Here is a 72,089-nt window from a genome sequence, read left to right as displayed (position 1 = left end):
CATTGTCTGGCTGCCCTGGGTCTCCATTTTGTCTGATATCTGCCAGTCTCTATTTCCAGCTGGTCACCCTGCAGCCTGACACAGCTTCCCAAAGCTCCTCTCCCCCTGCAGCCTGACACAGCTTCCCAAAGCTCCTCTCCCCCTGCAGCCTGACACAGCTTCTGTGACAGACCCCTCTGTCCTGGAGCTATGTGGCTCTCCTGGTTAATTCATGTGGATTCGTATGATTTCCTGTCCATACTTCCCCGTTTATTTATTCTTTTTTTAATCTCCCGAACACCGGTAAAATTGCCAACCTCCCTACGGATTATGGATTCTGGCATTATGTTTAAGTTACCCTGTGCCCATTATAGGTACAGGGTGTGAATCCAACAGTACTAAAGGGGTTAACTCTCTCCTTGTTCAGTTTTTGAGAGAACTGTATTTCCTGATACAGGTTTCCTGGCATTAGCTATTGTTTACTGTAATTAGGTTTAGTTGATACGCTTTCACCTTGTTTAATCACCTCCAGAGCCCAGACTGCTAGGTGCCAAGAAGGAATTCATTGTTTTCTTGCGTTTGATTGTTTATTTGCTTATGTAATGTATTTTAATTGTATCCTGTAAAAAGGGCGTTTTTCCTCTATCCATGGAGATAATTGGATTTCTTCCCAATTATCTCCAGGATAGAGAGGAGGGGTTTACTGGTACCAGGTGGGAGACCTGCTTAAATACTGGGCATGTAGCCCTCAATAAATGAGATTCCTGTTTTACCCTCAAGACGGAGCTTGGTCTCGTGTTTGGGGGGAATTGCTACTTGGGATTATTCTTTTGCCTGTTCCAGGAGAGAAGGATTTCGCGTATTTTCCCCGTTCGGTGAATTAACTGGGTTTGTGTGTTGCTATTCCCGTATTAAGGGCATTTTTCATCGGGTATTAACCCTCGATATCCGGGTTATACCATAACAACTGGTGGCAAGCGACGGGATGGTCCTCATCGACCAGAAGAGCAACTACACATCCGGACCTAATGGGAGTACCGTATGAAAGGCTAAAAAGAGCTACCCTTAAAGACCTGCTAGAAGAACGGGCCGACAAGCCAGTAACCTCAGGAAGAGGGAGATTATTACAATACTGCCCGAGATGGACGGAGTACCAGGGACCGAAGGAACCAATGGACCCAGCATATCAGACAGAACCCCCGAAGAAGCAAGCTTTGACCGGGAGGTTAAAATAAGACTGGCACATTATGGCCCCAACCAGACTACAGAAATTATCGACCGGGTCATAGCCACTGTGGAGGCTAACTTACTTCGCCAAAGCGGCGCTGCAGCAGCCCAAGTCACAGCAACCCCAGTGGAAAAGAGAAAAGTACATTTTGCAGCTTTTAAAAACTTTATTGAAACAGAAGGAGAGATTGATGGGTACCTTGCAGATTTTGAGAGGCAATGTGCACTACACAAGGTACCTGCAGAGGACTGGGTCACGATATTATCCGGAAAATTATCCGGCCGGGCCAGCAAGGCTTTTCGGGCCATTAAGGATGAGGAAGTCGGGGATTATAATGCTGTAAAAGAGGCTCTGCTCTCCAGGTATGCGGTTACACCGGAGGCATACAGGAGGCGGTTCAGAGACACTGTTAAACTAGCTGGAGATTCCTACGTTGAGTGGGCATGTAGGGTGCACCGCACAGCAGCTCACTGAATGGCGGGGTGCCAAGCCGTATCCGGGGAAGAGGTGCTGCAGCTATTCCTGTTGGAACATTGCTTCGACAAATTATCCGCAGGAGTTAGAGAGTGGGTTCGGGACCGTAAACCCTCCACACTGCATGAAGCTGCTCGTCTGGCAGATGAGTATACGGATGCCCGCAAACTGGACACTGCTACAACTAATACCCCTATCAGAGTGGAGTACCGACCCACAGTCACCCCAGCAGCTACCGGTTACCAACCCCCGGCGCACCGCTCTACAGCACCATCTCCAGCCACAAACTATCCTCAGACAGCCCGGTTCAACTCACGGGACTACTCGCAGCCCATTCGGTGCTTCGGATGTAAGCAACTAGGGCACAAAAGACCAGAGTGTCAACTAAACACAGCAAACCAAGCACAGTCCAGGAGGAGACCCGCCGGCAGAAACCCACGTAACCCTCAGCCTGCTGCCCACTGCGTAGAGGAGGAAGAATGCCGGGGCATCCTACATGAAGCAGACCCCGTGCAAGCTGCCCACCGGGATAACCAACAACAGCACTGGCAACTGGTTAAAGTGAATGGGAAGGAGGTCAGTGGTCTACGTGATACTGGTGCTACCATGACCTTGCTCCAAAAGAACTTGGTGTCCGAGAACCAGCACACCGGAGACACTGTGGCTGTGAGGGTAGCAGGGGGCGCTGTGTTCCGACCTACCTGTTGCCCGGGTACATTTGGATTGGGGAATGGGCGCTAGACATGTGAATGTGGGGGTCATGAAGGATTTACCAGCTGATGTTCTCCTTGGAAATTACTTGGCCCCCCTTGTTTCTGCCTACGCTCCGATGGGTCCCGCTGATGTTAACCCTGTGACTACCCGTGCCCAGACCCGTGCCACCGAGACTGACCCACCTGCTGCTGAGACCCAGGTAAGACTCTCTCCCCTGACTTGTACCCTAGATCAGGCCCCCTTAGGCTGGGATACCCCAGAGACGTACGGGAGGGAAACCCGGGAGGATCCGACCCTTCAGAAGTATAGGGCTAGGGCAGATGCTGGAGAAGAGGGGGTAGATGGGTAACGTTATGAGTGGGTGGGGGATAGGCTATATAGAATCCCTAAACCTTCCCAGAAAAGTACTGCCCCTCCGCAGAATCGGCAGCTGGTGGTGCTTGCGAAATACCGGCAAGAGATTCTGTGGATTGGGCATGATGTACCATTAGCTGGATATCTAGGGTCCCGCCGCACAGCTCATAGGATCACACAAAATTTCTTCTGGCACAATTTTAACCGAGATGTGCGGGTATATTGTAGTACTTGTGACACCTGTCAACGGGTGGGTAAGCGGGGGGGGATCACCCAAAAGCTAGGCTTATGTCTATGCCTATCATTGGGGAACCCTTTTCCCGCATAGCCGTTGACATTGTGGGTCCACTGGCCAGAGCTAGTCCATCAGGTAAGAAGTATATTCTCACCATGGTGGACTATGCCACTCGTTACGCAGAGGCAGTAGCACTGTCTAATATAGAGGCAGAGACAGTAGTTGATGCCCTGGTTAAGGTTTTTACTAGGGTCGGTTCCCTAAGGAGATTCTCTCCGATCAGGGGACCCAGTTTACCGCTGTGGTCACCCAGCAGCTGTGGAAGGTGTGCGGCATTAAACTGCTGCTCAGTTCGCCTTATCACCCACAGACTCTACGACCGCTTTAATGGCAACCTCAAGCAGATGCTGAGGACCTTTACTGACACTTGCAGAGACTGGGAGCAATTCCTGCCTCATCTGTTATTTGCGTACAGAGAGGTGCCCCAGGAATCTACTGGTTTCTCTCCCTTTGAGTTACTCTATGGGAGAAGGGTCCGCGGACCCCTGGATCTCGTTAGAGGACACTGGGAGGGAGAGACAGAGCAGGAGGGGACCCCCATAGTACCATATGTCCTGGAACTCCGGGACCGCATGGAGAAACTGTCCCTGATGGTAAGGGAGAATCTCCAGGTGGCCCAGGGTAGACAGAAGAGGTGGTACGATCGGGGTGCCCGGCAGCGGGTCTTCCAGGTTGGACAGAAAGTTTTGGTGCTCAAGTCTGTGAGGACAAACAAGATACAAGCATCTTGGCAGGGCCTGACACAGTTTCCTCATCTCCTCTACCCCTGCAGCCTGACACAGCTTCCCTTAGCTCCTCTCCCCCTGCAGCCTGACACAGCTTCCCTCATCTCCTCTTCCACTGCAGCCAGACACAGATTCCTTTAGCTCCTCTCCCCCTGCAGCTTGAAACAGCTTCCCTCAGCTCCTCTCCCCCTGCAGTCTGACACAGCTTCCCTCAGGTCCTCTGCCCCTGCAGCCTGACACAACTCCCCTTCGCTCCTCTCCCCCTGCAGCCTGACACAGCTTTCCTCATCTCCTCTCCCCCTGCAGCCTGACACCGCTTCCTTTAGCTCCACTCCCCCTGCAGCCTGACACAGCTCCCCTTAGCTCCTCTCCCCCTGCAGCCTGACACAGCTTCCCTTAGCTCCTCTCCCCCTGCAGCCTGACACAGCTTCCCTCAGCTCCTCTGCCCCTGCAGCCTGGCACAATTCCCTTTAGCTCCTCTCCCCCTGCAGCTTAACACAGCTTCCCTCAACTCCTCTCCCCCTGCAGCCTGACACCGCTTAATTTAGCTCCTCTCCCCCTGCAGCCTGGCACAGCTTCCCTTAGCTCCTCTTCCCCTGCAGCCTGACACAGCTTTCCTCAGCTCCTCTCCCCCTGCAGCCTGACACAGCTTCCCTTAGCTCCTCTCCCCCTGCAGCCTGACACAGCGTTCCTCAGCTCCTCTCCCCCTGCAGCGTAACACAGCTTCCCTCAGTTCCTCTCCCACTGCAGCCTGACACAGTTTCCCTCATCTCCTCTCTCCCTGCAGCCTGACAAAGCTTCCCTTAGCTCCACTCCCCCTGCAGCCTGACACAGGTTCCCTTAGCTCCTCTCCCCCTGCAGCCTGACACAGCTCCCCTTAGCTCCTCTCCCCCTGCAGCCTGACACAGCGTCCCTCAGCTCCTCTCCCCCTGCAGCCTGACACAGCTTCCCTCAGTTCCTCTCCCCCTGCAGCCTGACACAGCTTCCTTTAGCTCCTCTCCCCCTGCAGCCTGACACAGCTTCCCTTAGCTCCTCTCCTCCTGCAGCCTGACACAGCTTCCCTTAGCTCCTCTCCCCCTGCTGCCTGACACAGCTTCCCTTAGCTCCTCTCCCCCTGCAGCCTGACACAGCTTCCTTTAGCTCCTCTCCCCCTGCAGCCTGACACGGTTCACCTCAGCTCCTCTCCCCATGCAGCCTGACACAGCTTGCCTTAGCTCCTCTCCCCCTGCAGCCTGACACAGCTTCCTTTAGCTCCTCTCCCCCTGCAGCCTGACATGGTTTCCCTCAGCTCCTCTCCCCCTGCAGCCTGACACAGCTTCCCTTAGCTCCTCACCCCTTGCAGCCTGACACAGCGTCCCTCAGCTCCTCTCCCCCTGCAGCCTGACACAGCTTCCCTCAGCTCCTCACCCCCTGCAGCCTGACACAGCTTCCCTCAGCTCCTCACCCCCTGCAGCCTGACACAGCTTCCCTCAGCTCCTCTCCCCCTGCAGCCTGACACAGCTTCCCTCAGCTCCTCTCCCCCTGCAGCCCAACACAGCTTCCTTTAGCTCCTCTCCCCCTGCAGCCTGACACAGCTTCCCTCAGCTCCTCTCCCCCTGCAGCCTGACACAGCTTCCCTCAGCTCCTCACACCCTGCAGCCTGACACAGCTTCCCTCAGCTCCTCACCCTCTGCAGCCTGACAAAGCGTCCCTCAGCTCCTCACCCCCTGCAGCCTGACACAGCTTCCCTCAGCTCCTCGCCCCCTGCAGCCTGACACAGCGTCCCTCAGCTCCTCTCCCCCTGCAGCCTGACACAGCTTCCCTCAGCTCCTCTCCGCCTGCAGCCTGACACAGCTTCCCTCAGCTCCTCTCCCCCTGCAGCCTGACACAGCTTCCCTCAGCTCCTCTCCCCCTGCAGCCTGACACAGTTTCCCTCAGCTCCTCACCCCCTGCAGCCTGACACAGCTTCCCTCAGCTCCTCTCCCCCTGCAGCCTCACACAGCGTCCCTCACCTCCTCACCCCCTGCAGCCTGACACAGCTTCCCTCAGCTCCTCACCCCTGCAGCCTGACATAGCTTCCCTCAGCTCCTCACCCCCTGCAGCCTGACACAGCTTCCCTCAGCTCCTCTCCCCCTGCAGCCCGACACAGCTTCCTTTAGCTCCTCTCCCCCTGCAGCCTGACACAGCTTCCCTCAGCTCCTCTCCCCCTGCAGCCTGACACAGCTTCCTTTAGCTCCTCTACCCCTGCAGCCTGACACAGCTTCCCCTTAGCTCCTCTCCCCCTGCAGCCTGACACAGCTTCCCTTAGCTCCTCTCCCCCTGCAGCCTGACACAGCGTCCCTCAGATCCTCTCCCCCTAAAGCCTGACACAGCGTCCCTCAGCTCCTCACCCCCTGCAGCCTGACACAGCTTCCCTCAGCTCCTCTCTCCCTGCAGCCTGACACAGCTTCCTTTAGCTCCTCTCCCCCTGCAGCCTGACACAGCTTCCTTTAGCTCCTCTCCCCCTGAAGCCTCACACAGCTTCCCTTAGCTCCTCTCCCCCTGCATCCTGACACAGCTTCCCTTAGCTCCTCTCCCCCTGCAGCCTGACACAGCTTCCTTTAGCTCCTCTCCCCCTGCAGCCTGACACAGCTTCCCTTAGCTCCTCTCCCCCTGCAGCCTGACACAGCTTCCCTCAGCTCCTCTCCCCCTGCAGCCTGACACAGCTTCCTTTAGCTCCTCTCCCCCTGCACCTGACACAGCTTCCCTCAGCTCCTCTCCCCCTGCAGCCTGACACAGCTTCCCTTAGCTCCTCTCCCCCTGCTGCCTGACACAGCTTCCTTTAGCTCCTCTCCCCCTGCAGCCTGACACAGCTTCCCTCAGCTCCTCTCCCCCTGCAGCCTGACACAGCTTCCCTCAGCTCCTCTCCCCCTGCAGCCTGACACAGCTTCCCTCAGCTCCTCTCCCCCTGCAGCCTGACACAGCTTCCCTCATCTCCTCTCCCCCTGCAGCCTGACACAGCTTCCTTTAGATCCTCTCCCCCTGCAGCCTGACACAGCTTCCCTCAGCTCCTCTCCCCCTGCAGCCTGACACAGCTTCCCTCATCTCCTCTCCCCCTGCAGCCTGACACAGCTTCCCTCAGCTCCTCTCCCCCTGCAGCCTGACACAGCTTCCCTCATCTCCAATCCCCCTGCAGCCTGACACAGCTTGCTTTAGATCCTCTCCCCCTGCAGCCTGACACAGCTTCCCTCAGCTTCTCTCCCCCTGCAGCCTGACACAGCTTCCCTTAGCTCCTCTCCCCCTGCAGCCTGACACAGCTTCCCTTAGCTCCTCTCCCCCTGCAGCCTGACACAGCTTCCCTCATCTCCTCTCCCCCTGCAGCCTGACACAGCTTCCCTCATCTCCTCTCCCCCTGCAGCCTGACACAGCTTCCTTTAGATCCTCTCCCCCTGCAGCCTGACACAGCTTCCCTCATCTCCTCTCCCCCTGCAGCCTTAAACAGCTTCCCTCAGCTCCTCTCCCCCTGCAGCCTGACACAGCTTCCCTTAGCTCCTCTCCCCCTGCAGCCTGACACAGCTTCCCTTAGCTCCTCTCCCCCTGCAGCCTGACACAGCTTCCCTCAGCTCCTCTCCCCCTGCAGCCTGACACAGCTTCCCTCATCTCCAATCCCCCTGCAGCCTGACACAGCTTGCTTTAGATCCTCTCCCCCTGCAGCCTGACACAGCTTCCCTTAGCTCCTCTCCCCCTGCAGCCTGACACAGCTTCCCTTAGCTCCTCTCCCCCTGCAGCCTGACACAGCTTCCCTCATCTCCTCTCCCCCTGCAGCCTGACACAGTTTCCTTTAGATCCTCTCCCCCTGCAGCCTGACACAGCTTCCCTCAGCTCCTCTCCCCCTGCAGCCTGACACAGCTTCCCTCATCTCCTCTCCCCCTGCAGCCTGACACAGCTTCCCTCATCTCCTCACCCCCTGCAGCCTGACACAGCTTCCCTCAGCTCCTCTCCCCCTGCAGCCTGACACAGCTTCCCTCAGCTCCTCTCCCCCTGCAGCCCAACACAGCTTCCTTTAGCTCCTCTCCCCCTGCAGCCTGACACAGCTTCCCTCAGCTCCTCTCCCCCTGCAGCCTGACACAGCTTCCCTCAGCTCCTCACACCCTGCAGCCTGACACAGCTTCCCTCAGCTCCTCAGCCTCTGCAGCCTGACAAAGCGTCCCTCAGCTCCTCACCCCCTGCAGCCTGACACAGCTTCCCTCAGCTCCTCGCCCCCTGCAGCCTGACACAGCGTCCCTCAGCTCCTCTCCCCCTGCAGCCTGACACAGCTTCCCTCAGCTCCTCTCCCCCTGCAGCCTGACACAGCTTCCCTCAGCTCCTCTCCCCCTGCAGCCTGACACAGCTTCCCTCAGCTCCTCTCCCCCTGCAGCCTGACACAGTTTCCCTCAGCTCCTCACCCCCTGCAGCCTGACACAGCTTCCCTCAGCTCCTCTCCCCCTGCAGCCTCACACAGCGTCCCTCACCTCCTCACCCCCTGCAGCCTGACACAGCTTCCCTCAGCTCCTCACCCCTGCAGCCTGACATAGCTTCCCTCAGCTCCTCAGCCCCTGCAGCCTGACACAGCTTCCCTCAGCTCCTCTCCCCCTGCAGCCCGACACAGCTTCCTTTAGCTCCTCTCCCCCTGCAGCCTGACACAGCTTCCCTCAGCTCCTCTCCCCCTGCAGCCTGACACAGCTTCCTTTAGCTCCTCTACCCCTGCAGCCTGACACAGCTTCCCCTTAGCTCCTCTCCCCCTGCAGCCTGACACAGCTTCCCTTAGCTCCTCTCCCCCTGCAGCCTGACACAGCGTCCCTCAGATCCTCTCCCCCTAAAGCCTGACACAGCGTCCCTCAGCTCCTCTCCCCCCTGCAGCCTGACACAGCTTCCCTCAGCTCCTCTCCCCCTGCAGCCTGACACAGCTTCCTTTAGCTCCTCTCCCCCTGAAGCCTCACACAGCTTCCCTTAGCTCCTCTCCCCCTGCATCCTGACACAGCTTCCCTTAGCTCCTCTCCCCCTGCAGCCTGACACAGCTTCCTTTAGCTCCTCTCCCCCTGCAGCCTGACACAGCTTCCCTTAGCTCCTCTCCCCCTGCAGCCTGACACAGCTTCCCTCAGCTCCTCTCCCCCTGCAGCCTGACACAGCTTCCTTTAGCTCCTCTCCCCCTGCAGCCTGACACAGCTTCCCTCAGCTCCTCTCCCCCTGCAGCCTGACACAGCTTCCCTTAGCTCCTCTCCCCCTGCTGCCTGACACAGCTTCCTTTAGCTCCTCTCCCCCTGCAGCCTGACACAGCTTCCCTCAGCTCCTCTCCCCCTGCAGCCTGACACAGCTTCCCTCAGCTCCTCTCCCCCTGCAGCCTGACACAGCTTCCCTCAGCTCCTCTCCCCCTGCAGCCTGACACAGCTTCCCTCATCTCCTCTACCCCTGCAGCCTGACACAGCTTCCTTTAGATCCTCTCCCCCTGCAGCCTGACACAGCTTCCCTCAGCTCCTCTCCCCCTGCAGCCTGACACAGCTTCCCTCATCTCCTCTCCCCCTGCAGCCTGACACAGCTTCCCTCAGCTCCTCTCCCCCTGCAGCCTGACACAGCTTCCCTCATCTCCAATCCCCCTGCAGCCTGACACAGCTTGCTTTAGATCCTCTCCCCCTGCAGCCTGACACAGCTTCCCTCAGCTTCTCTCCCCCTGCAGCCTGACACAGATTCCCTTAGCTCCTCTCCCCCTGCAGCCTGACACAGCTTCCCTTAGCTCCTCTCCCCCTGCAGCCTGACACAGCTTCCCTCATCTCCTCTCCCCCTGCAGCCTGACACAGCTTCCCTCATCTCCTCTCCCCCTGCAGCCTGACACAGCTTCCTTTAGATCCTCTCCCCCTGCAGCCTGACACAGCTTCCCTCATCTCCTCTCCCCCTGCAGCCTTAAACAGCTTCCCTCAGCTCCTCTCCCCCTGCAGCCTGACACAGCTTCCCTTAGCTCCTCTCCCCCTGCAGCCTGACACAGCTTCCCTTAGCTCCTCTCCCCCTGCAGCCTGACACAGCTTCCCTTAGCTCCTCTCCCCCTGCAGCCTGACACAGCTTCCCTCATCTCCTCTCCCCCTGCAGCCTGACACAGCTTCCCTCATCTCCTCTCCCCCTGCAGCCTGACACAGATTCCTTTAGCTCCTCTCCCCCTGCAGCCTGACACAGATTCCCTCATCTCCTCTCCCCCTGCAGCCTGACACAGCTTCCTTTAGATCCTCTCCCCCTGCAGCCTGACACAGCTTCCCTCAGCTCCTCTCCCCCTGCAGCCTGACACAGCTTCCCTCATCTCCTCTCCCCCTGCAGCCTGACACAGCTTCCCTCATCTCCTCACCCCCTGCAGCCTGACACAGCTTCCCTCAGCTCCTCTCCCCCTGCAGCCTGACACAGCTTCCCTCAGCTCCTCTCCCCCTGCAGCCCAACACAGCTTCCTTTAGCTCCTCTCCCCCTGCAGCCTGACACAGCTTCCCTCAGCTCCTCTCCCCCTGCAGCCTGACACAGCTTCCCTCAGCTCCTCACACCCTGCAGCCTGACACAGCTTCCCTCAGCTCCTCAGCCTCTGCAGCCTGACAAAGCGTCCCTCAGCTCCTCACCCCCTGCAGCCTGACACAGCTTCCCTCAGCTCCTCTCCCCCTGCAGCCTGACACAGCGTCCCTCAGCTCCTCTCCCCCTGCAGCCTGACACAGCTTCCCTCAGCTCCTCTCCCCCTGCAGCCTGACACAGCTTCCCTCAGCTCCTCTCCCCCTGCAGCCTGACACAGCTTCCCTCAGCTCCTCTCCCCCTGCAGCCTGACACAGCTTCCCTCAGCTCCTCACCCCCTGCAGCCTGACACAGCTTCCCTCAGCTCCTCTCCCCCTGCAGCCTCACACAGCGTCCCTCACCTCCTCACCCCCTGCAGCCTGACACAGCTTCCCTCAGCTCCTCACCCCTGCAGCCTGACATAGCTTCCCTCAGCTCCTCAGCCCCTGCAGCCTGACACAGCTTCCCTCAGCTCCTCTCCCCCTGCAGCCCGACACAGCTTCCTTTAGCTCCTCTCCCCCTGCAGCCTGACACAGCTTCCCTCAGCTCCTCTCCCCCTGCAGCCTGACACAGCTTCCTTTAGCTCCTCTACCCCTGCAGCCTGACACAGCTTCCCCTTAGCTCCTCTCCCCCTGCAGCCTGACACAGCTTCCCTTAGCTCCTCTCCCCCTGCAGCCTGACACAGCGTCCCTCAGATCCTCTCCCCCTAAAGCCTGACACAGCGTCCCTCAGCTCCTCTCCCCCCTGCAGCCTGACACAGATTCCCTCAGCTCCTCTCCCCCTGCAGCCTGACACAGCTTCCTTTAGCTCCTCTCCCCCTGAAGCCTCACACAGCTTCCCTTAGCTCCTCTCCCCCTGCAGCCTGACACAGCTTCCCTTAGCTCCTCTCCCCCTGCAGCCTGACACAGCTTCCTTTAGCTCCTCTCCCCCTGCAGCCTGACACAGCTTCCCTTAGCTCCTCTCCCCCTGCAGCCTGACACAGCTTCCCTCAGCTCCTCTCCCCCTGCAGCCTGACACAGCTTCCTTTAGCTCCTCTCCCCCTGCAGCCTGACACAGCTTCCCTCAGCTCCTCTCCCCCTGCAGCCTGACACAGCTTCCCTTAGCTCCTCTCCCCCTGCTGCCTGACACAGCTTCCTTTAGCTCCTCTCCCCCTGCAGCCTGACACAGCTTTCCTCAGCTCCTCTCCCCCTGCAGCCTGACACAGCTTCCCTCAGCTCCTCTCCCCCTGCAGCCTGACACAGCTTCCCTCAGCTCCTCTCCCCCTGCAGCCTGACACAGCTTCCCTCATCTCCTCTCCCCCTGCAGCCTGACACAGCTTCCTTTAGATCCTCTCCCCCTGCAGCCTGACACAGCTTCCCTCAGCTCCTCTCCCCCTGCAGCCTGACACAGCTTCCCTCATCTCCTCTCCCCCTGCAGCCTGACACAGCTTCCCTCAGCTCCTCTCCCCCTGCAGCCTGACACAGCTTCCCTCATCTCCAATCCCCCTGCAGCCTGACACAGCTTGCTTTAGATCCTCTCCCCCTGCAGCCTGACACAGCTTCCCTCAGCTTCTCTCCCCCTGCAGCCTGACACAGATTCCCTTAGCTCCTCTCCCCCTGCAGCCTGACACAGCTTCCCTTAGCTCCTCTCCCCCTGCAGCCTGACACAGCTTCCCTCATCATCTCCTCTCCCCCTGCAGCCTGACACAGCTTCCCTCATCTCCTCTCCCCCTGCAGCCTGACACAGCTTCCTTTAGATCCTCTCCCCCTGCAGCCTGACACAGCTTCCCTCATCTCCTCTCCCCCTGCAGCCTTAAACAGCTTCCCTCAGCTCCTCTCCCCCTGCAGCCTGACACAGCTTCCCTTAGCTCCTCTCCCCCTGCAGCCTGACACAGCTTCCCTTAGCTCCTCTCCCCCTGCAGCCTGACACAGCTTCCCTTAGCTCCTCTCCCCCTGCAGCCTGACACAGCTTCCCTCATCTCCTCTCCCCCTGCAGCCTGACACAGCTTCCCTCATCTCCTCTCCCCCTGCAGCCTGACACAGCTTCCTTTAGATCCTCTCCCCCTGCAGCCTGACACAGCTTCCCTCATCTCCTCTCCCCCTGCAGCCTTAAACAGCTTCCCTCAGCTCCTCTCCCCCTGCAGCCTGACACAGCTTCCCTTAGCTCCTCTCCCCCTGCAGCCTGACACAGCTTCCCTTAGCTCCTCTCCCCCTGCAGCCTGACACAGCTTCCCTCAGCTCCTCTCCCCCTGCAGCCTGACACAGCTTCCCTCATCTCCAATCCCCCTGCAGCCTGACACAGCTTGCTTTAGATCCTCTCCCCCTGCAGCCTGACACAGCTTCCCTCAGCTTCTCTCCCCCTGCAGCCTGACACAGCTTCCCTTAGCTCCTCTCCCCCTGCAGCCTGACACAGCTTCCCTTAGCTCCTCTCCCCCTGCAGCCTGACACAGCTTCCCTCATCTCCTCTCCCCCTGCAGCCTGACACAGCTTCCTTTAGATCCTCTCCCCCTGCAGCCTGACACAGCTTCCCTCAGCTCCTCTCCCCCTGCAGCCTGACACAGCTTCCCTCATCTCCTCTCCCCCTGCAGCCTGACACAGCTTCCCTCAGCTCCTCTCCCCCTGCAGCCTGACACAGCTTCCCTCAGCTCCTCTCCCCCTGCAGCCTGACACAGCTTCCCTCAGCTCCTCTCCCCCTGAAGCCTGACACAGCTTCCTTTAGATCCTCTCCCCCTGCAGCCTGACACAGCTTCCCTCAGCTCCTCTCCCCCTGCAGCCTGACACAGCTTCCCTTAGCTCCTCTCCCCCTGCAGCCTGACACAGCTTCCCTCATCTCCTCTCCCCCTGCAGCCTGACACAGCTTCCCTCATCTCCTCTCCCCCTGCAGCCTGACACAGCTTCCTTTAGATCCTCTCCCCCTGCAGCCTGACACAGCTTCCCTCATCTCCTCTCCCCCTGCAGCCTGACACAGCTTCCCTCAGCTCCTCTCCCCCTGCAGCCTGACACAGCTTCCCTCAGCTCCTCACCCCCTGCAGCCTGGCACAGCTTCCCTCATCTCCTCTCCCCCTGCAGCCTGACACAGCTTCCCTCAGCTCCTCTTCCCCTGCAGCCTGACACAGCTTCCCTCATCTCTTCTCCCCCTGCAGCCTGACACAGCTTCCCTCATCTCCTCTCCCCCTGCAGCCTGACACAGCTTCCCTCAGCTCCTCTCCCCCTGTAGCCTGACACAGCTTCCCTCATCTCCTCTCCCCCTGCAGCCTGACACAGCGTCCCTCAGCTCCTCTCCCCCTGCAGCCTGACACAGCTTCCTTTAGCTCCTCTTCCCCTGCAGTCTGACACAGCATCCCTCAGATCCCCTCCCCCTGCAGCCTGACACAGCGTCCCTCAGCTCCTCTCCCCTTGCAGCCTGACACAGATTCCCTCATCTCCTCTCCCCCTGCAGCCTGACACAGCTTCCCTCATCTCCTCTCCCCCTGCAGCCTGACACAGATTCCCTCATCTCCTCTCCCCCTGCAGTCTGACACAGTGTCCCTCAGCTCCTCTCCACCTGCAGCCTGACAGATTCCCTCAGCTCCTCTCCCCCTGCAGCCTGACACAGCGTCCCTCAGCTCCTCTCCCCCTGCAGCCTGACACAGATTCCCTCAGCTCCTCTCCCCCTGCAGCCTGACACAGCTTCCTTTAGATCCTCTCCCCCTGCAGCCTGACACAGCTTCCCTCATCTCCTCTCCCCCTGCAGCCTGACACAGCTTCCCTCATCTCCTCTCCCCCTGCAGCCTGACACAGATTCCCTCATCTCCTCTCCCCCTGCAGCCTGACACAGCGTCCCTCATCTCCTCTCCCCCTGCAGCCTGACACAGCTTCCCTCATCTCCTCTCCCCCTGCAGCCTGACACAGATTCCCTCATCTCCTCTCCCCCTGCAGTCTGACACAGCGTCCCTCAGCTCCTCTCCCCCTGCAGCCTGACACAGATTCCCTCAGCCCCTCTCCCCCTGCAGCCTGACACAGCGTCCCTCAGCTCCTCTCCCCTTGCAGCCTGACACAGATTCCCTCAGCTCCTCTCCCCCTGCAGCCTGTCAAGGTATTTGAAATATTATTAAATAATATATAGAAGTATATTTATCTTTATTTAATAAATCTGTGGATGTGCACATGGTCTGTAGGACAAAGGATTATTTCTAAGAGATCTCCCCCACTCCAATTGCACAGGAGACATTCTTGGCTGAAATGAGAACAAAGGATTATCTCTGGGAGATCTCACACACTCAATATGTTAAATTATGCAATTGTATAATTTAGCAAGGAACTAAAATATAACACAGTTTATTTAACCATATGTATGATTGCTTGGGAATGTGAGATACAATCTATTTACCCCTCCCAATGTACCTAGGAATCTAGCTCAGGTGACAAGTCGTGTGAGATTTTCAGCATTTGCCCTTTGGTGCAGGGGACCCCATGTAGTGAATGGGAAACAGGGAGTCTGAAGTTACTGAAAGGGCAGTTAGAACATACAGCACACAGTGAAAACAAATGGCTTACATTATGATTTCAAAACAACTGTATATATTTTAGTGGATATGAGATATATATATAGTTATATATATATAGATAGATAGATATAGATATATGAATATATATATGTATATTTTGAAAGCATTGAATATCTTAACCTCTGTGTTTTTAAATAAATATTTGTGGACCTGGAAAGAAATAATTAATGACACTTATTACTTTATTTCAGATGGAGTGCCTGCGTGAGGTGAAATAAGTCATATCATATAAATGTGAAACAAATGTTTATAAAGTTTTAAATACATCTCTTAAAATATAGTGAGATGAAGATATGGAAGCTACTTTGATGTGATATGACTATGAGATATAAATTTTCTGTTAGGCTAAATGAAATATAAATTATTTTAATATAATGTTAGATATATGTGATGTTTCATATCAAAATGATCAGAAAATTCATTAAGATATAACTTATCCAAAACAAATATTATGAATAGTTGTCGCAGTAAATTATGATAAAATTAATAACCATTTCATAGAAATACTGATTTAAGTTGTTTCAAATGTTACTATGCCTGTTCATAATGCTGCCACCCGGTGTTGCCACAAGAGAACTACAGCCAGAAAGATTTTTGGCTGTTGGAAATGGGATATCCAGTTATCCAATAGAGGGACAAGGTTTCGAAGGGCCACCCATATTTCACAACAATGATTAAACTATATAGTGGATGCAGAAGGAAGAAGAGACACACTGGCGGCAGAGTTTTGTAACTGACTGAAACTGTTTTGCGTGGGACACAGTCAAACTATAAAAACAAAGTGGGCCATATTTCTCCTATTCCATTGCACTTACACTTATTTTATATGAGGTGTGAAATTGGATCTGTTGCGAAAATTGGAAACTGGATTGCTGTTATTTGGTGATGTATATAAAAGTTTTATTATAAGATGTCATATGCATAGCCTTTACAGTTAATAGATTTAAATAGCAGAATATATATATTATCCTATTGTTTAAGAATACTGTTTAGAATTGTATTGCTTGGATGTTAAAAGACTTGTATATAAGGCTGGTTTCTTAAGATAAGCGTGTAGGAATTTTGCATAGCATATTTAAATAGTTTTCAAGCGCCTATAATATTATTTAGTTTCCTTTTATTGCAAATATACTTCAATATGTTCATGGATATTAACTAAATAAAAGAATTCAGGTATTTATATTAATTGTATGGTCTAGTAGATGCATGGTTGATTAGGGTTGCTATTTTTTTGTATTGTGTTTATAACCCTGCCATAAACTGATATATTATTTGGATAGCACTACTAAGATTCTTATAAATATACTGACAAGCCTGACACAGCTTCCCTCATCTCCTCTCCCCCTGCAGCCTGACACAGCTTCCCTCATCTCCTCTCCCCCTGCAGCCTGACACAGATTCCCTCATCTCCTCTCCCCCTGCAGCCTGACACAGCTTCCCTCATCTCCTCTCCCCCTGCAGCCTGACACAGCTTCCCTCATCTCCTCTCCCCCTGCAGCCTGACACAGATTCTCTCATCTCCTCTCCCCCTGCAGCCTGACACAGCTTCCCTCATCTCCTCTCCCCCTGCAGCCTGACACAGCTTCCCTCATTTCCTCTCCCCCTGCAGCCTGACACAGATTCCTTAATCTCCTCTCCCCCTGCAGCCTGACACAGCTTCCCTCATCTCCTCTCCCCCTGCAGCCTGACACAGATTCCCTCATCTCCTCTCCCCCTGCAGCCTGACACAGCTTCCCTCATCTCCTCTCCCCCTGCAGCCTGACACAGATTCCTTCATCTCCTCTCCCCCTGCAGCCTGACACAGATTCCTTCATCTCATCTCCCCCTGCAGCCTGACACAGATTCTCTCATCTCCTCTCCCCCTGCAGCCTGACACAGATTCCCTCAGCTCCTCTCCCCCTGCAGCCTGACACAGATTCCTTCATCTCCTCTCCCCCTGCAGCCTGACACAGATTCCCTCATCTCCTGTCCCCCTGCAGCCTGACACAGCTTCCCTCATCTCCTCTCCCCCTGCAGCCTGACACAGATTCCCTCAGCTCCTCTCCCCCTGCAGCCTGACACAGATTCCGTCAGCTCCTCTCCCCCTGCAGCCTGACACAGATTCCCTCAGCTCCTCTCCCCCTGCAGCCTGACACAGATTCCCTCAGCTCCTCTCGCCCTGCAGCCTGACACAGATTCCGTCAGCTCCTCTCCCCCTGCAGCCTGACACAGCTTCCCTCATCTCCTCTCCCCCTGCAGCCTGACACAGCTTCCCTCATCTCCTCTCCCCCTGCAGCCTGACACAGCTTCCCTCATCTCCTCTCCCCCTGCAGCCTGACACAGATTCCCTCATCTCCTCTCCCCCTGCAGCCTGACACAGATTCCCTCAGCTCCTCTCCCCCTGCAGCCTGACACAGCTTCCCTCATCTCCTCTCCCCCTGCAGCCTGACACAGCTTCCCTCATCTCCTCTCCCCCTGCAGCCTGACACAGATTCCCTCAGCTCCTCTCCCCCTGCAGCCTGACACAGATTCCCTCAGCTCCTCTCCCCCTGCAGCCTGACACAGATTCCCTCATCTCCTCTCCCCCTGCAGCCTGACACAGATTCCTTTAGCTCCTCTCCCCCTGCAGCCTGACACAGCTTCCCTCATCTCCTCTCCCCCTGCAGCCTGACACAGATTCCCTCATCTCCTCTCCCCCTGCAGCCTGACACAGATTCCCTCATCTCCTCTCCCCCTGCAGCCTGACACAGATTCCCTCATCTCCTCTCCCCTGCAGCCTGACACAGCTTCCGTCATCTCCTCTCCCCCTGCAGCCTGACACAGATTCCCTCAGCTCCTCTCCCCCTGCAGCCTGACACAGCGTCCCTCATCTCCTCTCCCCCTGCAGCCTGACACAGATTCCTTTAGCTCCTCTCCCCCTGCAGCCTGACACAGCTTCCCTCATCTCCTCTCCCCCTGCAGCCTGACACAGATTCCTTTAGCTCCTCTCCCCCTGCAGCCTGACACAGCTTCCCTCATCTCCTCTCCCCCTGCAGCCTGACACAGATTCCCTCAGCTCCTCTCCCCCTGCAGCCTGACACAGATTCCTTTAGCTCCTCTCCCCCTGCAGCCTGACACAGATTCCCTCATCTCCTCTCCCCCTGCAGCCTGACACAGATTCCTTTAGCTCCTCTCCCCCTGCAGCCTGACACAGATTCCTTTAGCTCCTCTCCCCTGCAGCCTGACACAGATTCCTTTAGCTCCTCTCCCCCTGCAGCCTGACACAGATTCCCTCATCTCCTCTCCCCCTGCAGCCTGACACAGCTTCCCTCATCTCCTCTCCCCCTGCAGCCTGACACAGCTTCCCTCATCTCCTCTCCCCCTGCAGCCTGACACAGATTCCTTTAGCTCCTCTCCCCCTGCAGCCTGACACAGATTCCTTTAGCTCCTCTCCCCCTGCAGCCTGACACAGATTCCTTTAGCTCCTCTCCCCCTGCAGCCTGACACAGCTTCCCTCATCTCCTCTCCCCCTGCAGCCTGACACAGATTCCTTTAGCTCCTCTCCCCCTGCAGCCTGACACAGCTTCCCTCATCTCCTCTCCCCCTGCAGCCTGACACAGATTCCCTCAGCTCCTCTCCCCCTGCAGCCTGACACAGATTCCTTTAGCTCCTCTCCCCCTGCAGCCTGACACAGATTCCCTCATCTCCTCTCCCCCTGCAGCCTGACACAGATTCCTTTAGCTCCTCTCCCCCTGCAGCCTGACACAGATTCCTTTAGCTCCTCTCCCCTGCAGCCTGACACAGATTCCTTTAGCTCCTCTCCCCCTGCAGCCTGACACAGATTCCCTCATCTCCTCTCCCCCTGCAGCCTGACACAGCTTCCCTCATCTCCTCTCCCCCTGCAGCCTGACACAGCTTCCCTCATCTCCTCTCCCCCTGCAGCCTGACACAGATTCCCTCATCTCCTCTCCCCCTGCAGCCTGACACAGCTTCCCTCATCTCCTCTCCCCCTGCAGCCTGACACAGCTTCCCTCATCTCCTCTCCCCCTGCAGCCTGACACAGCTTCCCTCAGCTCCTCTCCCCCTCCCGTGTGTCACGGATAATGATGGGCCGTGAACACACAGAGAAATAATCAGACAGCTAACAATGATGACGGGCGCTATAACATACCGTGCATTTACCGGCGCTCCTGTAACCATGGAAACGGGTGCTTTTAGCGTCATTCTCATGCGACGAGTGACGTCACTGGGTGAGAGACAAGAAGTGACTGGCGTCCGGTTGCCGAGCAACGGTAATATAGAAACACAGTGAAGTAGAGACAACCAGCAGCAACCTGTACAGCATGAGCCGAGCCAAGCCCGGTCCCGGGCAGGTAACCGAGAACCCCAATCACTCTGAGACCCTCTCCTAGAGACAGCTTGAGACCCCCTCCCCTATAGACAGCCTGAGACCCTCCCCTATAGACAGCCTGAAACCCTACCGTAGATACAGCATGAGACCCTCCCCTATACACAGCCTGAGACCCTTCCCTATAGACAGCCTGAAACCCTACCGTAGATACAGCATGAGACCCTCCCCTATACACAGCCTGAGACCCTCCCCTATAGACAGCCTGAAACCCTACCGTAGATACAGCATGAGACCCTCCCCTATACACAGCCTGAGACCCTCCCCTATAGACAGCCTGAAACCCTACCGTAGATACAGCATGAGACCCTCCCCTATACACAGCCTGAAACCCTACCCTAGAGCAAGCCTGAGACGCTTCCCTATAGACAGCCTGAGACCCTACCCTAGATACAGCCTGAGACCCTACCCTAGATACAGCCTGAAACCCTCCCCTATAGACAGCCTGAGACCCTCCCCTATAGACAGCCTGAAACCCTACCGTAGATACAGCATGAGACCCTCCCCTATACACAGCCTGAAACCCTACCCTAGAGCAAGCCTGAGACGCTTCCCTATAGACAGCCTGAGACCCTACCCTAGATACAGCCTGAGACCCTACCCTAGATACAGCCTGAAACCCTCCCCTATAGACAGCCTGAGACCCTTCCCTATAGACAGCCTGAAACCCTACCCTAGATACAGCCTGAGACCCTACCCTAGATACAGCCTGAGACCCTCCCCTATAGACAGCCTGAGACCCTTCCCTATAGACAGCCTGAAACCCTACCCTAGATACAGCCTGAGACCCTACCCTAGATACAGCCTGAGACCCTCCCCTATAGACAGCCTGAGACCCTTCCCTATAGACAGCCTGAAACCCTACCCTAGATACAGCCTGAGACCCTACCCTAGATACAGCCTGAGACCCTCCCCTATAGACAGCCTGAAACCCTCCCCTATAGACAGCCTGAAACCCTCCCCTAGAGACAGCCTGAAACCCCCCTGACACAGGCTGAGACCCTCCCCTAGAGACAGCCTGAGACCCCCCTGACACCGCCTTAGACTCCCCTGAGACAGCCTGAGACCCTCCCCTAGACACAGCCTGAGATCCCCCTGACACCGCCTGAGACCCTCCCCTAGAAACATCGTGAAACCCTCCACTAGACACAGCCTAAGACCCTCCCCTAGAGACAGCCTTAGACCCTCCCCTAGACGCAGCCTGAGACCCTCCCCTAGACGCAGCCTGAGACCCTCCCCTAGACACAGCCTGAGACCCTCCCCTAGACACAGCCTGAGACCCTCCCCTAGACACAGCCTGAGACCCTCCCCTAGACACAGCCTGAGACCCTCCCCTAGACACAGCCTGAGACCCTCCCCTAGACACAGCCTGAGACCCTCCCCTAGACACAGCCTGAGACCCTCCCCTAGACACAGCCTGAGACCCTCCCCTAGATACAGCCTGAGACCCTCCCCTAGATACAGCCTGAGCCCCTCCCCTAGATACAGCCTGAGACCCTCCCCTAGATACAGCCTGAGACACCCCTGAGACCAAGATTCCCTCCCTTAGAGCCCCAGACACAGCCTGAAACCCACCAAACACAGCCTGAGACACCCCTGACACCATGAGACAGTCCCTTAGACCCCCCAGACACAGGGAGGGAATCTTGGTGTCAGGGGTGTCTCAGGCTTAGAACCCACAGACACAGCCTGAGACCCCCATGACACCAAGATTCCCTCCCTTAGACCCCCCTGACACCGCCTTAGACTCCCCTGAGACAGCCTGAGACCCTCCCCTAGACACAGCCTGAGATCCCCCTGACACCGCCTGAGACCCTCCCCTAGACACAGCCTGAGACCTCCCTGACACAGCCTGAAACCCTCCCCTAGAAACATTGTGAAACCCTCCACTAGACACAGCCTAAGACCCTCCCCTAGAGACATCCTGAGACCCCCCTGACACAGCCTTAGACCCTCCCCTAGACATAGCCTTAGACCCTCCCCTAGACATAGCCTTAGACCCTCCCCTAGATGCAGCCTGAGACCCTCCCCTAGACGCAGCCTGAGACCCTCCCCTAGACGCAGCCTGAGACCCTCCCCTAGGCGCAGCCTGAGACCCTCCCCTAGGCACAGCCTGAGACCCTCCCCTAGACACAGCCTTAGACCCTCCCCTAGACACAGCCTTAGACCCTCCCCTAGACACAGCCTGAGACCCTCCCCTAGACACAGCCTGAGACCCTCCCCTAGACACAGCCTGAGACCCTCCCCTAGACACAGCCTCAGACCCTCCCCTAGACACAGCCTGAGCCCCTCCTCTAGACACAGCCTGAGCCCCTCACCTAGATACAGCCTGAGCCCCTCCCCTAGATACAGCCTGAGACACCCCTGAGACCAAGATTCCCTCCCTTAAACCCCCCCAGACACAACCTGAGACCCCCTGATACCAAGAGACCCTCCCTTAGACCCCCCAGACACAGCCTGAGACACACCAGACAACAAGAGATCCTCCCCTAGACACAGCCTGAGACCCTCCCCTAGACACAGCCTGAGACCCTCCCCTAGACACAGCCTGGGGCCCTAACTAGACTCAGCCTGAGACACCCTTGACACCATGAGACTGCCCATTAGACCCCTCTGACACAGCCTCAGACACCCCTGACACCATGGGACTGTCTTTTAGACCCCCCCATCTGACAGCATGAGACACCCCTGACACCAAGAGACCCCCCCCCCCAGACACAGCCGGAGACACCCCTGACCTGAAGATTCCCTCCTTTAGACCCCTCAGACACAGCCTGAGACCCTCCCCCAGACACAGCCTTAGACCCTCCCCTAGACACAGCCTGAGACCCTCCCCTAGACACAGCCTGAGACCCTCCCCTAGACACAGCCTGAGACCCTCCCCTAGACACAGCCTGAGACCCTCCCCTAGACACAGCCTGAGACCCTCCCCTAGACACAGCCTGAGACCCTCCCCTAGACACAGCCTGAGCCCCTCCCCTAGACACAGCCTCAGACCCTCCCCTAGATACAGCCTGAGCCCCTCCCCTAGATACAGCCTGAGACACCCCTGACATGAAGATTCCCTCCTTTAGACCCCTCAGACACAGCCTGAGACCCTCCCCTAGACGCAGCCTGAGACCCTCCCCTAGACGCAGCCTGAGACCCTCCCCTAGACACAGCCTGAGACCCTCCCCTAGACACAGCCTGAGACCCTCCCCTAGACACAGCCTGAGACCCTCCCCTAGACACAGCCTGAGCCCCTCCCCTAGACACAGCCTGAGCCCCTCCCCTAGATACAGCCTGAGCCCATCCCCTAGATACAGCCTGAGACACCCCTGAGACCAAGATTCACTCCCTTAGACCCCCAGACACAGCCTGAGACACCCCTGACACCATGAGGCAGTCCCTTAGACCCCCCAGACACAGGGAGGGAATCTTCGTGTCAGGGGTGTCTCAGGCTTAGAACCCACAGACACAGCCTGAGACCCCCATGACACCAAGATTCCCTCCCTTAGACCCCCCAGACACAGACTGAGACCCCCCCTGATACCAAGGGACCCTCCCTTAAACCCCCCAGACACAACCTGAGACCCCCTGATACCAAGAGACCCTCCCTTAGACCCCCCAGACACAGCCTGAGACACACCAGACAACAAGAGATCCTCCCCTAGACACAGCCTGACACCCTCCCCTAGACACAGCCTGGGGCCCTCACTAGACTCAGCCTGAGACCCTCCCCTAGACACAGCCTGAGACACCCTTGACACCATGAGACTGCCCATTAGACCCCTCTGACACAGCCTCAGACACCCCTTACACCATGGGACTGTCTTTTAGACCCCCCCCCCCATCTGACAGCATGAGACACCCCTGACACCAAGAGACCCTCCCTTAGACCCCCCCAGACACAGCCGGAGACACCCCTGACACCAAGATTCCCTCCTTTAGACCCCCCAGACACAGCCTGAAACCCTCCCCCTAGACACAGCCTGAAACCCTCCCCCTAGACACAGCCTGAGACCCTCCCCTAGACACAGCCTGAGACCCTCCCCTAGACACAGCCTCAGACCCTCCCCTAGACACAGCCTGAGACCCTCTCCTAGACACAGCCTGAGACACCCCTGAGACCAAGATTTCCTTTCTTAGACCCCCAGACACAGCCTGAAACCCACCAGACACAGCCTGAGACACCCCTGACACCATGAGACCGCCCCTTAGACCCACCAGACACAGCCTGAGACACCCCTGACACCATGAGACCGCCCCTTAGACCCCCCAGATACAGGGAGGGAATCTTGGTGTCAGGGGTGTCTCAGGCTTAGAACCCCCAGACACAACCTGAGACCCCCTGATACCAAGAGACCCTCCCTTAGACCCCCCAGACACAGCCTGAGACACACCAGACAACAAGAGATCCTCCCCTAGACACAGCCTGAGACCCTCCCCTAGACACAGCCTGGGGCCCTCACTAGACTCAGCCTGAGACCCTCCCCTAGAGACAGCCTGAAACCCTCCCCTAGACACAGCCTGAGACCCTCCCCTAGACACAGCCTGAGACCCTCCCCTAGACACAGCCTGAGACCCTCCCCTAGACACAGCCTCAGACCCTCCCCTAGACACAGCCTGAGACCCTCTCCTAGACACAGCCTGAGACACCCCTGAGACCAAGATTTCCTTTCTTAGACCCCCAGACACAGCCTGAAACCCACCAGACACAGCCTGAGACACCCCTGACACCATGAGACCGCCCCTTAGACCCACCAGACACAGCCTGAGACACCCCTGACACCATGAGACCGCCCCTTAGACCCCCCAGATACAGGGAGGGAATCTTGGTGTCAGGGGTGTCTCAGGCTTAGAACCCCCAGACACAGCCTGAGACCCCCCTGACACCAAGATTCCCTCCCTTAGACCCCCCAGACACAGACTGAGACCCCCTGATACCAAGAAACCCTCCCTTAGACCCCCCAGACACAACCTGAGACCCCCTGATACCAAGAGACCCTCCCTTAGACCCCCCAGACACAGCCTGAGACACCCCTGACACCATAAGACCATCCCTTAGACCCGCCTGAGACACCCATGACACCAAGAGACCCTCCGCTAGACACAGCCTGAGACCCTCCACTAGACACAGCCTGAGAACCTCTCCTAGACACAGCCTGAGACTATCCCCTAGACATAGTCTGAGACCCCCCTGACACCATGAGACTGTCACTTAGACCCCCCTGACACAGCTTCAGATACCCCTGACACCATGAGACTGTCCCTTAGACCTGTCTGACAGCATGAGACACCCCTAACACCAATAGACCCTCCCTTAGACCCCCCAGACACAGTATGAGACACTCCTGACACCAAGAGGCAGTTCTCCCTTAGACCCCCAGATACAGACTGAGACCCACCAAACACAGCCTGAGACACCCCTGACACCATGAGACTGTCCCTTAGACCCCACAGACACAGCCTGAGACACCCCTGACACCAAAATTCCCTCCCTTAGACCCCCCAGACAAAGCCTGAGACACCCCTGACAGCATGAGTCTGTCCCGTAGACCCCCCCAGACACAGCCTGAGACACCCCTGACATGACACCAAGATCCCCTCCCTTAGACCCCCCAGACACAGCCTGAGACCCTCCCCCAGACACAGCCTTAGACCCTCCCCTAGACACAGCCTGAGACCCTCCCCTAGACACAGCCTGAGACCCTCCCCTAGACACAGCCTGAGACCCTCCCCTAGACACAGCCTGAGACCCTCCCCTAGACACAGCCTGAGCCCCTCCCCTAGACACAGCCTGAGCCCCTCCCCTAGACACAGCCTCAGACCTTCCCCTAGATACAGCCTGAGCCCCTCCCCTAGATACAGCCTGAGACACCCCTGACATGAAGATTCCCTCCTTTAGACCCCTCAGACACAGCCTGAGACCCTCCCCTAGACGCAGCCTGAGACCCTCCCCTAGACACAGCCTGAGACCCTCCCCTAGACACAGCCTGAGACCCTCCCATAGACACAGCCTGAGACCCTCCCCTAGACACAGCCTGAGCCCCTCCCCTAGATACAGCCTGAGCCCCTCCCCTAGATACAGCCTGAGCCCATCCCCTAGATACAGCCTGAGACACCCCTGAGACCAAGATTCACTCCCTTAGACCCCCCAGACACAGCCTGAGACCCTCCCCTAGATACAGCCTGAGACACCCCTGAGACCAAGATTCCCTCCCTTAGAGCCCCAGACACAGCCTGAAACCCACCAAACACAGCCTGAGACACCCCTGACACCATGAGGCAGTCCCTTAGACCCCCCAGACACAGGGAGGGAATCTTCGTGTCAGGGGTGTCTCAGGCTTAGAACCCACAGACACAGCCTGAGACCCCCATGACACCAAGATTCCCTCCCTTAGACCCCCCAGACACAGACTGAGACCCCCCCTGATACCAAGGGACCCTCCCTTAAACCCCCCAGACACAACCTGAGACCCCCTGATACCAAGAGACCCTCCCTTAGACCCCCCAGACACAGCCTGAGACACACCAGACAACAAGAGATCCTCCCCTAGACACAGCCTGAGACCCTCCCCTAGACACAGCCTGGGGCCCTCACTAGACTCAGCCTGAGACCCTCCCCTAGACACAGCCTGAGACACCCTTGACACCATGAGACTGCCCATTAGACCCCTCTGACACAGCCTCAGACACCCCTTACACCATGGGACTGTCTTTTAGACCCCCCCCCATCTGACAGCATGAGACACCCCTGACACCAAGAGACCCTCCCTTAGACCCCCCCAGACACAGCCGGAGACACCCCTGACACCAAGATTCCCTCCTTTAGACCCCCCAGACACAGCCTGAAACCCTCCCCCTAGACACAGCCTGAAACCCTCCCCCTAGACACAGCCTGAAACCCTCCCCCTAGACACAGCCTGAGACCCTCCCCTAGACACAGCCTGAGACCCTCCCCTAGGCACAGCCTCAGACCCTCCCCTAGACACAGCCTGAGACCCTCTCCTAGACACAGCCTGAGACACCCCTGAGACCAAGATTTCCTTTCTTAGACCCCCAGACACAGCCTGAAACCCACCAGACACAGCCTGAGACACCCCTGACACCATGAGACCGCCCCTTAGACCCACCAGACACAGCCTGAGACACCCCTGACACCATGAGACCGCCCCTTAGACCCCCCAGATACAGGGAGGGAATCTTGGTGTCAGGGGTGTCTCAGGCTTAGAACCCCCAGACACAGCCTGAGACCCCCCTGACACCAAGATTCCCTCCCTTAGACCCCCCAGACACAGACTGAGACCACCTGATACCAAGAAACCCTCCCTTAGACCCCCCAGACACAACCTGAGACCCCCTGATACCAAGAGACCCTCCCTTAGACCCCCCAGACACAGCCTGAGACACCCCTGATACCATAAGACCATCCCTTAGACCCGCCTGAGACACCCATGACACCAAGAGACCCTCCGCTAGACACAGCCTGAGACCCTCCACTAGACACAGCCTGAGAACCTCTCCTAGACACAGCCTGAGACTATCCCCTAGACATAGTCTGAGACCCCCCTGACACCATGAGACTGTCACTTAGACCCCCCTGACACAGCTTCAGATACCCCTGACACCATGAGACTGTCCCTTAGACCTGTCTGACAGCATGAGACACCCCTAACACCAATAGACCCTCCCTTAGACCCCCCCAGACACAGTATGAGACACTCCTGACACCAAGAGGCAGTTCTCCCTTAGACCCCCAGATACAGACTGAGACCCACCAAACACAGCCTGAGACACCCCTGACACCATGAGACTGTCCCTTAGACCCCACAGACACAGCCTGAGACACCCCTGACACCTAAATTCCCTCCCTTAGACCCCCCAGACAAAGCCTGAGACACCCCTGACAGCATGAGTCTGTCCCGTAGACCCCCCCAGACACAGCCTGAGACACCCCTGACATGACACCAAGATCCCCTCCCTTAGACCCCCCAGACACAGCCTGAGACACCCCTGACATGACACCAAGATCCCCTCCCTTAGACCCCAACCCCCCAGACACAACCTGAGACCCCTAAGGGTCTTTTCTTTCCCCCTTCTGCAGGGTGGCACTGTAGCCTATTTGTCATTTTACACAGACAAGTTAACACAATCATTTCTTTAATACCTACAGGCCGGGACTCGAGCCTCTCTCTCTAAGTCTCGGGTTGAGAAGTCTCGCTCAGCGACGGCAGCACCAGTGCCACCAGTTATTGTAGAGATTGTGCCAGGTCAGCTTACTGAAGAGGACTGGGTGTCCATAGTGATCCAGGAGGATGACGAAGATCTGGGGGCAGAGATTTTGGAGGCCTTGCAGAGCCAAGTTATGGAGGAGTGTTGTAAAGTGTATGTTACTTGCCAGGTGAGATATTCATGTTAGGTTTAAATGAACAGTAAATGCTTATGTAAAGCTAACGTTAGAGCCGTCATAACTGTAGCCTGAGGGAGCGTCAGTTTATCAGTGTTTGCTCTAGAGTGTGTTAGTGTGATTGGCAGTTGGCACCAATTAGAGTTTATGTCACTGAGTGTGATTGATTAAGTGAGTGTGTGAGACTGTTTATACCAGTGAGTGTGTCTGTGCCATAGACTGTGGGTGTGATTAAGTGAGTGTGTGAGACTGTTTATACAGTGAGTGTGTCTGTGTCACTGAGTGTGAGGGTGATTAAGTGAGTGTGTGAGACTGTTTATACCAGTGAGTGTGTCTGTGCCATAGAGTGTGGGTGTGATTAAGTGAGTGTGTGAGACTGTTTATACAGTGAGTGTGTCTGTGCCATAGAGTGTGGGTGTGATTAAGTGAGTGTGTGAGACTGTTTATACCAGTGAGTGTGTCTGTGCCATAGAGTGTGGGTGTGATTAAGTGAGTGTGTGAGACTGTTTATACCAGTGAGTGTGTCTGTGCCATAGAGTGTGGGTGTGATTAAGTGAGTGTGTGAGACTGTTTATACAGTGAGTGTGTCTGTGCCATAGAGTGTGGGTGTGATTAAGTGAGTGTGTGAGACTGTTTATACCAGTGAGTGTGTCTGTGCCATAGAGTGTGGGTGTGATTAAGTGAGTGTGTGAGACTGTTTATACAGTGAGTGTGCCTGTGTCACTGAGTGTGGGTGTGATTAAGTGAGTGTGTGAGACTGTTTATACAGTGAGTGTGTCTGTGCCATAGAGTGTGGGTGTGATTAAGTGAGTGTGTGAGACTGTTTATACCAGTGAGTGTGTCTGTGCCATAGAGTGTGGGTGTGATTAAGTGAGTGTGTGAGACTGTTTATACAGTGAGTGTGCCTGTGTCACTGAGTGTGAGGGTGATTAAGTGAGAGTGTGAAAAAATCCAAGGCGTTCCAACCACATCAGAATATATAAACGAAATGTCAACACTCGACTCCACACAGGGTATTAAAGGGACACAATACTCATATGCTAAATCACTTGAAACTGATGCAGTATAACTGTAAAAAGCTGACAGGAAAATATCACCTGAGCATCTCTATGTAAAAAAGGAAGATATTTTACCTCACAATTTCCTCAGCTCAGCAGAGTAAGTTCTGTGTAAAAAGTTATACTCAGCTGCTCCCAGCTGCAGGTAAATATAAAAAAAAATGAAGAAATGAACAGCAGCCAATCAGCATCAGCAGTGCTGAGGTCATGAACTCTTACTGTGATCTCATGAGATTTGACTTAACTCTCATGAGATTTCATAGTAAGCTTCCTTTACCTGATTGGTGAAATAATATGAGAGTTCACGTGGCTCATCCCCTAAGCTGTCCCAGGACAGACACACTAAAATGCTGCTTAGAAATCCTTTACAATGGGAGGTGGCTACTGAGGAACTTTTGAGGTAAAATATCTTTCTTTTTTACATAGAGATGTTCAGGAGATATTTTCTAGTCAGCTTTTTACAGCTATGCTGCATCACTTTCAAGTATTTAAACATTTGGGTATTATGGCCCTTTAAGCCATGAGGGGTATGGTCTGACCAGTTTCCGTCCTGGTGACCGTAATCATAGACCTAATTACATACAGGCTAGAGCTGTTTAAAAAGGATTACAAACAATCTCATTGGCTAGAGGTGAGTAACATTATCATCATTAACCCCTTATTGTTTTAAATGATCTCTCAAAGGAATCTATAGACATCTAGAAGTGCTCATAACATAACGGATGAATAATTAAATAAATTGACAGATGAGTATATCAATGTAACATACACGTTCTGCTACTAATACTCATTGCCCTGGGTGGTTCAAACAGAAAACATTAAACATTAAGAGATGGATGAATACGTATAAATACATGTATATATGTACATTGCTAATTGCATCTTGATAATAAATATATATACATCTTATGTGGGACATACATTAAGACATATTTTTAGGCTAACATCAGCGTATCTTAATGTATGCACTATGTACTAAATATGTAAACCAGTGGATCAGTACATGAAAATAGGGATAGAATCGAATTCCTAACATCTATTACCTAGTGGGATAAGGAGTATAATAACCCCACTCAAATACTAGGTAGCTGGACTCATATGCTAGTAGTCCACTCCGTAACCTAGTCCCAGAGTATCACACTAATGGACACCCTGACCTCAGCCGTTACAGGAGAAAGGACAGCGGCCTATACCAGCTAACCCCTTATACATCACTAGCGCAGATAGTCTCTTACATGAATGACCTTACACATATATACATATCCATCTCCTTGAATCAAGTGGCCAATAGACATCCTACCACTATATACATCCCAATATACTAGCATATGTACACCATTGTGGGCATAAGGATTAATTGCCAGGATTTACATAGACTCTCAAAAATAAAAAAATGAAAAAAGGAGAGAAGAGTTCGATGACAATTATTCATACGTAAGGGTGTACACGGAGTGAATGTATTGGCCACTGTGTTTAAAATCTTTCCGCTGAATGTTGGTTCAAAATACAATGTGCAAGTTACAAATTAAAGGGATAGTAAACCCAAAAAATATTTTTAACTCATTCAAATCTTCTTTTTATAATAAAGCCATTGGTAATTGGGACCTTTGTACAGTTTTCTTTCCATTTCTTGCAATTTTAATTAAAAAAATAATTTTGCGCCAAACCCATTTTCTACTTATTATCATGCAGCCTGTTAAGATGTTCTACCTAGGTAGAAACATGATGGCGGCCCGCATGCGCAATTAAACTATTTACTTTCACAATACATGCGCAGACTCGCCCCCTGTCTCCAGCACCGCTTTCAGCAGTCTACTGAGAGGAGGCAGGAATACAAGTTACTAGTTTGCTAGACCGGCATCTCTAGCTACCTGACAGATTTGTTTCACACTATCTCAAAACCGGCCGGCATCAACAGCTACAATTCTTCCCTGACTGTGATGAAGTGCATCTGTGCTTCAGACATTTACAGCGTGAGTATGAGCGCTCTTTTTATTTACACTGTGGGACTCATCTCCCCCTCCCTCTTGCTGTGTTTGCTTTCATGTGGAATTGGAGCCCTCTCTAATCAATCAAACACAGCAAGGGAGAGGGGGAGATAAGCCGGACAGTTTAAATAACACAACTTTCACACTGCTGCTGTATTCAAAGTCTGAAGCAAAGACGCACTAAATCACAGGGAAGAATTCTAGTACATACCCTGCTCTCTCATTAGTGCAGGGCTGAACAAAAGCAGCAGCAAAGTCATGCACAGCTAGTCTCAGCTAAAGTTATTTTACTATTCCCTGTCTCCTCTCATTTGTTGTGTGAAGCTGCCCCTTCAATACTGATGCATAGGCTGTGAACAGACTGCTCATGCGATATTGACAGAAGGCAATATTAAAATTAAGGGGCCCAGCCGCTTCACCATTGGATGTGGGGCGGATGCTAAATTTTCATGAGCCATGCCTCATTTTATGGGCGGTCATTACTGCTCATTTCATGATAGTTTAATGCTAAAAAATAAGGTATCTAAAAGCTTATTTTTAAAAAAAAAAAAAAACTTTTATTTAATTGCCTTTATAATAGTCATTATAATAATATAGTTTAAATAGGGTCAAATGTGAATCAATTTCTAACCCTTTAATATGCAAAAAAACAATAATGTGTAAAAGAGATACCTAAACATTTGAGTTTATTTTACTAGTAGTTGATAATATCAAATTTGAAGCCCTTTGGTAGCAGGCTATCCAATTTGTAGATCCAATAGATCTCTTGTCGACTTAGGATCTGTACTTTATCACCACCTCTAGGTTGTCTCACTATCTGCTCAATGGCCTTCCACCTAAAAGACTCAACATTTCCATGGTGTGTGTCTATGAAATGTTTTGACAAGGCCAAACATGCTTTTTCACTGGAGATATATGAAAGATGTTCTTTAATTCTTTTACCCACCTCTTGGGTCATTCTCCTTACATACTGTCTGGAACAGATGGTACAATAGATCAAGTAGACTACAAATTTACTGGTGCAGTTAACACATCCTTTCGTCTCATATTCTTCTGAACAATCAGAAGAATAAAATTTGTCTGTGACATTGACATGGTCACAAGATCTACAAGTTCTCTTGCCACATCTGAAGGTCCCTTTATGTCTTAGTTATGAGCTAGCTGAGCTGCCATCCTTTAGAAGGCTAGGAGACAGGAGATTGCCCAAAGCCAGATTATTTTTATATACAAATTGACATCCTTTTTTCGACATAGGGACTCAGTTGGGTATCACACATGGGGATAGGTAAATTATTTTTGACTATAGAGCATACCTCCTTATACTGGGTAGAGAAGGCTGTGATAAAAATCGGGTAATTTTTACTTTGATCAAATATTTTTGAGCGAGTTGACTGCTTACTATTAAACAGGGTAACCCTAACCATTTGGGCAAAAGCACCTTCTTTGGATAGCCTCTGTTATGTAAACGTCTCATGAGTTCTCCACTCTCAGGAAGTCATTTTCTAAGGTACAGTTCCATTTAATCTGCATAAATTGGCCCTTTGCAATCCCCCAAAAAACTTGTTTTGGGTGTTTGCTCTTGGCATGCAGAAGGTAATTGCCTGTTATGGGTTTCCTGTAGAGAGTGGAGATAACTTTGCCCAAAATACCATCGGCACTAAAGGTGACATCCAGAAAATTGATCTTCTTTTTGTTCCATTCAAATGTAAAGCTGATCTCAACATCATTGTGAAGTATTGTACAAAATCCTGAGCAGTGCCTAAATCTCCAGACCAGATTATTAAAAGATCATCGATATAGGGCTAGATTTATTATAGCTGAGGCGTACAGGGGCGCGTATACGCGCCCCTGTACGCCTCAGCTCGCCTGTGGCGGGGCAAAATTACCCGCAGGTATTCGGCATTGCACACAAGCGCAATTTTTGCAATCCCGCCCCCTGCCCGCGCACAGCCAATCACGCGCGGACAGGAGCTGTCAATCTCCTCGGTCGGACTCGACCGAGGAGATTGAATTTCGCCAGCTTAGAGGTGGCAAAGAGCTTAGGGAAGCAGCGGTCTGGTGACCACTGCTTGATAAATCACGGCGAGCAAGTTCTTGTGAGAACTTGCAGCCGTAGGGGCTTGATAAATCGAGCCCATAGCGAACATAACTGATGACCTGGGGGATGAACTGATTGCCATCTCCATAGACGTGGACCCACTCCCACCACCCCATAAAGAGGTTGGCGTAGGAGGGGACAGATTTTGCCCCCATGGCAGTTCCACATATCTGGAGATAGCAATGATCCATGAACATAAAAAAATTATGCTCTAAAATAAATTTGATAAATCGAGCCCATAGCGAACATAACTGATGACCTGGGGGATGAACTGATTGCCATCTCCATAGACGTGGACCCACTCCCACCACCCCATAAAGAGGTTGGCGTAGGAGGGGACAGATTTTGCCCCCATGGCAGTTCCACATATCTGGAGATAGCAATGATCCATGAACATAAAAAAATTATGCTCTAAAATAAATTTGATAGTTACAATATACTGTTTAAGATCATCAGGTAGGTCTGTATACAGATCTAGAAAAAATTAAATAGCCTTTAAGCCAAATCTGTGGGGAATACCTGAGTAAAGCGAGACGTCAATCGTTAGCCAGCTATACTCTTGTCTCCACTCCGTTTGTTCCATCTTAGTTACCACATGTGTCGTGTCCCTAATCTAACTAGGAAGTCTGTGTACAAGTGACTGTAGGAACTGGTCGACCCAGTTAAACAGTGGTTCCAATAGGGTCCCTATACCCGCCACTATCGGTCTTCCTTTTACATGCTCGAGGCTCTTATGGACCTTTGGGAGGTGGTGGAAAATGGGCAGCACAGGTTTATCGACTATGAGATGGTCAAAGGTCCTCCTGTTTATATATATCCCATTTCCACACCATCATCCAAAAGGCTTCTACGTTGTGTCCCGAAGCGTTCAGTAGGGTCCCCATCAAGAATAAAATATGTCTCTGGGTCACTCAATTGTCTCAAAGCCTCATCCACATATGCACAGCGATCCATAATTAACACACTTCCCCCCTTGTCAGAGTTTTTAATGACAATTTCTGTGTTTGTTTGTTTGTAAGGCTGTAACCGCTTCCCTTTCAACTCTTGATAGATTAGGGGGGTGTCTCTGTCTATGTTCAGCTAAGTTAGTCAAGTCTTCAACCACCCTTTTATGAAATACCTTAAGATATTTTCCTCTAACTTGTAGTGGGTAAAAATTGGATTTGGATTTGCATCTATTCTGTGTCAACCTCCTGTAGCCCCCCCCCCCCCTTGATCTGAAACTGATAAATCTTCAAGGGATGTTAGAGTACATATGTCCCTAAAAGTCAGATCTGTGTGATGGGTATCCTCGTGTGTGTCAGGGATCTCATTCTCATATGAGACCCTGCTACTACCCATTGGATGAAAATATTTTCTCAGGGTCAAGTCCCTAACCAATTTATTAACGTCCAATATTGTTTGAAATAGGTCAAAGTCACGTGAGGGGACAAACCCAAGACCTAAACTAAGATGTTAGTAGAGGATAGGTTAATAACCATTCTAGAGGTTACTGGTATTTCGTTTTTTGGCTCCTGTTCCCCCATAGTGTATACCTCTGATTCCATTCTGTACTTGTTATTTTGTTGTTGGCCCTGCTCCCTCCCCTGCTGCCCCTTGTTCCCCTCCCTCCACTCATTCCTTCCCCCCTTGGTTGTTTGAGGGCCCACTGAAAAACCTGGGTGTCAGTAGTAGGTAGTTGGTTGTACACTTGTGTAGGATGGGTGGAGGTAGATGGGTAACAAGGTTCCCCTTGACTATTGGGTCTGACTGTTTTTGGTCTCGCCCTTAACGAATAGGAGCCCTTTAGAATGCCTTTGACTTGGGTGAGTCATACTGTCATACGGCTCAAGGAGTGGACATTATGTGCAATCATATTTCTTGTTCCATTGTTTATAAAAGAATACAAAGCATATTACAGGGGTAGGAGGGATTGAATTCCCATTCCACTAACAAAAGTGGAATTGAATATAGGCACAGGGCCGCTAAAGAAGTGGGAGGAGCTACGGCCTCAGTGTATACCGTCACCTCTCAAGGAATGGACATTGTGTGCAAACATATTTCTTGCTCCATTATATAAAAAGCATATTACAGGGGTAGAAGGGATTGAATTCCCGGTCCCCTAACTTAAGTGGAATTGAATACAGGCACAGGGCCGCCAAAGGGGTGGGAGGAGCTACGGCCCCAGTTCTCCACCTACACTATAAACTTGTACTGTGGATGACATACGGCCCCAGTTCCCCACCTACACTATAAACTTGTACTGTGGATGACATACGGCCCCAGTTCCCCACCTACACTATAAACTTGTACTGTGGATGACATACGGCCCCAGTTCCCCATCTACACTATAAACTTGTACTGTGGATGACATATGGCCCTAGTTCCCCACCTACACTATAAACTTGTACTGTGGATGACATACGGCCCTGTTACAAACTGCTATTTGTAACTGGCCCTTTAAATGGAAAATTGCCCTGCTTCCCTGGATTGTGGAGAAGCCTATTTGCCAGCCTCCTTCCTCATGACTATGGCCCCTGGAAGATTGTGCCCCTGAAAACGTATTAACTTTTATTGGGTGTGTATGGCCCTTTAAGAACCGTCTGGGGACATATTGTGACTCTGGTGAACAATGCCCCTTAAAGACTATGTCCCCAGACCTGTAAAATAACTTGTCCCTGGCTTTCTCCCACTTGGTTCAGTAAATAGGGCTTACTGAACCAAGTACCACACAGGCAGAGTGTGCCACAGAAAGGGAGCACTGTTACAAAAGCATTAGTTTTCATTGTGTGCCATTAAGTGCTATGTGACAGACCCTTCGGTCAGAACTAAAGAGTTAACTTTGTTCAGCTTCAAGAAGCTATTTTCTAAATACAAGTTTGCTGGCATCAGCTCTAATTAAGTTTAGTGATAAACATTCCCATTGTCTAATCACCTCCAGAGTCAGACTGCTATTTGATAAGATGGACTGCATTGTTTTCTTGTGTGTAACTTGTTATCTGCTGAAGTAATGTATTCTATGGTGGCCTGTCAAAGGGCGTTGTCTCTATATCTAAATGTGTGATTGGGGATTTTATGCCTCCCCCTGAGAGAGTGTCCTTTTTGCATGTAACCTCAATAAAAAGCAGGCTGGGTGTTCCAGCACCTCAGACCTCTTCTGACCCTCTAACTTGCAGCCTTGACTCATGTTTGTAGGGGACAGCTATAATCACTACAGGGATTGCTATGCTCTTCATACTCCCTTAGCTACTGAGCTCTTGTAAGAGCTCTTGTTCCTTATCCTGTTTCGCTCTACAGAAGGAAGTGGTTCACCTACTGGAGCCTGGTCGTAGGTCCAGGGCGCAGAGCAGACGGCGAGATACCAGCCCAGCAGCAGTGGTTCGTAGAGTCTGCATTACTTATGGTGGCTACGCAGTAGTTATGGTGTCTACGGTGCTGATGATCCTTTGGTGAGCGCTAGGAGCATCCTTTTCTACGGTCCAACTTCCAGCCAGCCTGGAGGCAACCGTAACATTTGGCGGCAGCGGTGGGATCGCGTCCTAGCGCAAGGAGCAGCACCCCAGCAGCACTGGTATCGTATGAGAGTTATTGAGGGCAACGCTAGCCACTGCGCAGCGTCCCTACCTACAGCAGCATGGAGCTGACAAGACACTGGTCAGAACCCTGTGAAGAGCACCTCAACCGGATCCGTCGCTATGAGGGCGCTGATTTCGTTCCAGAGGTAAAGAGGCGGCTAGCCCGATATGGTCCAGACCCTGTGCAGGAGGTAGTCAGTCGAATCATCCGGGAATAGGTTACTGAGAACGAAACGGCACGAGCCTTTGAGCGCCAACTGTGGAGTTTGGGGGTATGGACACCTGGTCTCCAGCGAGAAAGGGAATTACAGGGCAAGGAGAGCAGCGACCTCCCTCCCCAGCGGCAGTATACCGTGCAGAGGGAAGAGACAACCGGTCTCCTTCCCCAACCCCAACCAGAGATACCCGAGGCAGCAGGCCTCATAGACTGGTCCTGGGAGGACCCCCAGCAGGCAGGTGGAGATGGCACCGCAGTCTCTCTACCGGCCCTACAGGGATGCTGGGCAGGCGGCCCAGATCCCCAGCGACAGACCCAGCTACAGGGAGGGGAGAGCATCGACCTCCCTCCCCAGCCGGAGTGTGCCTTCCAGGGAGAGGAGACAACCGGTCTCTCTCCCCAGACGCAGCATGTTCCACAGGGAGCGGAGAGCATCGACCTCCCTTCCCAACGGCCGCCGGAGTATCAGGAGGAGGAGGTAAGCCCATCTCCCCCTCCCCAGCTAACTCCTAACTTGGGCCCAGGGTTAACAGTGGAGATGTTAACCCCCACTGACCCCCACGTTCCCTTTGCCACCGGGCAGGACTATGCCCCAATTCCCCCAGCAGAAGAGCTGGCATCCGGACAGAGCGCTGCTGGCCTCTGCCCTACAGACCTCCTTGTTACAGGACTGGCCTGCAAACCCCTCACCCCAGCAGAAGCGCTGGCACCAGGGCAGAGTGCCGCTGGCCTCTCCCCCCCAAGTACCACCAGCTATTTGCCCAGCTGCGCCAGGAAGGCCGAGGATGCTACACTTTCATCCTACAACCTGGAACCTACAGGCCAGTACTACTTATTGTGTGGGGGCTACTTTGCTGCTAATGTTTATTTGTGGGTGGGTTGCAAGACTAACTTAGGCACTGAACGACTGAAGGTCAGGTGCCTGGTTAGTCTCCCTCCAAAAGGGGAGATATGTTATAAACTGCTATTTGTAACTGGCCCTTTAAATGGAAAATTGCTCTGCTTCCCTGGATTGTGGAGAAGCCTATTTGCCAGCCTCCTTCCTCATGACTATGCCCCCTGGAAGATTGTGCCCCTGAAAACGTATTAACTTTTATTGGGTGTGTATGGCCCTTTAAGAACCGTCTGGGGACATATTGTGACTTTGGTGAACAATGCCCCTTTAAGACTATGTCCCCAGATCTGTAAAATAACTTGTCCCTGGCTTTCTCCCACTTGGTTCAGTAAATAGGGCTTACTGAACCAAGTACCACACAGGCAGAGTGTGCCACAGAAAGGGAGCACTGTTACAAAAGCATTAGTTTTCATTGTGTGCCATTAAGTGCTATGTGACAGACCCTTCAGTCAGAACTAAAGAGTTAACTTTGTTCAGCTTCAAGAAGCTATTTTCTAAATACAAGTTTGCTGGCATCAGCTCTAATTAAGTTTAGTGATAAACATTCCCATTGTCTAATCACCTCCAGAGTCAGACTGCTATTTGATAAGATGGACTGCATTGTTTTCTTGTGTGTAACTTGTTATCTGCTGAAGTAATGTATTCTATGGTGGCCTGTCAAAGGGCGTTGTCTCTATATCTAAATGTGTGATTGGGGATTTTATGCCTCCCCCTGAGAGTGTCCTTTTTTGCATGTAACCTCAATAAAAAGCAGGCTGGGTGTTCCAGCATCTCAGACCTCTTCTGACCCTCTAACTTGCAGCCTTGACTCATGTTTGTAGGGGACAGCTATAATCACTACAGGGATTGCTATGCCCTTCATACTCCCTTAGCTACTGAGCTCTTGTAAGAGCTCTTGTTCCTGATCCTGTTTCGCTCTACAGAAGGAAGAGGTTCACCTACTGGAGCCTGGTCGTAGGTCCAGGGCGCAGAGCAGACGGCGAGATACCAGCCCAGCAGCGGTGGTTCGTAGAGTCTGCATTACTTATGGTGGCTACGCAGTAGTTATGGTGTCTACGGTGCTGATGATCCTTTGGTGAGCGCTAGGAGCATCCTTTTCTACGGTCCAACTTCCAGCCAGCCTGGAGGCAACCGTAACAGGCCCCAGTTCCCCACCTACACTATAAACTTGTACTGTTGATGACTTACGGCCCCAGTTCCCCACCTACACTATAAACTTGTACTGTGGATGACATACAGCCCCAGTTCCCCATCTACACTATAAACTTGTACTGTGGGTGACATATGGCCCTAGTTCCCCACCTACACTATAAACTTGTACTGTGGATGACATACGGCCCCAGTTCCCCACCTACACTATAAACTTGTACTGTGGTTGACATACGGCCCTAGTTCCCCACCTACACTATAAACTTGTACTGTGGATGACATACGGCCCCAGTTCCCCACCTACACTATAAACTTGTACTGTGGATGACTTACGGCCCCAGTTCCCCACCTACACTATAAACTTGTACTGTGGATGACATACGGCCCTAGTTCCCCACCTACACTATAAACTTGTACTGTGGATGACATATGGCCCCAGTTCCCCACCTACACTATAAACTTGTACTGTGGATGACATACGGCCCTTGTTCCCCATCTACACTATAAACTTGTACTGTGGATGACATACGGCCCCAGCTCCCCACCTACACTATAAACTTGTACTGTGGATGACATACGGCCCCAGTTCCCCACCTACACTATAAACTTGTACTGTGGATGACATACGGCCCCAGTTCCCCACCTACACTATAAACTTGTACTGTGGATGACATACGGCCCCAGTTCCCCACCTACACTATAAACTTGTACTGTGGATGACATACGGCCCCAGTTCCCCACCTACACTATAAACTTGTACTGTGGATGACATACGGCCCTAGTTCCCCATCTACACTATAAACTTGTACTGTGGATGACATACGGCCCCAGTTCCCCACCTACACTATAAACTTGTACTGTGGATGACATACGGCCCCAGTTCCCCACCTACACTATAAACTTGTACTGTTGATGACTTACGGCCCCAGCTCCCCACCTACACTATAAACTTGTACTGTGGATGACATACGGCCCTAGTTCCCCATCTACACTATAAACTTGTACTGTGGATGACATACGGCCCCAGTTCCCCACCTACACTATAAACTTGTACTGTGGATGACATACGGCCCTAGTTCCCCACCTACACTATAAACTTGTACTGTGGATGACATACGGCCCTAGTTCCCCACCTACACTATAAACTTGTACTGTGGATGACATATGGCCCCAGTTCCCCACCTACACTATAAACTTGTACTGTGGATGACATACGGCCCCAGTTCCCCACCTACACTATAAACTTGTACTGTGGATGACATACGGCCCCAGTTCCCCACCTACACTATAAACTTGTACTGTGGATGACATACGGCCCCAGTTCCCCACCTACACTATAAACTTGTACTGTGGATGACATACGGCCCCAGTTCCCCACCTACACTATAAACTTGTACTGTGGATGACATACGGCCCCAGTTCTCCACCTACACTATAAACTTGTACTGTGGATGACATACGGCCCCAGCTCCCCACCTACACTATAAACTTGTACTGTGGGTGACATATGGCCCTAGTTCCCCACCTACACTATAAACTTGTACTATGGATGACATACGGCCCCAGTTCCCCACCTACACTATAAACTTGTACTGTGGATGACATACGGCCCCAGTTCCCCACCTACACTATAAACTTGTACTGTTGATGACTTACGGCCCCAGTTCCCCACCTACACTATAAACTTGTACTGTGGATGACATACGGCCCTAGTTCCCCACCTACACTATAAACTTGTACTGTGGATGACATGCTTTTGACTCTCTCTCTGGGACAAGTGACGGTTTCAATCAATTATTCTCAGGGACATCCCCATTGGATATCTCCTCAATTTTTTGTATACAGTGTGTGAGACTGTTTATACAAGTAAGTGTCTGTGTCACTGAGTGTGATTGACAATTTATTTGGGTTTTATATCCCTTTAAATACTTTGAAACAAGCAATATCATTTTTTTAATATGTTTTTAATTGAAATAATTGAAATTTCAATGTTCTTCACATAGAATGTTTTTTTTCATATAAATATATATATATATATATATATATACACGGTGGGCTATTAGCGGTTTAGGGTTTAATAGGTTAGGAAGTTCATTACAGTGGACGATTGGCGGTTAATAGGTTAGGAAGTTCATTACCGTGGGCTATTGGCGGTTTAGGGGTTAATAGGTTAGGAAGTTCATTACAGTGGACTATTGGCAGTATAGGGGTTAATAAGTTATGCAGTTTAGTGCGGTGGGCTATTGGCAGTATAGGGGTTAATAAGTTATGCAGTTTAGTGCGGTGGGCTATTGGCAGTTTAGGGATTAATAGGTTAGGAAGTTCATTACAGTTCACTAGTGGCGGTTTAAGGGTTAATAGGTTAGGAAGTTCATTACAGTGGACTAGTGGTGGTTTAGGGGTTAATAGGTTAGGAAGTTCATTACAGTGGACTAGTGGCGGTTTAGGGGTTAATAGGTTAGGAAGTTCATTACAGTGGACTAGTGGTGGTTTAGGGGTTAATAGGTTAGGAAGTTCATTACAGTGGGCTATTGGCGGTTTATGGGTTAATAGGTTAGGACGTTCATTACAGTGGACTATTGGCAGTATAGGGGTTAATAAGTTATGCAGTTTAGTGCAGTGGGCTATTGGCAGTTTAGAGATTAATAGGTTAGGAGGTTCATTGCGTTGCGCTTTTGGCAGTATAGGGATTAATAGGTTAGGACGTTTATTGCAGTTGGCTATCGGTGGTTTATGGTTTAATAGGTTAGGAAGTTTATTGCAGTGGCTATTGGCGGTTTAGGGGTTAATATTTTTGGACGTTTTTACAGTGGGCTATTGGCATTATAGGGTTAATAGGTTAGGAAGTTTATTGCTATTGGCAGTTTAGGGGTTAATAGTTTAGGACGTTTATTGCGGGGGGGTTATTGGCTATATAAGGGCTAGTTAGTACAGGTTAGTTTACGGTGGTGGGTTATAGCAGTTTAGGGGTTAATAGGTTAGGAAGTTTATTACAGTGGGCTATTGGCAGTATAGGGTTAATAGGTTAGGAACTTTATTGCTATTGGCGATTTAGGGGTTAATAGTTTAGGACGTTTATTGCGGGGGGTTATTGGCTATATAAGGGCTAGTACAGGTTAGTTTACGGTGGTGGGTTATGTTGGTTTAGTTGTTAATAGGTTAGAAAGCTTATTGCAGTGGGCTATCGGCGGTTTAGGGGTTAATAGGTTAGGACGTTTATTGTGGTGCGCTGTCAGTGGTTTAGGGGTTAATAGGTTAGGAATTTTATTGCGGTGGGCTGTCGGCGGTTTAGGGGTTGGTTAGTGTAGGGTGGGCTTGCTGTGCTGGGTTATGTTGGTTTAGGGGTTGGTTAGTGTAGGGTGGGCTTGCTGTGCTGGGTTATGTTGGTTTAGGGGTTAGTTAGTGTTGGGTGGGCTTGCTGTGCTGGATTATGTTGGTTTAGGGGTTGGTTAGTTTAGGGTGGGCTTGCTGTGCTGGGTTATGTTGGTTTAGGGGTTGGTTAGTGTAGGGTGGGCTTGCTGTGCTGGGTTATGTTGGTTTAGGGGTTAGTTAGTGTAGGGTGGGCTTGCTGTGCTGGGTTATGCTGGTTTAGGGGTTGGTTAGTGTAGGGTGGGCTTGCTGTGCTGGGTTATGTTGGTTTAGGGGTTGGTTAGTGTAGGGTGGGCTTGCTGTGCTGGGTTATGTTGGTGTAGGGGTTGGTTAGTGTAGGGTGGGCTTGCTGTGCTGGGTTTTGTTGGTTTAGGGGTTGGTTAGTGTAGGGTGGGCTTGCTGTGCTGGGTTTTGTTGGTTTAGGGGTTAGTTAGTGTAGGGTGAGCTTGCTGTGCTGGGTTATGTTGGTTTAGGGGTTGGTTAGTGTAGGGTGGGCTTGCTGTGCTGGGTTATGTTGGTTTAGGGGTTGGTTAGTGTAGGGTGGGCTTGCTGTGCTGGGTTATGTTGGTTTAGGGGTTGGTTAGTGTAGGGTGGGCTTGCTGTGCTGGTTTATGTTGGTTTAGGGGTTGGTTAGTGTAGGGTGGGCTTGCTGTGCTGGGTTATGTTGGTTTAGGGGTTGGTTAGTGTAGGGTGGGCTTGCTGTGCTGGGTTATGTTGGTTTAGGGGTTAGTTAGTGTAGGGTGGGCTTGCTGTGCTGGGTTATGTTGGTTTAGGGGTTGGTTAGTGTAGGGTGGGCTTGCTGTGCTGGGTTATGTTGGTTTAGGGGTTGGTTAGTGTAGGGTGGGCTTGCTGTGCTGGGTTATGTTGGTTTAGGGGTGGGTTAGTGTAGGGTGGGCTTGATGTGCTGGGTTATGTTGGTTTAGGGGTGGGTTAGTGTAGGGTGGGCTTGCTGTGCTGGGTTATGTTGGTTTAGGGGTTGGTTAGTGTAGGGTGGGCTTGCTGTGCTGGGTTATGTTGGTTTAGGTGTTGGTTAGTGTAGGGAGGGCTTGCTGTGCTGGGTTATGTTGGTTTAGGGGTTAGCTAGTGTAGGGTGGGCTTGCTGTGCTGGGTTATGTTGGTTTAGGGGTTGGTTAGTGTAGGGTGGGCTTGCTGTGCTGGGTTATGTTGGTTTAGGGGTTAGTTAGTGTAGGGTGGGCTTGCTGTGCTGGGTTATGTTGGTTTAGGGGTTAGTTAGTGTAGGGTGGGCTTGCTGTGCTGGGTTTTGTTGGTTTAGGGGTTAGTTAGTGTAGGGTGGGCTTGCTGTGCTGGGTTATGTTGGTTTAGGGGTTGGTTACTGTAGGGTGGGCTTGCTGTGCTGGGTTTATGTTGGTTTAGGGGTTGGTTAGTGTAGGGTGGGCTTGCTGTGCTGGGTTATGTTGGTTTAGGGGTTGGTTAGTGTAGGGTGGGCTTGGTGTGCTGGGTTATGTTGGTTTAGGTGTTGGTTAGTGTAGGGAGGGCTTGCTGTGCTGGGTTATGTTGGTTTAGGGGTTAGCTAGTGTAGGGTGGGCTTGCTGTGCTGGGTTATGTTGGTTTAGGGGTTGGTTAGTGTAGGGTGGGCCAGCTGTGCTGGGTTATGTTGGTTTAGGGGTACATAGGTATAGTTAATAGGCTCGGTGCGATATATATATAACAGGGATCCTTTACTTTACATCACCTGTCGGTGCCGATGCTGCTTGGACTATTTCACCAGCATCACCACTCATTGTTCTGTATAGTAAAATGTCTCTCGGTGATGCTGCATTTAAACGGTAATGTCTGCATTTTTTAATATTTCACTGGCTTTCTCGAACATTGCGTCGGATCCCTTATGAATATATTGCTGCCTTGTAGCACTTTTGATCATAACGGCCTATCTCAGTGGTTAACAACATCATCCGATACCTCAGGGTGCTGGGTTATGTTGGTTTAGGGGTTGGTTAGTGTAGGGTGGGCTTGGTGTGCTGGGTTATGTTGGTTTAGGTGTTGGTTAGTGTAGGGAGGGCTTGCTGTGCTGGGTTATGTTGGTTTAGGGGTTAGCTAGTGTAGGGTGGGCTTGCTGTGCTGGGTTATGTTGGTTTAGGGGTTGGTTAGTGTAGGGTGGGCTTGCTGTGCTGGGTTATGTTGGTTTAGGGGTTAGTTAGTGTAGGGTGGGCTTGCTGTGCTGGGTTATGTTGGTTTAGGGGTTAGTTAGTGTAGGGTGGGCTTGCTGTGCTGGGTTTTGTTGGTTTAGGGGTTAGTTAGTGTAGGGTGGGCTTGCTGTGCTGGGTTATGTTGGTTTAGGGGTTGGTTAGTGTAGGGTGGGCTTGCTGTGCTGGTTTATGTTGGTTTAGGGGTTGGTTAGTGTAGGGTGGGCTTGCTGTGCTGGGTTATGTTGGTTTAGGGGTTAGTGTAGGGTGGGCTTGGTGTGCTGGGTTATGTTGGTTTAGGTGTTGGTTAGTGTAGGGAGGGCTTGCTGTGCTGGGTTATGTTGGTTTAGGGGTTAGCTAGTGTAGGGTGGGCTTGCTGTGCTGGGTTATGTTGGTTTAGGGGTTGGTTAGTGTAGGGTGGGCTTGCTGTGCTGGGTTATGTTGGTTTAGGGGTTGGTTACTGTAGGGTGGGCTTGCTGTGCTGGGTTTTGTTGGTTTAGGGGTTAGTTAGTGTAGGGTGGGCTTGCTGTGCTGGGTTATGTTGGTTTAGGGGTTGGTTACTGTAGGGTGGGCTTGCTGTGCTGGGTTTATGTTGGTTTAGGGGTTGGTTAGTGTAGGGTGGGCTTGCTGTGCTGGGTTATGTTGGTTTAGGGGTTGGTTAGTGTAGGGTGGGCTTGCTGTGCTGGGTTATGTTGGTTTAGGGGTTAGCTAGTGTAGGGTGGGCTTGCTGTGCTGGGTTATGTTGGTTTAGGGGTTGGTTAGTGTAGGGTGGGCTTGCTGTGCTGGGTTATGTTGGTTTAGGGGTTAGTTAGTGTAGGGTGGGCTTGCTGTGCTGGGTTATGTTGGTTTAGGGGTTAGTTAGTGTAGGGTGGGCTTGCTGTGCTGGGTTTTGTTGGTTTAGGGGTTAGTTAGTGTAGGGTGGGCTTGCTGTGCTGGGTTATGTTGGTTTAGGGGTTGGTTAGTGTAGGGTGGGCTTGCTGTGCTGGGTTATGTTGGTTTAGGGGTTGGTTAGTGTAGGGTGGGCTTGCTGTGCTGGGTTATGTTGGTTTAGGGGTTGGTTAGTGTAGGGTGGGCTTGCTGTGCTGGTTTATGTTGGTTTAGGGGTTGGTTACTGTAGGGTGGGCTTGCTGTGCTGGGTTTTGTTGGTTTAGGGGTTAGTTAGTGTAGGGTGGGCTTGCTGTGCTGGGTTATGTTGGTTTAGGGGTTGGTTACTGTAGGGTGGGCTTGCTGTGCTGGGTTTATGTTGGTTTAGGGGTTGGTTAGTGTAGGGTGGGCTTGCTGTGCTGGGTTATGTTGGTTTAGGGGTTGGTTAGTGTAGGGTGGGCTTGCTGTGCTGGGTTATGTTGGTTTAGGGGTTAGCTAGTGTAGGGTGGGCTTGCTGTGCTGGGTTATGTTGGTTTAGGGGTTGGTTAGTGTAGGGTGGGCTTGCTGTGCTGGGTTATGTTGGTTTAGGGGTTAGTTAGTGTAGGGTGGGCTTGCTGTGCTGGGTTATGTTGGTTTAGGGGTTAGTTAGTGTAGGGTGGGCTTGCTGTGCTGGGTTTTGTTGGTTTAGGGGTTAGTTAGTGTAGGGTGGGCTTGCTGTGCTGGGTTATGTTGGTTTAGGGGTTGGTTAGTGTAGGGTGGGCTTGCTGTGCTGGGTTATGTTGGTTTAGGGGTTGGTTAGTGTAGGGTGGGCTTGCTGTGCTGGGTTATGTTGGTTTAGGGGTTGGTTAGTGTAGGGTGGGCTTGCTGTGCTGGTTTATGTTGGTTTAGGGGTTGGTTAGTGTAGGGTGGGCTTGCTGTGCTGGGTTATGTTGGTTTAGGGGTTGGTTAGTGTAGGGTGGGCTTGCTGTGCTGGGTTATGTTGGTTTAGGGGTTAGTTAGTGTAGGGTGGGCTTGCTGTGCTGGGTTATGTTGGTTTAGGGGTTGGTTAGTGTAGGGTGGGCTTGCTGTGCTGGGTTATGTTGGTTTAGGGGTTGGTTAGTGTAGGGTGGGCTTGCTGTGCTGGGTTATGTTGGTTTAGGGGTGGGTTAGTGTAGGGTGGGCTTGATGTGCTGGGTTATGTTGGTTTAGGGGTGGGTTAGTGTAGGGTGGGCTTGATGTGCTGGGTTATGTTGGTTTAGGGGTTGGTTAGTGTAGGGTGGGCTTGCTGTGCTGGGTTATGTTGGTTTAGGTGTTGGTTAGTGTAGGGAGGGCTTGCTGTGCTGGGTTATGTTGGTTTAGGGGTTAGCTAGTGTAGGGTGGGCTTGCTGTGCTGGGTTATGTTGGTTTAGGGGTTGGTTAGTGTAGGGTGGGCTTGCTGTGCTGGGTTATGTTGGTTTAGGGGTTAGTTAGTGTAGGGTGGGCTTGCTGTGCTGGGTTATGTTGGTTTAGGGGTTAGTTAGTGTAGGGTGGGCTTGCTGTGCTGGGTTTTGTTGGTTTAGGGGTTAGTTAGTGTAGGGTGGGCTTGCTGTGCTGGGTTATGTTGGTTTAGGGGTTGGTTACTGTAGGGTGGGCTTGCTGTGCTGGGTTTATGTTGGTTTAGGGGTTGGTTAGTGTAGGGTGGGCTTGCTGTGCTGGGTTATGTTGGTTTAGGGGTTGGTTAGTGTAGGGTGGGCTTGGTGTGCTGGGTTATGTTGGTTTAGGTGTTGGTTAGTGTAGGGAGGGCTTGCTGTGCTGGGTTATGTTGGTTTAGGGGTTAGCTAGTGTAGGGTGGGCTTGCTGTGCTGGGTTATGTTGGTTTAGGGGTTGGTTAGTGTAGGGTGGGCCAGCTGTGCTGGGTTATGTTGGTTTAGGGGTACATAGGTATAGTTAATAGGCTCGGTGCGATATATATATAACAGGGATCCTTTACTTTACATCACCTGTCGGTGCCGATGCTGCTTGGACTATTTCACCAGCATCACCACTCATTGTTCTGTATAGTAAAATGTCTCTCGGTGATGCTGCATTTAAACGGTAATGTCGGCATTTTTTAATATTTCACTGGCTTTCTCGAACATTGCGTCGGATCCCTTATGAATATATTGCTGCCTTGTAGCACTTTTGATCATAACGGCCTATCTCAGTGGTTAACAACATCATCCGATACCTCAGGGTGCTGGGTTATGTTGGTTTAGGGGTTGGTTAGTGTAGGGTGGGCTTGGTGTGCTGGGTTATGTTGGTTTAGGTGTTGGTTAGTGTAGGGAGGGCTTGCTGTGCTGGGTTATGTTGGTTTAGGGGTTAGCTAGTGTAGGGTGGGCTTGCTGTGCTGGGTTATGTTGGTTTAGGGGTTGGTTAGTGTAGGGTGGGCTTGCTGTGCTGGGTTATGTTGGTTTAGGGGTTAGTTAGTGTAGGGTGGGCTTGCTGTGCTGTGTTATGTTGGTTTAGGGGTTAGTTAGTGTAGGGTGGGCTTGCTGTGCTGGGTTTTGTTGGTTTAGGGGTTAGTTAGTGTAGGGTGGGCTTGCTGTGCTGGGTTATGTTGGTTTAGGGGTTGGTTAGTGTAGGGTGGGCTTGCTGTGCTGGTTTATGTTGGTTTAGGGGTTGGTTAGTGTAGGGTGGGCTTGCTGTGCTGGGTTATGTTGGTTTAGGGGTTAGTGTAGGGTGGGCTTGGTGTGCTGGGTTATGTTGGTTTAGGTGTTGGTTAGTGTAGGGAGGGCTTGCTGTGCTGGGTTATGTTGGTTTAGGGGTTAGCTAGTGTAGGGTGGGCTTGCTGTGCTGGGTTATGTTGGTTTAGGGGTTGGTTAGTGTAGGGTGGGCTTGCTGTGCTGGGTTATGTTGGTTTAGGGGTTAGTTAGTGTAGGGTGGGCTTGCTGTGCTGGGTTATGTTGGTTTAGGGGTTAGTTAGTGTAGGGTGGGCTTGCTGTGCTGGGTTATGTTGGTTTAGGGGTACATAGGTATAGTTAATAGGCTCGGTGCGATATATATATAACAGGGATCCTTTACTTTACATCACCTGTCGGTGCCGATGCTGCTTGGACTATTTCACCAGCATCACCACTCATTGTTCTGTATAGTAAAATGTCTCTCGGTGATGCTGCATTTAAACGGTAATGTCGGCATTTTTTAATATTTCACTGGCTTTCTCGAACATTGCGTCGGATCCCTTATGAATATATTGCTGCCTTGTAGCACTTTTGATCATAACGGCCTATCTCAGTGGTTAACAACATCATCCGATACCTCAGATCTCTCATTCACTCTCCACATCCAGTCCTTGGTCCTGCTGTTTCCACACAGCACAACTAAGATTATAATCCACTTTCATCATTTCCCGCATTGACTACTGCAACTCTATCCTCTCTGGTCTCCCTAGCTGCCGTCTGTCTCCTTTACAATGCATAATGAATGCCTCTGCCAGACTGATCTTCCTCACACGTCACTCCTCATCTGCTGCAACTCTCTACCAATCCCCTCACTGGCTTCCTCTAAAATCCTGACTCTGACATACAAGGTCTCTCAATAACACTGTATCTCCCTATATCTCTGACCTTGTCCCCAGATACTCTCCCTCCCGTCCCCTTCACCTCCTTCTCTCCTGCATTTGTTACCTCCGGACAGACAGCTCAGCATGCTAAGGCACTGTAGCTGAGCTCTGTAGCAACCCAAGGGTTGCAGGTTCGATCCCCGGCGAGGTGCACTCAGCCTTTAATCATTCCGAGGTCAATAAAATGAGCAGCGCCTTGAGACCCTTACAGGTGATTAGCCGCGCTTTACAAGTACAATACAAATACAATACCTAACTAAATCTCATTTACCGAATTTCTCCAGAATGACTTGTATCTTATGGAATTCTCCCCTAGTTTTCAAAGTGTTAAGCGCTACTTAAAGGGATATTCAACAGTGCTCCTATAGTAAAAGCAAATATGTTAAATCAAAGGGAAAGAGGTGACATGATAGAAACCTTCAAATATATGAAGGGACTTAATAAAATAGAAGCTGAAAGCATTTTTCACAAAAAAATAAATGCCAAAACAAGGGGTCACAATCTAAAGTTAGAGAGTAGCAGATTCAGGAGAAATTTGAGGAAGCATTTTTTTTACAGAAAGGGTAGTGGATTAATGGAATAAACTTCCATTTGAGGTGGTAAACACAAAGGCCTCTATTTATCTTAGCATTTACGTACCCAGCTGTCCTGTATAACACGTTATAGATAGATAGCGACTCACAGCAGGACCTCTACCTGCTCACATGGTGCATAATGTGCCTCTCAGATGCTACCTTAGCATGTAAGCGCCCAGCTGTCCTGTATAACACGTTATAGATAGCGACTCACAGCAGGACCTCTCCCCGCTCACATGGTGCATAATGTGCCTCTCAGATGCTACCTTAGCATGTAAGCGCCCAGCTGTCCTGTATAACACGTTATAGATAGATAGCGACTCACAGCAGGACCTCTCCCCACTCACATGGTGCATAATGTGCCTCTCAGATGCTACCTTAGCATGTAAGCGCCCAGCTCTCCTGTATAACACGTTATAGATAGATAGCGACTCACAGCAGGACCTCTCCCCGCTCAAATGGTGCATAATGTGCCTCTCAGATGCTACCTTAGCATGTAAGCGCCCAGCTGTCCTGTATAACACGTTATAGATAGATAGCGACTCACAGCAGGACCTCTCCCCGCTCACATGGTGCATAATGTGCCTCTCAGATGTTATCTTAGCATTTAAGTACCCAGCTGTCCTGTATAACACGTTATAGATAGATAGCGACTCACAGCAGGACCTCTCCCCGCTCACATGGTGCATAATATGCCTCTCAGATGCTACCTTAGCATGTAAGCGCCCAGCTGTCCTGTATAACACGTTATAGATAGATAGCGACTCACAGCAGGACCTCTCCCCGCTCACATGGTGCATAATGTGCCTCTCAGATGTTATCTTAGCATGTAAGCACCCAGCTGTCCTGTATAACACGTTATAGATAACGATTCACAGCAGGACCTCTACCTGCTCACATGGTGCATAATGTGCCTCTCAGATGTTACCTTAGCATGTAAGTACCCAGCTGTCCTGTATAACACGTTATAGATAACGACTCACAGCAGGACCTCTCCCCGCTCACATGGTGCATAATGTGCCTCTCAGATGCTACCTTAGCATGTAAGCGCCCAGCTGTCCTGTATAACACGTTATAGATCGATAGCGACTCACAGCAGGACCTCTCCCCGCTCACATGGTGCATAATGTGCCTCTCTGATGCTACCTTAGCATGTAAGCGCCCAGCTGTCCTGTATAACACGTTATAGATAGATAGTGACTCACAGCAGGACCTCTACCTGCTCACATGGTGCATAATATGCCTCTCAGATGCTACCTTAGCATGTAAGCACCCAGCTGTCCTGTATAACACGTTATAGATAACGACTCACAGCATGACCTCTACCTGCTCACATGGTGCATAATGTGCCTCTCAGATGCTACCTTAGCATGTAAGCGCCCTGCTGTCCTGTATAACACGTTATAGATAGCGACTCACAGCAGGACCTCTACCTGCTCACATGGTGCATAATGCGCCTCTCAGATGCTACCTTAGCATGTAAGCGCCCAGCTGTCCTGTATAACACATTATAGATAGCGACTCACAGCAGGACCTCTACCTGCTCACATGGTGCATAATGTGCCTCTCAGATGCTACCTTAGCATATAAGCGCCCTTCTGTCCTGTATAACACGTTATAGATAGCGACTCACAGCAGGACCTCTACCTGCTCACATGGTGCATAATGTGCCTCTCAGATGCTACCTTAGCATGTAAGCGCCCTGCTGTCCTGTATAACACGTTATAGATAGCGACTCACAGCAGGACCTCTCCCCGCTCACATGGTGCATAATGTGCCTCTCAGATGCTACCTTAGCATGTAAGCGCCCAGCTGTCCTGTATATCACGTTATAGATAGATAGCGACTCACAGCAGGACCTCTCCCCGCTCACATGGTGCATAATGTGCCTCTCAGATGCTACCTTAGCATGTAAGCGCCCAGCTGTCCTGTATAACACGTTATAGATAGATAGCGACTCACAGCAGGACCTCTCCCCACTCACATGGTGCATAATGTGCCTCTCAGATGCTACCTTAGCATGTAAGCGCCCTGCTGTCCTGTATAACACGTTATAGATAGCGACTCACAGCAGGACCTCTCCCCGCTCACATGGTGCATAATGTGCCTCTCAGATGCTACCTTAGCATGTAAGCGCCCAGCTGTCCTGTATATCACGTTATAGATAGCGACTCACAGCAGGACCTCTACCTGCTCACATGGTGCATAATGTGCCTCTCAGATGCTACCTTAGCATGTAAGCACCCAGCTGTCCTGTATAACACGTTATAGATAGCGACTCACAGCAGGACCTCTACCTGCTCACATGGTGCATAATGTGCCTCTCAGATGTTACCTTAGCATGTAAGTACCCAGCTGCCCTGTATAACACATTATAGATAGCGACTCACAGCAGGACCTCTACCTGCTCACATGGTGCATAATGTGCCTCTCAGATGTTACCTTAGCATGTAAGCGCCCAGCTGTCCTGTATAACACGTTATAGATAGCGACTCACAGCAGGACCTCTACCTGCTCACATGGTGCATAATGTGCCTCTCAGATGCTACCTTAGCATGTAAGCGCCCTGCTGTCCTGTATAACACGTTATAGATAGCGACTCACAGCAGGACCTCTCCCCACTCACATGGTGCATAATGTGCTTCTCAGATGCTACCTTAGCATGTAAGCGCCCAGCTGTCCTGTATAACACGTTATAGATTGATAGCGACTCACAGCAGGGCCTCTACCTGCTCACATGGTGCATAATGTGCCTCTCAGATGTTATCTTAGCATTTAAGTACCCAGCTGTCCTGTATAACACGTTATAGATAACGACTCACAGCAGGACCTCTCCCCGCTCACATGGTGCATAATGTGCCTCTCAGATGCTACCTTAGCATGTAAGCGCCCTGCTGTCCTGTATAACACGTTATAGATAGATAGCGACTCACAGCAGGACCTCTACCTGCTCACATGGTGCATAATGTGCCTCTCAGATGCTACCTTAGCATATAAGCGCCCTTCTGTCCTGTATAACACATTATAGATCGATAGCGACTCACAGCAGGGCCTCTACCTGCTCACATGGTGCATAATGTGCCTCTCAGATGCTACCTTAGCATATAAGCGCCCAGCTGTCCTGTATAACACGTTATAGATAGCGACTCACAGCAGGACCTCTCCCCGCTCACATGGTGCATAATGTGCCTCTCAGATGCTACCTTAGCATGTAAGCGCCCAGCTGTCCTGTATAACACGTTATAGATAGATAGCGACTCACAGCAGGACCTCTCCCCACTCACATGGTGCATAATGTGCCTCTCAGATGCTACCTTAGCATGTAAGCGCCCAGCTCTCCTGTATAACACGTTATAGATAGATAGCGACTCACAGCAGGACCTCTCCCCGCTCAAATGGTGCATAATGTGCCTCTCAGATGCTACCTTAGCATGTAAGCGCCCAGCTGTCCTGTATAACACGTTATAGATAGATAGCGACTCACAGCAGGACCTCTACCTGCTCACATGGTGCATAATGTGCCTCTCAGATGCTACCTTAGCATATAAGCGCCCTTCTGTCCTGTATAACACATTATAGATCGATAGCGACTCACAGCAGGGCCTCTACCTGCTCACATGGTGCATAATGTGCCTCTCAGATGCTACCGTAGCATATAAGTGCCCTTCTGTCCTGTATAACACATTATAGATCGATAGCGACTCACAGCAGGGCCTCTACCTGCTCACATGGTGCATAATGTGCCTCTCAGACGCTACCTTAGCATGTAAGTGCCCAGCTGTCCTGTATAACACGTTATAGATAGCGACTCACAGCAGGACCTCTCCCCACTCACATGGTGCATAATGTGCCTCTCAGATGCTACCTTAGCATGTAAGCGCCCTTCTGTCCTGTATAACACGTTATAGATAGCGACTCACAGCAGGACCTCTACCTGCTCACATGGTGCATAATGTGCCTCTCAGATGCTACCTTAGCATATAAGCGCCCTTCTGTCCTGTATAACACGTTATAGATAGCGACTCACAGCAGGACCTCTCCCCACTCACATGGTGCATAATGTGCCTCTCAGATGCTACTTTTGTGTTTATAGCTCTGTGGAATCTGTTGGTGCTCTAGAAATAAATATTATTATTAATAGTAATAATCTTGTATTAACTAATGTCACCCTTTGTCTTTTGTGACTGATGAAATGTGATGTGAATAACGCCCATGTTATGTTTTTTATAAACGCTGCTAGTTGCACGATACAAACACCAGGGGATTAAACAGCTTGTTTACATTTTGCTGCCGCATCCTCAGACTAACTGTCTTACTCCCATATCCAGGAGATCCCCTACACCTCCAGCCAAGCTTCAGACATAATGACCCTTATCATCCAGTGGGCATTCATTTCTAGAGATGAGGGGGAGCTTGAGTTGGCTGCGGAGAGCACCTGGCAGGATGAGGAGGAACCTTTGCCATCTCTCTATGAATCCTGGCATACTGGCTGCCCAACGTCTCCCCGATGGGACCTTACACTCTGTCAGCGACAAAATATGACATCAACCTGGCATTCAGCAAGCAATCTCCTGGTACGCCAACCTTCTAAGTCACCAAATCAAGTATAGTCAGAATCTGTATCATGTGTGAGCGAAGGAACTAATATTGCATTAATGCGACAAACACATAGATGTCACCATAGATATCATCACTATGAAGTCATCTAGATATTGTAATAATGCACCAAACACATATACAGACATAGAAACAGTGTTACCGTAAGCATCAGCACAATATTGTCACCTGTCTGATACTGTCATAATGTGACTGGCCAAATACATATAGAAACAGTGTCACCGTACTCATTACCACACTATTGTCACCTGCCTGATATTGTCATATTGCAACTTACCAAACACATATACAGACCCAGAAACAGTGTCCCCATATTGTCACCTGTCTGATACTGTCATAATGTGACTGGCCAAATACATATAGAAAACGAGAAATAGTGACAGCATAGCAAATTTATTGTTTAAAACAACAGGGTAACAAACAGCAACGTTTCGGGACCTCTGTCCCTTTCTCAAGCGGATATACACACTGAATAGTATCACCTTATATAGTTACAGACCACTAGGTGGCGCTAAAAACAATTTGAGTAGTTAACTCTTAACACTAATTCATTATTTACATAGAGGTATCCGGTCTGATATATATACATCCATAATCAAATTTGTAAATAGATATCTAAACTTTCAATTCATGTTAAGTTCATAATAAATTTAATAATAAATTTAATCAAGTTCAATTTATACATACTAATGTTTCCTACATACCATACAGCACCAGGTACTCACAGTTTTGTGTGAAAATGGAAGAGACACAAACAGGATTTAAAACCTTTTCATATTTAGATCTAGAGGCATCCTGGATTACCACCCTTACCAAAGGCCAGAGAGATTTTCTACAGATGGCTCCCTCAGAAACAACTTTAAAAGAATACGAGAAACTGGCAAATAAAAAGCTTGCATATGATCTGCATGCTACAACCCTTGCAGAATACCATCGTGTTAAAAGGATTCCACGGGGACTGGGAATGAATGCCCGCCCAACACTTATGCGGGACAATAAAGAATACTGTGATATATTCGAGCAGATATTAAATAAATACTCTATGGATTTAATAGTCCTGACTGTGGATTGCCTTAATAAGGAAACTGTTCAACAACAGGAGAAATTGACCGAGATGGAATCTGATCTCAAACATACCTTATAACATGATGAATCAAGTAAAGTTCTTGCTGATACTAATTCAAAGATGGATGAACTGAGAAAGACCATTGAGAAGCGGAAACGCACAAAATTCTGCAGGGATGAACAAGACTACACCCAGGGCCAAGCTTACCGCTGGCGGTACGATCCGGAAGGTATTACCCGAAGAACCACTTCCGGTCAACAAAGACGCCGCGGATGGATCTCAACTCAGCATGGGAGCAGTTCACAGTCATCGGGAGCATCACCGGGGGACTCTGACGCCGACGGAGGCGCGGAGAAACAAGGAGAAACCACGCCGTCAACTCCGGTCCCACAAGAAATTCTGACAGAGGACACTGTGGTAAATATATCTGGTCAGGAGATTACTAATGATGAACTGTCCATACTTAACAAAGGTTTATCTTATTGTCCTAAACAAGATTGCAATTTCTTTAGATTACAAACTGATTTGTTTACATTTTTTCGCACCTTAAGATTAAAAACCATTTTCAGTAATGTTTCTGAACAAATTAGACCTAAATCTCATAATAAAGAGGTTATATCTTTGCAGCAACTTGGTTTCCGAAAAAAGAGCTCTTTTATCCCGGGGGAATCTAATCATAGTGTGGAAACATACATACATTTGGTTAAATATGATATTGAGCTATTGAAGAATAAAACTGAGTATTTAAAGAGACAAAGTTTAAATATAGGACAGATGAATAAAGATACTCAAAAGAATTTTTGTTTAAAAAAACTCACAAACAAATTTTCATAAAAAAGATTTTGAGACTCTAGAATCCATTAAACAGAAACAAGATTATACTAAAAAGAGCAGATAAGGGCGGTGCTCTAGTTGTAATGACTAAAAAGGATTACACTAAAGAAATAAGGAGACAATTAGATGACACAAGTGTATATAAAAATGATCTAACAACCCTGTATTTTCTGTTCAGAAAGAGCTAGATAGAATTTTAACTATAGCCCTTAAAAACAATTTAATTGAGAAAGATATAGTCACATTTCTTACTGTTAAATACCCTTGCACTCCTGTAATGTATATACTACCCAAGATACATAAAAGTTTAGATACTCCCCCAGGCCGTCCAATCATTGCTAGCACTGGCTCCATTTTGACCCAAGTCTCAATTTTTTTAGACTGTATACTCAGACCTTAGGTGGAACAATCTACATCATTTATTAAAGACACTAGTGATTTTCTATTAATATTGGACACTTTAAATTTTTCTTCAAGTAAATTTATTATATATAGCCTTGACGTAGAGTCTTTATACCTCTATAACCCACACTAGTGGGTTAGGTGCAATTGAGTCAGTTCTCAGCAATGACAGGAATTTAAATAGGTTGCATGTAGATTTTTTGTTGCAATTATTAGAAATGATACTTCATTGCAACTATTTTCTTTTTGAAGATAGTTTTTTTTTGTTGCAGATCCAAGGTACAGCCATGGGTTCCAACATCGCCCCAAACTATGCCAATATTTTCATGAATACATTCAAAGAAAAATTTGTTTTCTCTATTAGATGGTTTATTCAATGTAGTGCCACATGGTGGCGCTACATTGATGATATTTTTGGTGTTTGGTTGGGCGACGTTGGAACCCTATTGGCTTTTGTTCAAGATTTAAATTCTGCCACCAGCCATATTAAATTTAAATTAACATGGAATGAAGAATCAATTGAGTTTCTTGACACCAAAGTAATTAAGAGAGGTTGTACTATAAAAACTGATATATTCAGAAAAAGTACTGACCGTAACAGCCTGTTAGCGTTATGATAGTGCCCATTCACCAGCCCTAATTGCCTCCCTTCCAAAGAGCCAATTGTTAAGGGTTAGACGTATCGTATCAGATAAGGATATGGTAGATAGTAGATTACAGGATATGGGTTCAAGGTTCATTGAAAGAGGCTATCCATCACCCTTGATAAATAGAGAAATAGCATCAGCCTTATCAACTCCTAGAGAAAGTCTTTTTAAGACTAAAAATAAAAAGGAAAAGGATGATGTAAATAAACGTATAGCCTTTGTCTCTGAATATAATCATCTTAGTTTAAAAATACAAAGGATAATAAAAAAACATTGGAGTATTCTATCCCAATGTAACCCTAACATTCTAGAATTCCAGAATTTGCCAATGCCAGCTTATAAACTAAGTAAAAACCTCCATGATCATTTGATTAAAGCGGATATAGGCCCTAATAAATCCATAGCACAAAGGTATATTACTACTAGCAATATGGGTTCCTTCCCTTGCTTAAACTGTTCTTGCTGTGGTAATTTGATTAGAGTTGTTCTATCACCCTAGTAATGGTAAAAAATATAAAATTAAGGGATATTACACTTGTAATACTAAATATGCCATTTATTTGATTAAATGCCCATGTGGGTGGAGCTATGTGGGAGAAACTACCAGATGTGTACGTGATAGGATCATAGAACACAAAAGCTCAATTAGAACTAAAATTCTGACAGCTCCTGTTGTACACCATTTTTTGGAAAAAAATCATGCAATAAATCAACTCCGATTTCAAATAATTGATCATGTCCCAAGTTTACGCAGGGGGGTGATAGAGAGTTAATACTTAAACAAAGGGAAGCATATTGGATTCATGAATTGGGTACCATGCAGCCTAAAGGCATGAATAAAGACTGGGATTTATCAGTCTTCCTTTAAAGAGGAAATACGTATTTAACAAATGAAATTGTTTATCTCTAAAATCTTGATTGTTGTAAATTCTTTATACGAAATTAAACAAATTAATTAAAAAAATTTACACAAATTGAAAATGGTTTTTAATCTTAAGGTGCGAAAAAAAATTAAACAAATCAGTTTGTAATCTAAAGAAATTGCAATCTTGTTTAGGACAATAAGATAAACCTTTGTTAAGTATGGACAGTTCATCATTAGTAATCTCCTGACCAGATATATTTACCACAGTGTCCTCTGTCAGAATTTCTTGTGGGACCGGAGTTGACGGCGTGGTTTCTCCTTGTTGACAATTACTTTTACGGTGTTTCCTCCCTCCGCTCCTCTGTCGACGTCAGAGTCCCCCGGTGATGCTCCTGATGACTCTGAACTGCTCCCATGCTGAGTTGAGATCCATCCGCGGCGTCTTTGTCGACCGGAAGTGGTTCTTCGGGTAATACCTTCCGGATCGTACCGCCAGCGGTAAATTCGGCCCTGTGTGTAGTCTTGTTCATCCCTGCAGAATTTTGTGCGTTTCCGCTCCTTGATGGTCTCTCTCAGTTCATCCATCTTTGAATTAGTATCAGCAAGAACGTTTCTTGATTCATCATGTGATAAGGTATGTTTGAGATCAGATTCCATCTCAGTCAATTTCTCCTGTTGTTGAACAGTTTCCTTATTCAGGCAATCCACAGTCAGGACTATTAAATCCATAGAGCATTTATTTAATATCTGCTCGTATATATCACAGTATTCTTTATTGTCCCGCATAAGTGTTGGGCGGGCATTCATTCCCAGTCCCCGTGGAATCCTTTTAACACGATGGTATTCTGCAAGGGTTGTAGCATGCAGATCATATGCAAGTTTTTTCTTTGCCAGTTTCTCGTATTCTTTTAAAGTTGTTTCTGAGGGAGCCATCTGTAGAAAATCTCTCTGGCCTTTGGTAAGGGTGGTAATCCAGGATGCCTCTAGATCTAAATATGAAAAGGTTTCAAATCCTGTTTGTGTCTCTTCCATTTTCACACAAAACTGTGAGTACCTGGTGCTGTATGGTATGTAGGAAACATTAGTATGTATAAATTGAACTTGATTAAATTTATTATTAAATTTATTATGAACTTAACATGAATTGAAAGTTTAGATATCTATTTACAAATTTGATCATGGATGTATATATATCAGACCGGATACCTCTATGTAAATAATGAATTAGTGTTAAGAGTTAACTACTCAAATTGTTTTTAGCGCCACCTAGTGGTCTGTAACTATATAAGGTGATACTATTCAGTGTGTATATCCGCTTGAGAAAGGGGCAGAGGTCCCGAAAACGTTGCTGTTTGTTACCCTGTTGTTTTAAACAATAAATTTGCTATGCTGTCACTATTTCTCGTTGGTCACTGTGACTTGCAAGCATACCTGAGTGCTGGACTTTATCTCTGTTCTATTCCCAAATACATATAGAAACCATGTCACCATACACATGACCACACTATTGTCACCTGCCTGATATTGTCATATTGCAACTTACCAAACACATATACAGACACTGTGATTGTACACGTGATCACACTATAGTCACCTGTCTGATATTGTCATATCTGACACTGGTAAGTTGCAATATGACAGTATCAGACAGGTGACAATAGTGTAATCACGTGTACAGTGTCTGTGTATGTGTTTGGTAAGTTGCAATATGACAGTTTCAGACAGGTGAATAAAGTGTGATCACGTGTACAGTGACAAACACATATACAGACAGTGTCACTCTACACATGATGACACTAGTGTCACTATAGGCACCAGCATAATATTGTCACCTGTTTGACTAAAAGTTTAACCCCAAAATAAATTAAATCTGTAAATATATATATACTGTATGTTTTACACTTTTCATCAGTGGCCTCATTCTGACATTACCTATTAACGTTTTTGAAGCAGGACGATTTAGAGGAAACCATTTCCCAAAAAGAAGAGCATGAATTTGAGCCAAGAGAAGCCATAACTAAAGCCCAACTTACCTGTCCTACTCCCCAGCCAGATGCACCATCCACTCACGAACAGAAGAATGAAGCCAAAGAGATCCATGATGTGACCCCTATGTACCAAACTTCTCAAACCACAGTTCAGTTAGTTCCTTCTCAGAACATTCCCAGGAGGCGATATCAGCCACATACTGGACCCTTACGTTCTGCTGGGCTGAAGAACATTACCAAGTCCTTAGCAGACACAGAAAAGGATATCTTCATGGAGCAGCAGCTCAAGGTGATAGAGAAGGAAAATAAAGATGGCAACTTTAGCTTAATACCCCCCTCCCTGCATAATATCCTAAAGATCCAGAAGGGCCGACCACCACAGAAGAATGTTGTTGTGTATGATGAATTTGGCAATATCCTTTCTGTGCCAAAGCTGGACCCCTCTATTCTATCCCATCACCGCATATTTCCTCAGGTAGAAGTGCTGAATCCTATTAATGCAGAGAGCAAAGTAAAGAAGGCCCCCCATGTAGTTAAGCCAGCAGCCATCAGTCGGCCAAAACTGAAGAGGAGGCCAAATGTAGACACTGCTGGCCTCCCTTCTTTGGACTTCCAGAAGCAAACACCAGGTGATAATTTATCTGAACCTTTCACTAGTTTCACAGCAGTTGAAGAAACCATACTACCAATTTCATCTGCAATAGGCATTAACCTGGATTCCATGCAGCTGAACTCCGGAGTGATACTGAAAATGAGCAATCACCCAGTGAGCAAATCGTTATCAAGCTTCCACCAAAGAGAAAAAGGGCAGAGAGAGGAGACAGGGGAGCTAAAGCCCATACAGGATATAGAACCCTTGCCAAGCATCAAAGTGAGCCAGCTGATCAGGAATAATGTGCCACAAGTGTGCCCCATTTCACGTCACCATTACCAAATGTTGTCAGCTGGCTTTCCTTAAAGGGACACTGGACCCAAATTCTTTTCTTTTGTGATTCAGATAGAGCAGCAATTTTAAGCAACTTTCTGATTTACTCCTATTATCACATTTTCTTCATTCTCTTGGAATCTTTATTTGAAAAGCAAGACTAATTTTAGATGCCGGACGATTTTTGGTGAACAACCTGGGTTTTTCTTGCTGATTGGTGGATACATTTACCCACCAATAAACAACTGCTGTCCAGGGTTCATAACCAAAAATTGTCTGGCTCCTTAGATGCCTTCTTTTTCAAATAAAGATAGCAAGAGAACGAAGAAAAATTGATAATAGGAGTAAATTAGAAAGTTGCTTAAAATTGCTGCTCTATCTGAATCACAAAAGAAAAAATGTGGGTTCAGTGTCCCTTTAACCAAGACCTTCACCAGGTGCCAACAAAACACCAGGGTATGGCAGCTGTCTCATGAGTGCAAATATAAATACACAACCAAGCATGCTTATTTATTTGTTTATAATCTCATTTCTATAGCTCCACATGGGAAATAATATACATTCTTAACTAAAGATGAATAAAAACCATTAGCAAAAAATTATCTGTGTAAATAATTTCAATGAGAAACTCAAAGTTTGTGAAAGTTAACGATTTTTTCATATGATCGTATTTGGTGGCCAAATAGTGGCATCAAATATACCAAAATGGGCCTAGATCAATACCTTGGGTTGTCTACTTAAAATAAATAAGTAAAAATTTATATATAGAAGATAAGGACTACACTCAGGATTTGTATATCAAATTTATTGCATAATAGTGATGTTTCGCGGTCAACAGCCCCTTCCTCAGACCATGGGGCCGAATGATTAAAGTCTGGCGGTCATGATACGCTGTAGCGTATCATGTCCGCCAGACATCACTGAATGCTGACAGCATACGCTCTTGGCATTCAGCATTGTTCAAGCAGTTCTAGTGAACTGCTTGTGCAATGCCGCCCCCTTGTCCCAGGATGCCTTTAAAAAGGTATAGTGACCATAGTCCTCACCGCTCACCTGGAAAGATGGAGCTTTTTGTAGCAAGCCTGCTTACACGGCTACCAGAGGATCTATTGCTGGTCAACACATTTGTTATAACCCTCATCCTCGGTGGTGCAGATCATTTGTCATCATCACCAAACCGGAAGTCCTGAGCATTGCGCCCGGTTGTTAGAGAAACCATATGTAGCTATGTATAGTAAGTATCGAGGCTGCCAGCATAGTTATAGTTGGTTCTCACAAAGCTACTTGTTAATTGTAATAGTCCAGCGTCCGACAGAGTTGTATATAAGAGTTAGTTTGTGGTATAAAAACTTTTTAGCCTGATTGAAGCCATATACTGTATGGCTAAGCAGCTCTTTCTTGACTAGCAGTCAAATCATATCTACATAGTAGAAGGGGTATAAAAGCATATCTAATTAATTGTCATTTCAATTCAACTATATTATAGAGTTATACATCTGTATTGTTACATAATTAGGGGAATTTGTTACATATTAACTAAAGTAGCTACATCTTTGTGTCATGTTAAGACATTCTGTGAAGTGTAGACTATCAGAAAGATGAACACAGACTACCCTATTCAAACTTGATCACCGTGCTTGCCTTATTGCAACCTATCCTTGTATTAGACATATCAGTTCTATATATGTTCTAATGTGAGTGTTATTTCAACGTTATCATGTTGCTGTGGAAATTAGCAGGGATCAAACATACAAACGTTTTTTATATACCTTGGGCCAACCTTACTTGGTATTAAAGGGACATTAAACCCAAAAAAAAAAATTTCATGATTCAGATAGAGAATACCATTTAAAACAACTTTCTAATTTACTTCTATTATCTAATTTGCTTCATTCTCTTGATATTCTTTCCTGAAAAGCATATCTAGATAGGCTCAGTAGCTTCTGATTGGTGGCTGCACATAGATGCCTCATGTGATTGACTCACCAATGTGCATTGCTATTTCTTTAACAAAGGGTATCTAAAAATTGCAGCAACTTAGATAATAGAATTGTATTCTCTATCTGAATCATGAAGGAACATTTTTGGGTTTAAGGGCCCTTTAAGTAGCCTCACCATAAATCATAGGTTACTTGATCTATGGTCACTTACTTGATCATAGGTTACTTGATCTATGGTCACTTACTTGATCATAGGTTACTTGATCTATGGTCACTTACTTGATCATAGGTTACTTGATCTTTGGTCACTTACTTGATCATAGGTTACTTGATCTTTGGTCACTTACTTGATCATAGGTTACTTGATCTTTTGTAACTTACTTGATCATAGGCTACTTGATCTTTGGTCACTTACTTGATCATAGGTTTCTTGATCTTTGGTCACTTACTTGATCATAGGCTACTTGATCTTTGGTCACTTACTTAATCATAGGTTACTTGATCTTTGGTCACTTACTTGATCTTAAGTCACTTACTTGATCATAGGCTACCTGATCTTTGGTCACTTACTTGATCATAGGCTACTTGATCTTTGGTCACTTACTTGATCATAGGTTACTTGATCTTTGGTCACTTACTTGATCATGGGTTACTTGATACTTGGTCTAAACATGGCCATAATTTGGCACTGCTTGCTATTTTATCTGATGATTAAGGCTGTGAAGGCCGAAACGTCGCATGTAATGTGAAAATAAAGGTATTTTCTATTACCTAATTGGTGCTGTGGATACCATTTGTCTATTTTATCTGAATGAATATCACCTGGGTAATAGGTGTGCACACATGAACTGGATTATCTGGTTGATGTGTGCACCCTGAGTCACTATATAGGCACCTTTGAGCAATATCAGGGATCACATCTACGCCTCCCCGGTCTGATGGTATTCACAAAATGGATTGGAGCAGTGTAAATTTGCTATCCCCTCAAAATAACTCAACACACAGCCATTAATGTCTAAACTGTTGGCAACAAAAGTGAGTACACCCCTAAGTGGAAATGTCCAAATTAGGGCCAATTAGCAATTTTTCCTCCCCGGTGTCATGTGACTTGTTAGTGTTACAAGGTCTAAGGTGTGAATGGGGAGCAGGTGTGTTAAATTTGGTGTAATCGCTCTCACACTCTCTCACACTGGTCACTAGACATTCAACATGGCACCTCATGGCAAAGAACTCTCTGAGGATCTGAAAAAAAAGAATTGTTGCTCTACATATAGCTAGCCTGGGCTTTAAGAAAATTGCCAAGATCCTGAGTTGCAGCACGGTGGGCAAGACCATACAGCGGTTTCATAGGACAGGTTCCACTCAGAACAATCCTCGCCATGGTCGACCTAAGAAGTTGAGTGCACATGCTCAGCGCCATATCCAGAGGTTGTCTTTGGGAAATAGACATATGAGTGCTGCCAGCTTTGCTGCAGAGGTTGAAGGGGTGGGGGGTCAGCCTGTCAGTGCTCATACCATACGCCGCACACTGCATCAAATTGGTCTGCATGGCTGTCTTCCCAGAAGGAAGCCTCTTCTAAAGATGATGCACAAGAAAGCCCGCAAACAGTTTGCTGAAGACAAGCAGACTAAGGACATGGATTACTGGAACCATGTCCTGTGGTCCGATGAGACCAAGATAAACTTATTTATTGCAGATGGTGTCAAGCGTGTGTGGCGGCAACCAGGTGAGGAGTACAAAGACAAGTGTGTCTTCCCTACAGTCAAGCATGGTGGTGGGAGTGTCATGGTCTGGACCTGCATAAGTGCTGCTGGGACTGGGGAGCTACAGTTCATTGAGGGAACCATGAATGCCAACATGTACTGCGACATACTGAAGCAAAGCATGATCCCCTCCCTTCGGAGACTGGGCCACAGGGCAGTATTCAAACATGATAACGACTCGAAACAGAAGATCACTGCCTTGCTAAAGAAGCTGAGGGTAAAGGTGATGGACTGGCCAAGCATGTCTCCAGACCTAAACCCTATTGAGCATCTGTTGGGCATCCTCAAACGGAAGGTGGGGGAGCGCAAGGTCTCTAACATCCACCAGCTCCGTGATGTCGTCATGGAGGAGTGGAAGAGGACTCCAGTGGCAACCTGTGAAGCTCTGGTGAACTCCATGCCCAAGAGGGTTAAGGCAGTGCTGGAAAATAATGGTGACCACACCAAATATTGACACTTTGGGCCCAATTTGGACATTTCCACTTAAGGGTGTACTTACTTTTGTTGCCAATGGTTTAGACATTAATGGCTGTGTGTTGAGTTATTTTGAGGGTACAGCAAATTTACACTGTTATACAGGCTGTACACTCACTACTTTACATTGTAGCAAAGTGTCATTTCTTCAGTGTTGTCACATGAAAAGATATAATAAATATTTACAAAAATATGAGGGGTGTACTCACATTAGAATGTATTTTAGAATGTACTTTTGTGAGATACTGTACTTATACTTTATAAAGTATATATAAAAATGTTTATTCAAAAATAAAAAGACATTTTTTTTCTATGTGAAGAACATAGGAATGTAAAATTAGCATAATACGCTTCAGGCTGAGCGCTATTGGTGTTGGGTTTTCGCACATGAAGAGTTAGTAATCTTACATAAATATTAAGGAGTAGATTTATTAAACAGCATTTCATATCTGATCAGGATGATTGCAATCCGCAAACCTCAGTGGTGGTGGATGAGATAAGAAGCAGCAGTTACGACCGCTGCTTCTTAACTTAAGTTTCAGGCAGACCGCTGCTTAATAAATCTACCACAAGGTGGCCAAGCGTTTGGCTTTAGCAACAAGGAATAATCATTTTGTTTTAGAAACAAACTATTTATTTGTTACACAGCAGGTTTCACAAAACAAACACCTACTCCTAACTCAGGAGCTGACTAAACTATTCCTAACTATATTACTGGGGCATCTAACAACTGCTTTATAGAAAAAACAATCGTTGTGTTACAGGCATCTGTCAGGTGATCTCCTCCTCACAGGGTCAGACAAAGCTTTGCTCTCAGAGCAGCCTTTTGCTAGCTAATTGCATCAGCTGACATTTAACTGTTTTCTTTCATGTAATTGGCAAGAGTCCATGAGCTAGTGACGTATGGGATATACAATCCTACCAGGAGGGGCAAAGTTTCCCAAACCTCAAAATGCCTATAAATACACCCCTCACCACACCCACAATTCCGTTTTACAAACTTTGCCTCCTATGGAGGTGGTGAAGTAAGTTTGTGCTAAGATTTCTACGTTGATATGCGCTTCTCAGCATTGTTGAAGCCCGATTCCTCTCAGAGTACAGCGAATGTCAGAGGAACGTGAAGGGAGTATCACTTATTGAATACGATGATTTCACTAATGGGGGTCTATTTCATAGGTTCTCTGTTATCGGTCGTAGAGATTCATCTCCTACCTCCCTTTTCAGATCGACGATATACTCTCAATTTACCATTACCTCTACTGATAACGGTTTCAGTACTGGTTTAGCTATCTGCTATATGTGGATGGGTGTCTTTCGGTAAGTATGTTTTTATTACTTAAGACACTCTCAGCTATGGTTTGGCACTTTATGCATTTATATAAAGTTCTAAATATATGTATTGTACTTATATTTGCCATGAGTCAGGTTCATGTATTTCCTTCTGCAGACTGTCAGTTTCATATTTGGGGAATATAAAAAATTTTTTAAGAATTTATTTCTTACCTGGGGTTTAGTCTTTTTTTCAATTGACTACTTCTTGCAAATTGCGGGCGGTATTAGGCCAAATGCTAAACTTTATTGCGTCATTCTTGGCGCGAAAATATTTTTGGCGTGAAAAAATACGTCTATGACGCAATTTTGTCATTTCCTTTCACACGGTTGCGTCATTAATGACGCGAGTGTGTAATTTCCGGTTATTTTTGGCGCCAAAAAAGTTTGTTACGTTGTGCGTCATACTTGCCGCCAAATTTTTTCATTATTTCAATACCCCATAGATGTTTGCCTCTTGCCTTTTCTCTATCAGAGGGCTATGCTATTTGCATTTTTCCCCATTCCTGAAACTGTCATATAAGGAAATAGATAATTTTGCTTTATATGTTGTTTTTTCTCTTACATTTTGCAAGATGTCTCAATCTGATCCTGCCTCAGAAGTTTCTGCTGGAACATTGCTGCCTGACATCGGTTCTACCAAAGCTAAGTGCATTTGCTGTAAAATTGTAGAAATTATTTCGCCGAATGTCATTTGTAATAGTTGTCATGATAAACTTTTACATGCAGATAGTGTATCCATCAGTAATAGTACATTGCCAGTTGCAGTTCCTTCAACTTCTAATGTGCATGATATACCTGTAAATTTTAAAGAGAATCGGATAGATTTAGAGTTTTGTCGGTAACGACCCGCGTAGCTAACGCTGTTTTTTTTTTCCCCGCACCTTTTAAATACCGCTGGTATTTAGAGTTCACAGAATGGCTGCGTTAGGCTCCAAAAAAGGAGCGTAGAGCATAATTTACCGCCACTGCAACTCTCAATACCAGCGGTGCTTACGGACACGGCCAGCTTCAAAAACGTGCTCGTGCACGATTCCCCCATAGGAAACAATGGGGCAGTTTGAGCTGAAAAAAAACCTAATACCTGCAAAAAAGCAGCGTTCAGCTCCTAACGCAGCCCTATTGTTTCCTATGTCTGCATCTAACACACTAACATGAACCCCGAGTCTACACACCCCTAACCTTACACTTATTAACCCCTAATCTGCCGCCCCCGCTATCGCTGACACCTGCATATTTTTTTTAACCCCTAATCTGCCGCTCCGTACACCACCGCAACCTACATTATACCTATGTACCCCTAATCTGCTGCCCCTAACACCGCCGACCCCTTTATTATATTTATTAACCCCTAATCTGCCCCCCACAACGTCGCCACCAGCTACCTACAATAATTAACCCCTAATCTGCCGACCGGACCTCACCGCTACTATAATAAATGTATTAACCCCTAATCCGCCTCACTCCCGCCTCAATAACCCTATAATAAATAGCATTAACCCCTAATCTGCCCTCCCTAACATCACCGACACCTAACTTCAAGTATTAACCCCTAATCTGCCGACCGGACCTCGCCGCTACTCTAATAAATGTATTAACCCCTAAAGCTAAGTCTAACACTAACACCCCCTTAAGTTAAATATAATGTTTATCTAACGAAATAAATTAACTCTTATTACATAAATTAATCCTATTTAAAGCTAAATACTTACCTGTAAAATAAACCCTAATATAGCTACAATATAACTAATAATTATATTGTAGCTATTTTAGGATTAATATTTATTTTACAGGCAACTTTGTAATTATTTTAACCAGGTACAATAGCTATTAAATAGTTAATAACTATTTAATAGCTACCTAGTTAAAATAATTACAAAATTACCTGTAAAATAAATCCTAACCTAAGTTACAATTAAACCTAACACTACACTATCAATAAATTAATTACATAAAATACCTACAAATAAATACAATTAAATAAACTAACTAAAGTACAAAAAATAAAAAAGAACTAAGTTACAAAAAATAAAAAAATAATTTACAAACATTTGAAAAATATTATAACAATTTTAAGCTAATTACACCTACTCTAAGCCCCCTAATAAAATAACAAAGCCCCCCAAAATAAAAAAATGCCCTACCCTATTCTAAAATTAAAATAGAAAAGCTCTTTTACCTTACCAGTCCTTAAAAGGGCCTTTTGCGGGGCATGCCCCAAAGAAAACAGCTCTTTTGCCTGTAAAAAAAAACATACAATACCCCCCCCAACATTACAACCCACCACCCACATACCCCTAATCTAACCCAAACCCCCCTTAAATAAACCTAACACTAAGCCCCTGAAGATCTCCCTACCTTATCTTCACCACGCCGGGTATCACCGATCCGTCCAGGCTCCGAAGTCTTCATCCAAGCCCAAGCGGGGGCTGAAGATGTCCATGATCCGGCTGAAGTCTTGGCCCAAGCGGGTGCTGAAGATGTCCATGATCCGGCTGAAGTCTTGGCCCAAGCGGGGGCTGAAGATGTCCATGATCTGGCTGAAGTCTTGATCCAAGCGGGAGCTGAAGAGGTCCATGATCCGGCTGAAGTCTTCTATCAAGCGGCATCTTCAATCTTCTTTCTTCCGGATCCATCTTCATCCCGCCGACGCGGAACATCCTTCTTCACCGACGACTTCCCGACGAATGACGGTTCCTTTAAGGGACGTCATCCAAGATGGCGTCCCTCGAATTCCGATTGGCTGATAGGATTCTATCAGCCAATTCGGAATTAAGGTAGGAAAATTCTGATTGGCTGATGGAATCAGCCAATCAAATTCAAGTTCAATCCGATTGGCTGATTGGATCAGCCAATCGGATTGAACTTGAATCTGATGGGCTGATTCTATCAGCCAATCAGAATTTTCCTACCTTAATTCCGATTGGCTGATAGAATCCTATCAGCCAATTGGAATTCGAGGGACGCCATCTTGGATGACGTCCCTTAAAGGAACTGTCATTCGTCGGGAAGTCGTCGGTGAAGAAGGATTAGCTTAAAATTGTTGTAATATTTTTCTAATGTTTGTAAATTATTTTTTTATTTTTTGTAACTGTTACGGTTGCCTCCAGCCTGGCTGGAAGTTGGACCGTAGAAAAGGATGCTCCTAGCGCTCACCAAAGGATCATCAGCACCGTAGACACCATAACTACTGCGTGGCCACCATAAGTAATGCAGACTCTACGAACCACCGCTGCTGGGCTGGTATCTCGCCGTCTGCTCTGCGCCCTGGACCTACGACCAGGCTCCAGTAGGTGAACCTCTCCCTTCTGTAGAGCGAAGCAGGATCAGGAACAAGAGCTCTTACAAGAGCTCAGTAGCTAAGAGAGTATGAAGAGCATAGCAATCCCTGTAGTGATTATAGCTGTCCCCTACAAACATGAGTCAAGGCTGCAAGTTAGAGGGTCAGAAAAGGTCTGAAGTGCTGGAACACCCAGCCTGCTTTTTATTGAGGTTACATGCAAAAAGGACACTCTCAGGGGGAGGCATAAAATCCCCAATCACACATTTGGTACATTTAGATAGAGAGACAACGCCCTGTGACAGGCCACACTAGAATACATTACTTCAGCAGATAACAAGTTACACACAAGAAAACAATGCAGTCCATCTTATCAACTAGCAGGCTGACTCTGGAGGTGATTAGACAATGGGAATGTTTATCACTAAACTTAATTAGAGCTGATGCCAGCAAACTTGTATTTAGAAAATAGCTTCTTAAAGCTGAACAACATTAACTCTTTCAGCTCCGACCGAAGGGTCTGTCACATAGTACTTAACGGTACAGAATGAAAACTAATGCTTCTGTAACAGTGCTCCCTTTCTGTGGAACACTCTGCCTGTGTGGTACTTGGGTCAGTAAGCCCTATTTACTGAACCAAGTGGGAGAAAGCCAGGGACAAGTTATTTTACAGGTCTGGGGACATAGTCTTAAAGGGGCATTGTTCACCAAAGTCACAATATGTCCCCAGACGGTTCTTAAAGGGCCATACACACCCAATAAAAGTTAATACGTTTTCAGGGGCACAATCTTCCAGGGGCCATAGTCATGAGGAAGGAGGCTGGCAAATAGGCTTCTCCACAATCCAGGGAAGCAGGGCAATTTTCCATTTAAAGGGCCAGTTACAAATAGCAGTTTGTAACAGTAACTTAGTTCTTTTTTTATTTTTTGTACTTTAGTTAGTTTATTTAATTGTATTTATTTGTAGGTATTTTATGTAATTAATTTATTGATAGTGTAGTGTTAGGTTTAATTGTAACTTAGGTTAGGATTTATTTTACAGGTAATTTTGTAATTATTTTAACTAGGTAGCTATTAAATAGTTATTAACTATTTAATAGCTATTGTACCTGGTTAAAATAATTACAAAGTTGCCTGTAAAATAAATATTAATCCTAAAATAGCTACAATATAATTATTATTTATATTGTAGCTATATTAGGGTTTATTTTACAGGTAAGTATTTAGCTTTAAATAGGATTAATTTATTTAATAAGAGTTAATTTATTTTGTTAGATAAAAATTATATTTAACTTAGGGGGGTGTTAGTGTTAGACTTAGCTTTAGGGGTTAATAAATTTAATAGAGTAGCGGCGAGGTCCGGCAGATTAGGGGTTAATACTTGAAGTTAGGTGTCGGTGATGTTAGGGAGGGCAGATTAGGGGTTAATACTATTATAGGGTTATTGAGGCGGATTAGGGGTTAATAACTTTATTATAGTAGCGGTGAGGTCCGGTCGGCAGATTAGGGGTTAATTATTGTAGGTAGGTGGCGGCGACGTTGTGGGGGCCAGATTAGGGGTTAATAAATATAATATAGGGGTCGGCGGTGTTAGGGGCAGCAGATTAGGGGTACATATGGATAACGTAGGTGGCGGCGGTTTGCGGTCGGAAGATTAGGGGTTAAAAAAATGTAATAGAGTGGCGGCGATGTGGGGGGACCTCGGTTTAGGGGTGCATAGGTAGTTTATGGGTGTTAGTGTACTTTAAAGCACAGTAGTTAAGAGCTTTATTAACCGGCGTTAGCCCAGAAAGCTCTTAACTCCTGGCTTTTTTCTGCGGCTGGAGTTTGGTCGTTAGATTTCTAACATTCACTTCAGCCAAGACTCTAAATACCGGCATTAGAAAGATCCCATTGAAAAGATAGGATACGCAAATGGCGTAGGGGGATCTGCGGTATGAAAAAGTCGCGGCTGGAAAGTGAGCGTTAGACCCTTACCTACACGACTATAAATACCAGCGGAAGCCCAAAACCAGCGTTAGGAGCCTCTAACGCTGGTTTTGACGGCTAACGCAGAACTCTAAATCTAGGCGTTTGTTTCTGATTCTATCCAGAAGGCTTTGTCCGCATTTTCACCTTCTAATAAACGTAAAAGGTCTTTTAAAACTTCTCATTTAGATGATGAAATTTCAAATGACCAACAACATAATAATTTATCCTCTTCTGATGAGGATCTATCTGATACAGAAGATCCTTCCTCAGACATTGACACTGACAAATCTACTTATTTATTTAAAACTAGTACTAAAGCCCGTGTACACGGGCCATTTTTTTCAGAACAGCGGTCCCACCCCTTGCTCTCTCCCCCCTTTCTTTTGCTCTCTCTTCCCCCCTCTCTTTTGCTTTCTTTCCCCCCTCTCTTTTGCTTTCTCTCCCCCCTCTCCTTTGTTCTCTCTCTCCCCTCTTTTGCTCTCTCTCTCCCCTCTTTTGCTCTCTCTCTCCCCTCTTTGGCTCTCTCCATCCTTTCTTTTGCTCTCTCTCCCCCCTCTTTGACTCTCCCCCCCCCTTTGGCTCCCCCCCCTCTTTGGCTCCCCCCCCCTCTTTGGCTCTCCCCCCCCTCTTTGGCTCTCTCCCCTCTTTTGCTCTCTCTCTTTGGCTCTCTCTCTCCCCTCTTTGGCTCCCCCCCCCCTTTGGCTCTCTCTCCCCCCTCTTTGGCTCTCTCTCCCCCCTCTTTGGCTCTCTCTCCCCCCTCTTTGGCTCTCTCTCCTTTTTGGCTCTCTCCCCCCTCTTTGGCTCTCCCCTCCCCTTTGGCTCCCCCCTCCCCTTTGGCTCCCCCCTCTTTGGCTCCCCCCCCTCTTTGGCTCTCCCCTCCCCTCTTTGGCTCTCTCTCCCCCCTCATTTGTTCTCTCCCCCCTCTTTGGCGCTCTCCCCCCCTCTTTGGCTCTCC

General features: G+C 48.7%; 1 protein-coding gene across 1 annotated transcript; it reads left to right on the top strand.

Annotated features, from left to right (window-relative positions):
- Positions 1 to 19,046: 19,046 nt before the first annotated feature.
- On the top strand, positions 19,047 to 60,669 carry C2H2orf81 (chromosome 2 C2orf81 homolog). The gene is made up of 4 exons (XM_053700946.1): positions 19,047 to 19,138; positions 27,329 to 27,556; positions 53,361 to 53,606; positions 59,414 to 60,669. The coding sequence occupies exons 1-4, from the start codon at positions 19,109 to 19,111 to the stop codon at positions 60,407 to 60,409; spliced, it is 1,500 nt and encodes a 499-aa protein (XP_053556921.1). The 5' UTR covers positions 19,047 to 19,108; the 3' UTR covers positions 60,410 to 60,669.
- Positions 60,670 to 72,089: the final 11,420 nt, after the last annotated feature.

Source organism: Bombina bombina, chromosome 2 (assembly GCF_027579735.1).
Source record: "Bombina bombina isolate aBomBom1 chromosome 2, aBomBom1.pri, whole genome shotgun sequence".
NCBI lineage: Eukaryota > Metazoa > Chordata > Amphibia > Anura > Bombinatoridae > Bombina > Bombina bombina.
This window is presented reverse-complemented; position numbering and strand designations above follow the sequence as displayed.

What these genes read in the sequence shown, in the direction of transcription:
- C2H2orf81 (XM_053700946.1), top strand. Translation starts at nt 19,109, where the DNA reads ATGAGCCGAGCCAAGCCCGGTCCCGGGCAG. An exon ending in CCAAGCCCGGTCCCGGGCAG is followed by an intron (nt 19,139 to 27,328) that starts GTAACCGAGAAC and finishes TAATACCTACAG; the next exon opens with GCCGGGACTCGAGCCTCTCT. An exon ending in AAGTGTATGTTACTTGCCAG is followed by an intron (nt 27,557 to 53,360) that starts GTGAGATATTCA and finishes TCCCATATCCAG; the next exon opens with GAGATCCCCTACACCTCCAG.